Source organism: Homo sapiens, chromosome X (genome assembly GCF_000001405.40).
Source record: "Homo sapiens chromosome X, GRCh38.p14 Primary Assembly".
Taxonomy (NCBI): Eukaryota; Metazoa; Chordata; class Mammalia; order Primates; family Hominidae; genus Homo; species Homo sapiens.
In genome coordinates, this window is record NC_000023.11 from 131413091 (window position 1) to 131485179 (window position 72089).

The 72089-nt window shown below is 38.3% G+C and overlaps 2 pseudogenes, besides 3 other annotated features; one reads left to right on the forward strand and one right to left on the reverse strand.

Moving 5' to 3' along the window:
• On the forward strand, positions 11212-12152 carry OR1AA1P (olfactory receptor family 1 subfamily AA member 1 pseudogene; annotated as a pseudogene).
• LOC100421910 (olfactory receptor family 8 subfamily U member 3 pseudogene) lies at positions 23974-24600 on the reverse strand (annotated as a pseudogene).
• Positions 27945-28239: an enhancer, noted in NCBI's record as "tiled region #3295; HepG2 Activating DNase matched - State 9:DNaseU". NCBI's record gives its function as "activates a minimal TATA promoter and a strong SV40 promoter by Sharpr-MPRA in HepG2 cells {active_cell/tissue: HepG2}" and the evidence as "EXISTENCE:reporter gene assay evidence [ECO:0000049][PMID:27701403]".
• Positions 64085-64662: an enhancer, noted in NCBI's record as "OCT4-NANOG hESC enhancer chrX:130611149-130611726 (GRCh37/hg19 assembly coordinates)". NCBI's record gives its function as "activates a minimal SCP1, AML or CMV promoter by ChIP-STARR-seq in naive and primed H9 embryonic stem cells {active_cell/tissue: H9 hESC(naive and primed)}" and the evidence as "EXISTENCE:reporter gene assay evidence [ECO:0000049][PMID:30033119]".
• Positions 64663-65239: an enhancer, noted in NCBI's record as "OCT4-NANOG hESC enhancer chrX:130611727-130612303 (GRCh37/hg19 assembly coordinates)". NCBI's record gives its function as "activates a minimal SCP1, AML or CMV promoter by ChIP-STARR-seq in naive and primed H9 embryonic stem cells {active_cell/tissue: H9 hESC(naive and primed)}" and the evidence as "EXISTENCE:reporter gene assay evidence [ECO:0000049][PMID:30033119]".

Genomic DNA, 72089 nt, shown 5'->3' on the forward strand with positions numbered 1-72089 from the left:
TCGGGAGGCCAAAGCAGGTGGATCACTTGAGGTTGGAGTTCGAGACCAGCCCGGCCAACGTGAGGAAACCCATCTCTACTAAAAATACAAAAAATTAGCTGGGTGTCATGGCAGGTGCCTGTAATCCCAGCTACTTGGGAGGCTGAGGCAGGAGAATCGCTTGAACCCGGGAGGCAGGGATTGCAGTGAGCTGAGATCACACCACTGCACTCTAGCCTGGGTGACAGAGTGAGACTCCTTCAAAAGAAGAAGAAGAAGAAGATGGAGAAGGAGAAGGAGGGGAAGGGGAAGGGGAAGGGGAAGAGGAAGAAGAAGAATAAGAAGAGGAACAGGAAGAAGAAGAAGAAAGAAAAGGGAACGGGAGCATTTACACACTGCTGGTGGCAGTGTATATTATAGTTCAGCCACCATAGACAGCAGTTTGGAGATTTCTCAAAGAACTTAAAGCAGAACTACCATTCAACCCAGCAATCCTATTACTTGGTATATACCCAAAGGAATATAAATCATTCTACCATAAAGACACATGCACGTGCATGTTCATTGCAGCACTATTCATAATAGCAAAGACACGGAATCAACCCAAATGCCCATCAGTAGTAGACTGAATGAGAAAATGTAATACATATACACCATGGAATTAATGCAAATGCCCATCAATGACAGATTAGATAAAGAAAATGTGGTACATATACACCATGGAATGCTATGTAGTCATAACAAAGAACAAGATCATGTCTTTTGCGGGAACATGGATGGAGCTGGAGGCCATTATCCGTAGCAAACCAATGCAGGAACAGAAAACCAAATATCTCATGTTCTCCCTTGTAAGCAGGAGCTAAATGATGAGAACCTATGGGCACATAGAAGGGAATAACAGACACTGGAACTTACCTGAGGGTGGCAGGTGGGAGGAGGAAAAGAAGCAGGAAAAATAACTACTGAATACTAGGCTTAGCACCAGGATGACAAAATAATCTGTACAACAAACACCCATGACACAAGTTTACCTATATAACAAAACTGCATGTGTACCCCTGAACCTAAAGTAAAAAAATTAAAAACGAAGTCACGGAGTCAACCTAAGTGTCCATCAATGGATGGATGGATAAAGAAAACATGATGTTACACAAAGTGGAATACTATTAGGCCATTCAAAAGAATGAAATCATGTCATTTGTAGCAACATGGATGGAACTGGAGATCATTATGTTAAGTGAAATAAGCCAGACAGAAAAAAGACAAATACTGCTTACATGGAGGTTAAAAAAGTTTATCTCATGGAGGTAGAAAATAGAATCATAGATACCAGAGGCTGGAAAGAGTGTGTGCATTGGAGGGTAGATGGAGAGTTTGGTCAATGTGTACAAACATACAATTAATTATATAAAAGAAATAAGTTATAATGCTTGATAGGAGAGTAGGGTATTATAGTTAGAAACAATGTATTGTATTTTTCCAAGTAGCTGGAAGAGAGGGCTTGATTGTTCCCAGCACATAGAAATGATAAACACTATGGTGATAGATACCCCAAATATGCTGACTTGATCATTATACATTATATGCATGTAATGAATATTCACTATATGGAATTAATAACGTGGATTGCCCCTGCAAAAGAGACCCCTGGAGATACAGACTCTCCTGGATTACCAAGAACACTCAGATTGGTAATAATAGATTTCCTTTTCTTACAGGTCTTATGACAGGCCTTGTTAGGGAGGTAGTAATTGTCTTAGTCTACTTAGTTGGGCTGCCATAACAAAAATACCATAGATGGGTAGTTTAAACAAGATAAATTTAGTTTTGCAGCGTTCTGGAGGGTGGAAGTCCAAGATCCAGTTGCTAGCATGGTTCCTTTCTGGTGAGGGTTCTCTTCCTGGCTTACAGATGATCACCTGCCTTCTCATTATCATTATGTCCTCCCCTGGTTGGGGGGTAGGAGGGAGAAGAGAGAGCTCTCTAGTGTCTCTTCTTATAAGGGCACTAATTCTATCATGAGTGCCTCACCCTCATGACCTCATCTAAGCCTAAACAAACGTTCCAATCTCCAAATACGATCATTTGTGAGGTTAGGGCTTCAACATTTGAATTTGAGGAAACACAATTCAGTCCACAGCAGTAAGGAAACTGATAGGGGAAAGTGGCAACATGGCAGGCAGGATTATTAGGGGATGCAATTGACTGAATAGAGGTCCTAATCACATTTTCTTCTAGATTTGTGTATCTGTGGAGCTCACTGAAGAACTCTTATGTTTCCAATTTGTCAACTCCCAGCACTCCCTTCTCCATTCTACTACCCTCCCAAACTACTCTGTGATAAATCAAGGATTGTCATATTCTAAAGTGTTCCAATGGGATTAAGTTCCATAGACAGGGAAGGAATTTCTTCGTGTTTAATAGATAAGAAATCTAATACCCATCGTAGGGAAGTAATATGCTCATAGTCTCACTGAAAACAGTATTTCAAGCCAGATTTGCGACACATAGTTCTTATCTTCCAGCAGAAAGCTTTTCCTTCTGAGTACTTGTCTATTTTCTGAATAGACCCAGGCCTCGGGTTGGTTATGAGATAATTCAACAGAGATTTATAGGCTGCTAAAATGCTGGGTCACTGTAATCCATACTCTGTACTTCACTGCTATTTCCATCTTTCTGGATACTCTATCCCAGTAACTGAAAATTAGAAAGAGGCCCCCTGCCCCCAACCTTGTCCACCAACCTCCAAACATCATTAGGGAAGAAGTACACTGTGTACTTGTTCCCTTGGCACTTCAGGTGGCAAAATTTTATCCTTTCTCAGGCCAATTAAAAGTTTGCAAGCACTTTGTTCCCCTGCCAGATGTCTTTAAGGACAGCATGCTCGCTAAGTCCCACATCACAATAAATATTACTTAACATAAACCAATAATTCCATAGCACATTTGAAAATATCAAGATTACTGCTGAGATTGAAACATTGACTAGAAAAGAGCCCCAATGATTTCCTGATTATGAAGCAATTATGGATGTGGAAACTGTCACCTTCCCAAAACTCAAGTCCTCCAGGAAGCCTTTCAGGATTAAAAACCGACCCAACATTGACTACTCAATTGCTCCACTTTGCATTCTATTGTTTGTTCTTGTTTAGTTGTTGCTTTGAAAACACTATTTTGGGATGCAAAGTTGTCAATGTGCATGTGTATGCTCTCTCCAACTAACTTGTGTGTTCCATATAGCTGCTTCTCAGTATAGTCTTGACCGCCTGTGCTTTATGTGTTCTAAATTTCATTTTCACACGTTTCTTTTCACTGATACAATAATCAGAAGTTGTGGGGAAGCGTAAGAACTAAGGTTTGACAAAATATAGCTCATGCAACAATTAACACATGCTGAATAGTAAAATGTGATAATTCTGCAACACTGGGAGCTAAATGGTTTAACTTTGATGCCCAAATATCTCGCTTCTAAATACCCTTTAATATTTCCCCATGTCCCAGTTTCTCCCTTATGTTGATGCCAACAAAACCTTAATAAAGTGATCATTGAGGTATTGACCTCAGAATGAAAGAAAATATGATTCTTCTCAAGGACATCTACATATAAGAACTCTTTTATAGGAGATGGTAAGCAATGAACTTGATGTGTGAGATTAGATGGAACAGGGATGCTGTAAGTAATCTGGTCTTTGCTGTCCCACTCTTCCCAGCATTTTCTTTCATTGTTGTTAAGGATGTTTGTGGGAGAAGAAGAGAAAAAAGTAAGAAGGGGCATCATTGGGCCCTTGGCTGCCCTCTGCCAACTGTGTGAGAATTGGAGGAGAGAGGAAACCTATAGGCTGCTTCTCTCATTTCATTTCCTTTTCCCTAATCCTGAAGAAGAACTGCAATATTGTCTCCTTCTCTCATTAATGAAGCAATGAATAAGTGGATAGCCTGGTGGCCCACCTCAGAGAGGTTGCCAATGAAGCAGTAGAGATTGGCTTCAATTTAGTTGACAAGCTGTTAACTGTTTCTAGTGTTTTTCACAAACTTTTATTAGACAGATTACTTAAAGCTGTTTTATCCATTTTCTCCCTATTTTCTCATTTCTTGATCTCAAACAAGAGGGTACCTCCACCACTAACTCCAGGTGACCTCTCTTAGCTAAACACTCTTCTGTAATAAGCCCCTTACCCACACATACAACATAGGTGAACCGATTCGTCAGAATGTAATTTTATTGTCATGAACTCTCTTAGCTGGAAATTGGGAAACTTCATGAATTATATATCAAAACATATATACAAAATACACTGTATTCATTGAAAAGAAATTGTACTATTTCTACTACCCACCTTCAAGTCATATGCAATCACATTTCTGCCACAACATGCATAAATGTATCCGACTGGAAATCATAGAATTGTCAAATATCAGAGCAGGAAGGGAATGTAGAGATAATTTAGCCTAACCCTCTGATTTTACAGAGGATGAGGTGAATAACCAGAGAGAGGACTTTACAAAGGTCACTCAGGTAGTTGAGAACAGAAGTGAGACTAAAACCATGGGCATGTTTATGAGTCTCTGTGTCAAAACAAACATGTATTCAACCAAAAACTCAAGAACTACCAAATGAGGAAGCACCAATCTTTTCAAAGCAACAATGATCTCATTCATCATGTTTGAATGTCCCTTTTCCTTTCTGAACTGTTTTGCTGCTTGTTGTCAATTCCCAGGACACTTCCCTTCCCCTGCTTCTGAACAGCCCCCACAAATGAGCAATTCCTAAATGCATTTGCTATGACGTATGCAAAGGCTGCCACTCAGAGAAAAGGTCAGTGTCAGTGTCCTCTGTTTCCAAATATGCCTCTTTTTAAAAAATCAGGCATAGCAATACTGAATACCAATTGCCTAAAGATTCACAAATCTCCTCTAGGAAATTTCACGGCTCCTAAAGAAATGGCAAATCCAATGAAAGTTGTTATGTGATTTACCAAGCTTAAAAAGGAACATAAAAGGGGCATGAATAGACACCATTTTTCTACTGGCCCAGGGAATTGTGCTGACGGGTCTGCAAGAGTCAGACATGATGCCTCATTCCTCTGTCTTTATACTCAGCCATCTCTCTAGTGCCTTAGAATGTCAAGCAGGTCCCAGGCATGCTCTCAGGTCACGAGATATAAGGAGTCAGGTCTCTAGGGAGCCTCCAAAGAGAGAAGTGAAGACACTAAGGAAAAAAGTAATTATTTATGGCCATTTTGCTTTGTATTTCTGATGTTAGTCCTTTACTGGTACTTCTCAGTCTGCTCTGAATTCTGAATTTTCCACAACACAAAATAATACTTGCTGTTTTTTTTCAGATGCTACCAGATATCATTAATCAGATGGTTCACACAGACTTTCCTGTCATGAACACATCTTGCTAGTCTTACCTTCCACCACCCTCTTCTGTGCTATAGCCATACTGGACAATTCTAAGTTCCTGCATACATCTTGTACTTTGAGGCCTCAAAATTTCTACCACTGTATCTTTACAAATGATTTTTCTAATTCTAGAATGCCCCCAACCCTTTTATAATTCTTCAAGACTCAGTTCAAAAGTCATTTCCTCCTTAAAGTCTTCCATGATCACCTACTGCCACCCCAGATTAATTCTTCTATGTATAATTTCTGTTCTCCTGTTAATTAAATTATTCACAAATTATTGAGTACCAATTATTTTTCAGGCACTGTGGTAAGCATTGGAGATACAGCAGAAGAAAGACATGGTCCCTATCCTCATACAATTTACAAAATAGTAGAAAAGATAAGTAGTTGACATAAATATTTTTTGTAAGAGATGTATAGGTGGCTATAGGATGTCACTGCAAGTGATCTAACCCAGTCTTGAGAGGTCAGAGAAAGTATACTCAAAGAGGGAGTATTTAAATTAAGACCTAAAGTCAGAACATGAGTTAGCAGATGAGGAGTTATTGCCTTCCAGACAGATAATACAGGCATAGAAAAAAACAATGAGGCAAGAAGAGACTTGAGGCTCTCAAAGAAATCAAAAGAAGGAGAAAGTACCACAACATAAGGATTCAGAAGAAGACCAGGCATTATAGGCTTCTTTAATAATTGAGGATCTTTTGATTATTAAAAACTCAAAAACAACAGATGCTGGGGAGGTTGTGCAGAAAAAGGAACACTTTTAGACTGCTGGTGGGAGTGTAAATAGGTTCAACCATTGTGGAAGATGGTGTGGTGATTCCTCAAAGCCATAGAGGCAGAAATACCATTTGACCCAGCAACCCATTACTGGGTATGCCCAAAGGAATATAAATCATTCTATTATAAAGATACATGCCTGTGTATATTCATTGCAGCACTGTTCACAATAGCAAAGACATAGAATCAACCTAAATGCCCATCAATGATAGACTGGATGAAGAAAATGTGGTGCATATACACCATGGAATACTATGCAACCACAAAAAGAAATGAGATCATGTCCTTTGCAGGGACATGGATGGAGTTGGAAACCATTATCCTCAGTAAACTAATGCAGGAATGGAAAACCAAACATTGCATGTTCTCACTTACAGGTGGGAGCTTAACAATGAGAACACATGGACAAAGGGAGGGGGACAACACACACTGCGGCCTGTGGGAGGGGTGAGGGGAGGGACAGCATCAGGAAAAATAGCTAATGGATGCTGGGCTTAATACCTCGGTGATGGGATGATCTGTGTATCAAACCACCATGGCACACATTTACCTGTGTAACAAACCTGCACATCCTGCACATGTACTCCTAACTTAAAGTAAAAGTTGAAGAAGAAAAATAATGAAGGACCTTAAACTACAAGGAACAGGAAGTCACTGAAAAGCATCAGCATAGAGACTGTTTGGAAGGAAGAAAAGTACAAGCAGAAGCATCATTGGTGGCTTGGAATACAATGATGGAGAAAAGTGACTACATTTGAGAGATATTAAAGATGGGGAATCTATAGGACTTAAATAATTGCATCTTAAGAAAGAAAAATGGGAGATGTCAAAAATGACAAAAATTGATAGTGCTATAATTCTCTGAGGCGAGGAAAAATTGAAGAGGGCCAAGATTGGTTTTAGGCAGTGGGATGGGTAGATAACAAGTTTGGTTTGGAAAATACTGAATTTGAGGTGCTTATGAGATATACAAGTGAAGATAACAGCAAATAGTAAATTAGGTGTATGGCTTTGAAGCTCAGAAGGGAGAGCTAAACCAGAGATAAGAAACTGAGAGTCGTCATCATAAATATGGTAATTGAAGTCATGAAAGTGGATAATTTTATTCTAAGGAGAGTAGAGTGAGCAAGGAAATCTCTTTGAAATCAAAACAAACATTTAAGAGTTATATAGAAGAGCCACGAAAAGAGGTAGAGATAGAATGGTAGAAGAGATAGAAGGAAAACCGGGGGAGTAGGGTTTGCAAAATCAAAGGAAAGAGAGTATATTAAGTAGGAGACTAATCATCTGAGGTGAATGCTGTTGAGTTGCCAAGAACGAAGAATTTAGCAATGTGAGTGTCATTGTGACCTTATCAAGAGCTATTTCAGTGAAGTTGTGTGGGGCAAGCGACAGATTGGAGTGGGTTGAAGTGAAGAAATGGAAACAGAAATGTAGACAATTCAAGAAATTTGTGTTTAGTGGTAGCAGTGCAATTGTTCAGTAACTGAAAGGGCTAAAGAATCCAGAGTGTTTTGTTTGTTTATTGGAAATACTAGAAGATGTTTAAAAGCCTAAGCAAGAACCCAGTGGAGAAATATTGGTTGAAGATATAGACAAGCAAGAAGTTAACTGATAGCATAAGTCTTTGGGGAAGGCAAGAGGGTATGGGATCTAGAATATAGGTGGAGGGATTGTCTTTTAATAGAAGGAAGTATTTACCTCCTTGGTAACATGAAGGAAAAAGAGAATAGTCAAAATGTCTACGTCTAAATTTGGAGGTAGAATTGTCTCTAGATTTAGTGGTGGAATTTTGGAGGTAGAGTTGAGTAGGTGGTAAAGCAATTTGCTGAGATTGGAGGGAATGAGAATAAAATGGAATTTCGAGAAGATAATTTTTAGCCAAACTCTCTGGATGGAATTTTTTTTCTAGAACTCCCTCCTGATTATTAAGAGATAGTTTAATACAGTGATTAAGAACCTAGAAGGCCTTGGGTAAATCACTTAACTTTTTTCTATCCTCAGTTTCTTCATTGTGAAAAAAGGATCATAATTTTACCTACCTCATAATTTTATAACAAAAATAAATTAAATGAGTTATTACACATGAAGGGCTTAAAACAGTGCCTGACAAATAATAAGAACTCTTGTGTTGCTTTCATTCTTTTTGTTTGTTTGTTTTAAGACAGAGTTTCGCTCCTGTTGCCCAGACTGGAGTGCAATGGTCTCGGTTCACTGCAACCTCCACCTCCCGGGTTCAAGCGATTCTCCTGCCTCAGCATCCCAAGTAGCTGGGAACAGGCACCTGCCACCACACCCGACTAGTTTTTATATTTTTAGTAGAGACAGAGTTTCACCATGTTGGCCAGGCTGGTCTTGAACTCCTGACCTCAGGTGATCTGCCAGCCTCAGTCTCCCAAAGTGCTGGGATTAGAGGCATGAGCCACCGCACCCAGCTGCTTTCATTCTTAATGCTCTCTAAATATTACCTGAATCAGTTTGCTATTGGATTACACGGAGATGCTAAAGACAAACTATTAGGCATAAAGGAGGGTGAAATTTTTCTTTGAATGTTGATGTTTTAGTTTTCTAACTAAAGTATAAATGTAACAGAGATACAAGGTTTGCTTTTATTCTTAGTTACATATATTTTTTACATCTCAGGAAATCAGTGAATACCAATATATCCCAGTAGAGAGGACTTGGTCCATAGAGGATGGAGTTGAGAGTTGTTTCTAATAAGGAGCCCTGAGGCTTCTGTTCTAAGTCCTAGGGTGATTCTTTTTCCAAATTAAGGTGCAGAGACAACATAAGCAGTTGAGGTTTTCAATCCTGTTCCAAACCTCTTCTCTGTCTTTTTCTGTATTAGAAGGAGGAAAGGTTTACATCCATAGCTGGGAAAATCAACAACGATTTTTTTAAGCCGAGGAAGTGAAACTGTTTCGTAGCTATTAGCTACAAATATTAGTACAAATAGCTATTAGCTACAAAACATCTGGAAAGTTCCATAGGAGGGAAACCTCAACCCCAAAATACAAACATTTGCTCCCCACATTCATTGCAAAAGTATTGTGCCAACTTAGTGACCTGAGTATAAAGGTTGAAAGACTGAAGATAGACACACACTTAATTGTAAAAGATGGTGTAAGTTTGGGCAGAGTAGATGAGAACAATCAAATGAAACTAGCTGATATGGTGCCTTGAAGGTCGGATCAGGAATGTGGGCTGCCATACTTTGCTAACACAATCTACATTAATGAAAAGCCTGGATTACATGTACATAATAATATGCCACTTTATTATTTTCAGTACATTCTGTACAGACAAAATGGCTAAGTGTTGCCAAGCAGAGGTCCCACCAGACCTGATCCTGCCTGATTTATAATTAGCACATTTGTTTGTTAGTATGCAAATGAGTACTGCTATAGTTCTTAGAAAAAAAATGCGCCATTGAGTAAGTGCAACATTCTTCCAGCAGTCTTGCTCTAACCATTCATTAGTGCTACCAACCTCTTTTATCATAGAAGGTACGAAGTAAAACAGCAAACTTGCAAAAGTATGTGAGTTTATACAATGTCAGTTTAGTGTTAGACAGGGAAGGCGGTATGAAAACATGGCAGGCCTCTGTGTAAGTAGCCATTGTATAAAACGGATCTCACAGTAGCATATAAAACAATTTAGATAAGGTACAAAGTGGAATAAGTAAAGACAAACCTTCCCGTTTGTAAGCCCATTTGCTCTAATTCGGATTTATACAGATATGGCAAAAACACCTTCAAGTTAAGATTCAAAGCCTAGCTCCACCACTTACTAGTTTTGCGACTTTGGCTGAGCATGATTTCATGTCCTAGAACATCAGTGATTCTCAACAAATATTATTTATTGACCCCCTCCTTCACATATCTGAAGACACAGTAGTACAGTAGCAATATAGCAATATAACAAAGTAGTTCAGCAAGAGAGCTCTGAAATTAGACTGACTGAGCTCAGAATCCTGACTCTACTACACTGACTATATATCAATTTAATGAACTTATTCAGCCTCTTTAATCCTTGATTTCCTTATCTGTAAATTGAACGTCTTAGTAGTCCTACTTAACTCATAAGGTTGTGGTGAATATTTGATAAGGTAAGCCATGTAAAGCATTTAGCAGAATGCCTACAACATAGTAAGCCCTCAATAAACACCTAACTCTTAAAGTGTTAACCCTAAGCTTTCTTCATTTTGGTTTATCCCCAATGAACTCCCTACAAATGGTCTTGTTAAGGACACTAAGCCCTACCTGTATGTTGCCTAATTCAGTGGATATTTTTATATTATTTTTCTGCACCATTTAATAGAGATAACTACTTTTTCCTTGTTGAAATGAGAAAACAAGGAAGACTTCAGGAAGAAGTGAAATTCATACATGATAAAATTTTGGATCAGATGCTGGAAGGGGATTATGGAGTCTCTGTGTCTGGAGCACTAAAAAGTGATCAGCAGTGTATTTGGGCACTCACATGCCCAAAGGCAGGGGCTGGTTCAGATCTTCTCTGGAGATTTATTTTTGCCTTTAGGGTCTGTGATTCTCCTAAATTAGAGAATGATAGCAGCTACTATTTGTGCAGTAATAGCTAAAATGCAGGCCTGGGCATTTTACACGTGTCCTTGCAATGCTCACAAAACTCCTGTAAAGTAGATATTCTCCACACTTTAAAATTGATTAAATAGCCTTAGAAAAGCACAGATAACAATGTCATGAAGATAGTGAGCTATAATTCCAGAATATTCTTTTTTTCATTTATTCACTCGTTCTTGTATAAATCAATCAATATTTATTGATCACCTACTATGTGACAGGCACTGTCTTTAGTACTAATGTACAGCACTGAACATAAAAGATAAAATCCATGCCCTTATGCAACTTGTATTTTAGTAGGGGGATAATATGACCCAAGAGTTTCTGGTTCCAAGGCCTCATTCTGTTCTATAAGGTAGTATAATACACTGATAGGCTTTCATGTCATGTTACCATTTTACAATGAAGTTGAACTTTTTCCCCTTTTAGACACAGCAGAACCATGCACCAAGGAAATTGAACTACTGTCTCTAAATTCTTTCTCCTGGGAATCACAACAAAGCCTAAAGAGCAGCAGTTTATCTTCATGCTGTTTCTATGCACGTATCTGGTCACTATGGTAAGAAATTTACTTATCATCCTGGCCGTTGTCAGTGATGCTCACCTCCATGGCCCCATATATTTCTTCCTTGCCAATCTATCTTTCACTAACGTCTGCATCACAACCACTACAGTCCCCAAAATCTTGGCAGATATTCAAAGCCAGAATTCAACCATATCCTTTGAAGGATGCCCTGCACAAATGTAGTTTTAAATATTCCTGGTGGATCTGGATAATTTCCTATTGGTAGACATGGCATATAATTGATACATTGCCATCTGTCACCCATTACACTATATGTGGTAGTACTGAGTCCCAAGAACTGTGCCCTGTTGGTTGTGACTCCATGGGTTATCTCCAACCTTGTCTCAATACTGCATCTCAGTCTGCTAAGCCACTTAACTTTCTGTGATTTCACATATCTTCTATGACCTGGAACCCATTTTAGGGCTTGCTTGCTCAGACACCCAAATCAACAACTTGATAATTACTGCCATTGGGGAAGTAGTTATCTTCATCCCCTTTACCTTCACATTCTTGTCTCCTATGGCCTTATTGGCAGCACTATGCTTGGAGTTCCATCAGCCAAGGGGAAGTAGAAAACATTCTCTACATGTGGTTCCCATCTCTCAGTTGTGCCCCAGGTCTTCTATGGGTTCATCATTGGAGTCTACTTTCTCTCCTTTTTTGCCTACTCAGCAGAAAGGGATGAGGTAGCTGCTATCATGTATACAACTGTAACTCACTTGATCAAATCATTTATCTGTAGTCTAAGGAACGAGGACATGAAAGGAGCACTGAGGAGACCACTCAGCAGACAAGGTTTTTCTGGAGTGGTGAGCCCTGCCATAGAGATTCTCGTATTAACCTTTTAGATTTGGATGAGCACAGAGAGGATCCAGAGTCTTAGGCTAGTGTGCTTCCTTGGCAGTTTCCTTCCCATCCATTTCCTGCCCCTAATCCAGACCCAAGACTCTAGATCAGACTCATTTTCCCATTTAAAAAACACAACAACAAAACAAAACAAAATGCTCCTTTATTTCACAGTCTTCACCACTCACATACAGAACTTTCCCTGAATAAGCACATGGTTGTATCGTGCTTAACAATTGTTCTCTATTTTTTAGTTTCTGTCTCCTCCCTCTACCAAACCCTACATGCTAGATTATAGATAAAGAAAGAAGGAAGGAAAGAAAAAAGGAAGGGAGGAACTGATGGTGATATCTCAAAATAGCTTTTAGATAATACCATGTCAAAGTTCACAACTTCCAACCTATAACTTAATTCTCACAATAACACTTTAAAGTAAATATTATACTGTTCCCACATACTAGGCAAGAAAAATGATGTACTAGAAGAATAAAAAATTAAGGTGAAAACAGTCATGTCACTTGTCTTACTCTGAGCCCTACTGAGGCTCCCCACCAAAGTCAAAGTTCTTCAGCATTGAAGATCCTCTATCACTTGGACCCACCTATATTTTCAGGAGTATGAATCATCACTCACTAACTCCCACCATCCTTGGTACATCCTACTTTCTAGCTACACTGAACGCTTTGTCATTCCTTGAGCAGTCTATGAATTTGCTATGAATTTTTAGTCTACATGTTATGTCCAGTCCCTGTTCCACTCTCTCTTCCTACAGACATTCAACACTTTCTTTAAGGCTCCATCTCAAGTGTTACATCCTCTGTGAATTCTTCCATAATTCTCACATCTTTCTAGGTAAAATTACTTACTTTTCTCCTCTATAGCACTTTACTTTGTTATTATATAGCTTAGCAAATGAATTATAATTATCACGATATGTATGGTGCTATCCAACATGCCCTGAGCTGTTTTGGGGAATGATGCAGAACTATGTTTTATTAATCTCTGTGGTTCTAGTCTGAGTATAATGCTGAGAACAGAGTGGGTGCTCAGTAAGATAAATTGAATTAAAAAGTTACCATTTTTCAGAATGAAAATATTAGCTTCCTTCAGAATGAAAATATTAGTTTCATTGCCTATCTGTTAAGTTATCCTAGATGAGTAATTAATGTCACTGTCCCACTGATATAATCCATGACTTAGTTATACTAACATCTGCCTCCCAGCTGCCCCCATTGGCCATATATCTAGGACACTCTGGGGTTAAAACCTTTTGAGACAGGAGGCTAAAAAAGTGACATACTGGGTAGGTACAAGGAGTCCAAAATAATCAAGAGGGACAAAGAAAATAAGTTACAAAACATACACAAGAATAGAAGGGCTTGAGGTACATAAGGATTTTTGTATGACTATGGAAGTTAAGGCATGATACCAGGGCCCTTTTATGCCATATCTGTATAATATCCTAATGTTTGGTCATGGAGGATGTTTTAGGCTATTCATGCACCTGGTACCACAAAGACATATCCCACTGAGTTATACTGCCCAGGTTGAAAGAACCTGGCTCATTGTTTATGACATCTTTCAGGGCTGGATTCAGGGTTTTGTGATTATACAGGCACCACATTGGGTCTACCCAGTGCTACTCAAAGTGTAGTTTGCAGACCTACTCCAACCACACAACTATTTGTTACTGGCCAATAGAGATATTAGGTGTGACATAAGTTTAGAAACTGAGACTGAGCATTTAGAAACAGAGAGATTTCACTTTCCCTGAAATTTTTATTTTATAAAAGCATTCATCTATGAAAACTTGAAAATTTTAAAAAGCTAGTCATCTCATACAATTAGAGAAACACTGGATGATTCTTCTATTTCTTCTTCTCCTCCTCCTCTTTCTCCTCCTTCTTCTTTTTCTTGTCCTTCTCCTCCTCCTTCTCTCCTCCTCCTTCTCTCCTCCTCCTCCTTCTCTCCTCCTCCTCCTTCTCTCCTCCCCCTCCTTCTCTCCTCCTCCTCTCTCCTCCTCCTGCTTCTCTCCTCCTCCTCCTTCTCTCCTCCTCCTCCTTTTCTCCTCCTCCTCCTCCTTCCTCCTTCTCATCCTTCTCCTTTGTCTTCTTCAAGATAAAATCTTAAGCAGGACTCTGCCTTATGAATGAGTTTTTAGCTAATTCAATCAGGATTTGATATTGCTTAGTTAATTTTAAAAGTCAACTAAAGCAAAGAGTCATTAAACCTCCTTACACACATACCGTTAATACTTTTTTCAGAATATGCTATCTTGACTTACTCCATGTAAAGTTATATTCCTTAGCTAATCTTTGGATGTAGGGCCAAGACCTTTTCCTTGACTATGGGTCAACTGATTGAGTTCTGCATAACCATTTCTACATAAATCCCCCCCATAATATATTATTCAAAATGCATCAGCTTTGGCTTCCAGTTTCAATGTTTTAACAAGGGAAGCAAGAACTTAAAGACAATCACAAAGCAAGCTAAATGTTTAATCCTCCTTAGGTAGTTTTCAACTTTGTCTTCAATCTTTCACATCTAATTTAATACAATATTTTTAGTGACCTGCCTATTTTGAGTCTTTTCAATGCATGCAACTGTTTTCATAGAAATGACTTTCTTTCGTCTTCATATTTTATTGTTTCATATAATTTTAATTAAACTTAATTTAGGTTTAATTAAACTTATGGGGGGTGGCTGGCTATACGGCTGAATAGGAACAGCTCTGGTCTGCAGCGAGATCAATACAGAAGGTGAGTGATTTCTGCATTTCCTACTGAGGTACTCGGCTCATCTCATTGGGACTGGTTAGACAGTGGGTGCAGCCCACAGAGGGCAAGCTGAAGCAGGGTGGGGTGTCCCCTCACCTGGGAAGCACAACGGGTCAGGGAATTCCTTCCCCTAGCCAAGGGAAGCCATGAGGGACTGTGCCATGAGGAATGGTGCATTCCAGCCCAGATACTACACTTTTCCCATGGTCTTCACAAACTGCAGACCAGGAGATTCCCTCAGGTGCCTACACCACTAGGGCCCTGGTTTTCAGGCACAAAACTGGGTGGCCTTTTGGGCAGACACTGAGCTAGCTGCAGGAGTTTTTTTCATACCCCAGTGGCGCCTGGAATGCCAACAAGACAGAACCGTTCACTCCCCCGGAAAGGGGGCTGAAGCCAGGGAGCCAAGTGGTCTAGCTCAGCAGATTCCATCCCTATGGAGCCTAGCAAGCTAAGATCCACTGGATTGAAATTCTCGCTGCCACCACAGCAGTCTGAAGTCGACCTGGGATGCTGGAGCTTGGTGGGGGGAGGGGTGACCTCCATTACTGAGGCTTGAGTAGGAGGTTTTCCCCTCACAGTGTAAAAAAAGCCAACAGGAAGTTCGAACTGGGTGGAGCCCATCACAGCTTGGCAAAGCCACTGTAGCCAGACTGCCTCTCTAGATTCCTCCTCTCTGGGCAGGGCATCCCTGAAGGAAAGGCAGCAGCCCCAGTCAGGGGCTTATAGATAAGACTCCCATCTCCCTGGGACAGAGCACCTGGGGCAAGGGGCGGCTGAGGGCACAGCTTCAGCAGACTTAAATGTTCCTGCCTGCTGGCACTGAAGAGGGAAGTGGATCTCCCAGCACAGTGCTTGAGCTCTGCTAAGGGACAGACTGCCTCCTCAAGTGGGTCCCTGACTCCCGTGACTCCTGACTGGGAGACAGCTCACATCAGGGGTCGACAGACACCTCATAGAGGAGAGCTCTGGCTGGCATCTGGCGGGTACCCCTCTGGAACGAAGCTTTCAAAGGGAGGAACAAGCAGCAGTCTTTGCTGTTCTGCAGGCTCCGCTGGTGATATCCAGGCCAACAGTGTCTGGAGTGGACCTCCAGTAAACTCCAGCAGACCAGCAGCAGAGGGGCCTGACTGTTAGAAGGAAAACTAACAAACAGAAAGGAATAGTACCAACATCAACAAAAATGATGTCCACACGAAAAGCTCATATGAAGGTCACCAACATCAAAGACCAAAGGTAGATAAATCCATGAAGATGAGGAAAAACCAGTGCAAAAAGGCTGAAAATTCCAAAAACGAGAATGCCTCTCTTCCTCCAAACGATCACAACTCCTCGCCAGCAAGGAAACAAAACTGGACAGAGAATGAGCTTGACGAATTCACAGAAGTAGGCTTCCGAAGGTGGGTAATAACAAATTCCTCTGAGCTAAAGGATCGTGTTCTAACCCAATGCAAGGAAGCTAAGAACCTTGAAAAAAAGGTTAGAGGAACTGCTAACTAGAATAACCACTTTAGAGAAGAACATAAATGACCTGATGGAGCTGAAGAATACAGCACGAGGACTTCGTGAAGCATAAACAAGTATCAATAGCCAAATCGATCAAGTGGAAGAAAGGATGTCAGAGATTGAAAATCAACTTAAGGAAATAAAGCATGAAGACAAGATTAGAGAAAAAATAATGAAAAAGAATGAATAAAGCCTCCAAGAAATTTGGGACTGTGAAAAGACCAAACCTACGTTTGATTTGCGTACCTGTAAGTGATGGAGGGAATGGAACCAAGTTGGAAAACACTCTCCAGGATATTATCCAGGAGAACTTCCCCAACCTAGCAAGACAGGCCAACATTCAAATTCAGGAAATACAGAGAACACCACAAATATACTCCTCGAGAAGAGCAACCCCAAGACACATAATCGTCAGATTCACCAAGGCTGAAATGAAGGAAAAAATGTTAAGGGCAGCCAGAGAGAAAGGTCGGGTTAACCACAAAGTGAAGCCCATCAGACTAACAGCAGATCTCTCTGCAGAAACCCTACAAGCCAGAAGAGAGTGGGGGGCAATATTCAACGTTTTTTTAAAAAGAATTTTCAACCCAGGATTTCATATCCAGCCAAACTAAGCTTCATAAGTGAAGGAGAAATAAAATCCTTTACAGACAAGCAAATGCTGAGAGATTTTGTCACCACCAGGCCTGCCTTACAAAAGCTCCTGAAGGAAGCACTAAATATGGAAAGGAAAAACCGGTACCAGCCACTGCAAAAACCTACCAAATTGTAAAGACCATCAACACTACGAAGAAACTCCATCAACTAACAGCATCCTAATGACAGGATCAAATTCACACATAAAAATATTACCCTTAAATGTAAATGAGCTAAGTGTCCCAGTTAAAAGACACAGACTGGCAAACTGGATAGAGTCAAGGCCCATTGGTGTGCTGTATTCAGGGGACCCATCTCACATGCAAAGACACACTTAGGCTCAAAATAAAGGGAAGGAGGAATATATGCCAAGCAAATGAAAAGGAAAAAAAAACACAACAGGGGTTGCAATACTAGTCTCTGATAAAACAGACTTTAAACCAAGAAAGATCAAAAAAGACAAAGAAGGGCATTACGTAATGGTAAAGGGATCAATGCAACAAGAAGAATTAACTATCATAAATATGTATGCACCCAATACAGGAGCACCCAGATTCATAAAGCAAGTTCTTAGAGACATACAAAGAGACTTAGACTCCCACACAATAATAGTGGGAGACTTTAACACCCCACTGTCAATAATGGACAGATCAATGAGACAGAAAATTAACAAAGGTATTCAGGACTTGAGCTCAGCTCTGGACCAAGCAGACCTAATAGACATCTACAGAACTCCTCACCCCAAATCAACAGAATATACATTCTTCTCAGCATCACATCACACTTATTCTAAAGTTGACCACATAGTTGGAAGTACATCACTCCTCAGCAAATGCAAAAGAACAGAAATCATAACAAACAGTCTCTCAGACCACAGTGCAATCAAATTAGAACTCAGGATTAAGAAACTCACTCAAAACCGCACAACTACATGGAAACTGAACAACCTGCTCCTGAATGACTACTGGGCACAGAACGAAATAAAGGCAGAAATAAATAAGTTCTTTGAAACTGATGAGAACAAAGACACAATGTACAAGAATCTCTGGGACACAGCTAAAGCAGGGTTTAGAGGGAAATTTATAGCATTAAATGCCCACAGGAGGAAGCAGGAAAGCTATAAAATTGAAACCTTAACATCACAATTAAAAGAACAAGAGAAACAAGAGCAAAGAAATTCAAAAGCTAGCACAAGATGAGAAATAACTAAGATCAGAGCAGAACTGAAGGAGATAGAGACATGAAAAACTCTTCAAAAAAATCAATGAATCCAGGAGATGTTTTATTGAAAAGATTAACAAAATGGATAGACCATTAGCCAGACTAATAAAGAAGAAAAAAGAGAAGAATCAAATAGATACCAAAAAATATGATAAAGAGATATCACCACTGATCCCACAGAAATACAAACTACCATCACAGAATAGTATAAACACCTCTATAAAAATAAACTAGAAAATCTAGAAGAAATGGATAAATTCCTGGACACATACACCCTCCCAAGACTAAACCAGGAAGAATTAGAAACCCTGAATAGACCAATAACAAGTTCTGAAATTGACACAGTAATTAGTAGCCTATCAACCAAAAAAAGCCCAGGACCAGAAGGATTCACAGCCGAATTCTACCAGAGGTACAAAGAGGAGCTGGTACCATTCCTTCTGAAACTATTCCAATCAATAGAAAAAGAGGGAATCCTCCCTCACTCATTTTATGAGGCCAGCATCATCCAGATACCAAAACCTGGCAGAGACACAACAAAATAAGAAAATTTCAGGCCAATATCCCTGATGAACATCAATGCGAAAATCGTCAATAAAAAACTGGCAAGCCAAATCCAGCAGCACATCAAAAACCTTATCCACCACGATCAAGTCGGCTTCATCCCTGGGAAGCAAGGCTGGTTCAATATACACAAATCAATAAATGTAATCAATCACAAAAACAGAACTAATAACAAAAATTACATGATTATCTCAATAGATGTAGAAAAGGCCTTCAATAAAATTCAACAGCCCTTCATGCTAAAAACTCTCAATAAACTAGGTATTGATGGAATGTATCTCAAAATAATAAGAGCTATTTATGACAAACCCACAGCCAAGATCATACTGAGTGGGCAAAAGCTGGAAGCATTCCCTTTGAACACAGGCACAAGACAAGGATGCCCTCTCTCACTACTCCTGTTCAACATAGTATTAGAAGTTCTGGCCAGGGCAATCAGGCAAGAGAAAGTAATAAAGGGCATTTAAATAGGAAGAGAGGAAGTCAAATTGTCTCTGTTTGCAGATGACATGGTTGTATATTTAGAAAACCCTATCGTCTCAGCCCCAAATCTCTTAAAGCTGATAAGTAACTTCAGCAAAATCTCAGGATACAAAATCAACATTCAAAACTCACAAGCATTCCTATACGCCAATAATAGACAAACAGAGAGCCAAATCTTGAGTGAATTCCCATTCACAATTGCTACAAAGAGAATAAAATACCTAGGAATCCAACTTACAAGGGATGTGAAGGACCTCTTCAAGGAGAACTACAAACCACTGCTCAAGGAAATAAGGACACAAACAAATGGAACAACATTCCGTGCTCATGGATAGGAAGAATCAATATCGTGAAAATGGCCATACTGCCCAAAGTAATTTATAGATTCAATGCTATCCCCATCAAGCTACCATTGACCTTCTTCACACAATTAGAAAAAACTACTTTAAATTTCATATGGAACCAAAAAAGAGCCCATATAGCCAAGAAAATCCTAAGAATCCTAAGCAAACAGAACAAAGCTGGAGGCATCACAGTACCTGACTTCAAACTATACAAGGCTACAGTAACCAAAACAGCATGGCACTGGTACCAAGACAGAGATATAGACCAATGGAACAGAACAGAGGCCTCAGAAATAGCTCCACACATCTACAACCATCTGATCTTTGACAAACCTGACAAAAACAAGAAATGGGGAAAGGATTCCCTATGTAATAAATGGTGTTGGGAAAACTGGCTAGCCATATGCAGAAAACTGAAACTGGACCCCTTCCTACACCTTATACAAAAATTAACTCAAGATGGCTTAAAGATTTAAACCTAAGACCCAAAACCGTAAAAACCCTAGAAGAAAACCTAGGCAATACCATTCAGGACATAAGCATGGACAAAGACTTCATGACTAAAACACCAAAAGCAATGACAACAAAAGCCAAAATTGACAAATGGGATCTAATTAAACTAAAGAGCTTCTGCACAGCAAAAGAAACTATCATCAGAGTGAATAGGCAGCCTACAGAATGGGAGAAAATTTTTGCAATCTATCCATCTGACAAAGGGCTAACATCCAGAATCTATAAGGAACTTAAACAAATTTACAAGGAAAAAAAACCTGTCAAAAAGTGGGCAAAGGATATGAACAGAGACTTCTCAAAAGAAGACATTTATGTGGCCAAACAAACATGAAAAAAAGCTCATCATCACTGCTCATTAGAGAAATGCAAGTCAAAATCACAATGAGATACCATCTCACGCCCGTTAGAAGGGTGATCTTTATAAAGTCAGGAAATAACAGATGCTGGAGAGGATGTGGAGAAATAGGAATGCTTTTACACTGTTGGTGGGAGTGTAAATTAGTTCAACCATCGTGGAAGACAGTGTGGTGATTCCTCAAGGATCTAGAACCAGAAATACCATTTGATCCAGCAATCCCATTACTGGGTATATACCCAAAGGATTATAAATCATTCTACTATAAAGACACAGGCACACATATGTTTATTGCAGCAGTATTAACAATAGCAAAGACTTGGAACCAACCCAAATGCCCATCAATGATAGATGGATAAAGAAAATGTGGCACATATACTCCATGGAATACTATGCAGCCATAAAAAAGGATGAGTTCGTGTCCTTTGCAGGGACATGGATGAAGCTGGAAACCATCATTCTCAGCAAACTAACACAGGAACAGAAAACCAAACACCACATGTTCTCCCTCATAAGTGGGAGTTGAACAATGAGAACGCATGGACACAAGGAGGGGAACATCACACACTGGGACCTGTTGGAAGGTGGGGGGCTAGGGGAGGGATAGCATTAGGAGAAATACCTAATGTAGATGACGGGTTGATGGGTGCAGCAAACCACCATGGCATGTGTATACCTATGTAACAAAACTGCACATTCTGCACATGTATCCCAGAACTTAAAGTATAATATTAAAAAATAAATAAATAAATTTTAAAAAATAAAATAAAATTATGATTAAAAAACAAATGCAAGTAACAAAAACAGGTTTTGGGAAAAACACAATTGTTACTTTGTAAAGTAAGACAGGATTGGTGGCATAGGACCATAATGATGTGGGCATATTAGAGGATAGCCAACGGGCTGGACGCAGTGGCTCATGCTTTTAATCCCAGCAATTTGGGAGGCTGAGGTGGGATGATTGCTTGAAGCAAGAGTTCGAGACCAGTCTGGGCAACATGATGAGACCCCATAGCTACAAAAAATAATAAAAAAAAAATAGCCAGGTGTGGTGGCAGACACCTATGGTCCCAGATACTTGGGAGGCTGAGGTGGGAGGATTGCTTGAGCCCAGGAAGTCAGGGCTGCAGTGAGCTGTAATCATGCCACTGCACTCCAGCCTGGGCAACATGGCAAGTCCCTGTCTCAGAAGAGAGAGAGAGACTAGCCAACTAGTTACAATTATTCACTGGGGTATTGCCACTGGCCTGAAAATTTTTCACAGAGAATGGATAGTGTCTTTAATTTAGAGCGTTTACATGAAGCTCAGTTAAGGGAAAAGTTAGTGCATATTAAAAAGATAGAAGCAGAGCTGTTGTGATTAAACCTGAGGGAAGGGACCTGGGCGCCTGCCCTTTAGTCTACTCCTCACTTTAACTTTGGTCATATGTAGAAATTTGGTCTCTAATAGGATGCAAGAATTTATAGTAGTGATGACTACAGGTTGCCCATGCCCTAAGGAAGATCTCCTCTCCTCCCTAGCCCCTTCTGAACTACTCAAGATTCTTGTTGTAGGACAAACATATGCAGTTTCTAAACTCACTTACCAAGTTGATGACAGACAAGCAAAAATAAAGGTATACAAAAAAAGGAAGTAAAGAGGTGGACTGTTGCCATGCCAAGAAAATAAGATTTCAGTTCCCAGGACCTATCATAAGGCCAGAAGAGGCCAGAGCAGATCGTGTTCAGCCTAAGATGTCGGTGAGATGACAGAAAATCCTTTTCTGTAGTGCCTGTATTGCAAATGAAAATACCAAAGAAAAGGCCCTGCCTCTATGCTGCTGATTTTGCCATTTTGGAGGGAAGGGAGCATTTCTGAACATGTGGCTTCCAGAAGACAGAGACTATATCTTCTTCATTTCTGAGGCCCTACTTTCCATCCCGGACCTTTTCACAGAGTAGGGGCTAAAACTACTTATGAAATGAATGAATAAAAATTTGCCCTTAAGTCCAAGATCTTGGGCAGAATTATGCCTGATCTGGGATTTTAGATAAATCAATCACCTGATCCCAAAATATCTGGATCTTCAGTAGATCTGATTGCATATTCCATAGCCAGAACAAATTCATTTATAGATTAAGCCAACAGTTGCCTACAGCATGTAATTTGAGATTCCTCAAAAATATAAAAAAGAAACATGTGACATACTTATGCGATTTTGTATGAAGAAATGAGGAAACTCGATGCCTTTATTACAGGTGTATCTGCTCATGATGCTCTCAACACCAGATAAGGAAGATAGCTCTTGTCCCTGAGAGCTTACAGTGTAATGTAGTCTTCTATACACCATTTAGCAACCAAAGAAAGAAACACATAAATACATTGAAAAATGAATGATGCTTTTGCATTTTGAATGAGAACAGAATGAAATGCCTAATGGAAATTATGGAGAAGCAGTTTTTGTAGGGTAAATTGATAGACACAGTATCTGACAGACCTGGTTTTAATTCTTAATTCTTTATTTCTCAATCCAATTTTTACCTGTATGACCTAGGGCAAATCATTTCATTTATTTGGTCCTCAATTTCTACATGTGAAAAGTGAGGTTAGTAATAACTATCTCAATGATTTGTTTTATAGGCTAAGTAAAATATTGGGTATAAAGTGCCTGTCACATAATACATTCTTATTACGTGTGAGCTTCCCTCTCTGTTTCCTTCCTTTCTTCTTTACATGTTTAGATGCTGAAGGTCCAAAAGGACATTACCTATATTGCAAGTCATCTGGAAGTTTACCTCAAGAAGGATAGGGATTTAAAACGCTGTCCAAAAGAAGTAAAGAAAATAATTTGAAAATAAATACAGATGTGGAAAAAACTAAAAGAGTATGAGAATTCAAAGGAAAATTTCAGTTCAAAGTAATTTACTTATGTATCAAACATTTTAAAAAATAATGTTTCTTAAGCATCTTCTTGTGTAGTTCTTATGAAGACTGGCCTTGAACTTTATAAAGGAGCATTTTCTTTCTTTTTTTTGGGTTTTGAATTTTTTTATTATTATACTTTAAGTTCTAGGGTACATGTGCACAACGTGCAGGTTTGTTACATATGTATACATATGCCATGTTGGTGTGCTGCACCCATTAACTCGTCATTTAGCATTAGGTATATCTCCTAATGCTATCCTTCCACCCTCCCCCAACCCCACAACAGGCCCTGGTGTGTGATGTTCCCCTTCCTGTGTCCAAGTGTTCTCATTGTTCAATTCCCACCTATGAGTGAGAACACGCGGTGTTTGGTTTTTTGTCCTTGCGATAATTTGCTGAGAATGATGGTTTCCAGCTTCATCCATGTCCCTACAAAGGACATGAACTCATCAAAAGGAGCATTTTCAAGAAAACAAATCACTTGCATTTTTATTAAACAATAGATAATGGGGCTTAACAAAAGAATTCTTACCATGTAGAAAATGGATACAGTCTGGTCTTGGTTCAGAAAATAGTTGGAAGAATGTCACATATATAAATATAATGTCCCCATAGAAGAGAATGATAGCAGTTAGATGTGAAGAAAAAGCAAGAAAACCTTTAGATTCAACTACAACTGAGAAGATCCTCAAGAAAGTGACAATGATGAACATGTGGGAGACAAGGATGACTGGTCAAGAGCTCATCCAAATGAAGCACCCAGTGAAAAAGAACAAAGAATTCATTATGTAGGTGTCTGAGCAGGAGAGGACCAAGAGTGGGAAACTGTCACCAAAAAAGCTGATGATGGTTTGAACTTACAAAAGGCAAATATAGAGATTGAACCTCCTAAAAACATAGTATGGATAACTCCATGCCCGTAACATGAAGCCACTAATTGGATACAACAAACTTGGGACATAGTGACAGGATAGAGCATGGGTTGTCTGATTGGCATATAAATGTCCTTGCCCAGGGAGGCTAAAAGATTGCATTCAGTAGTCACAAAGAACAAAAATACCAGCATTTGTATCACATAATAGGAGAAGGAAATTGTCTCTGCCAAAAATTTCACCACTGCCTTGGAGACTGTGGCTGGGAACAAACAGAAATGTCTGAAGATAATTTTTCAACCCCCACTCTCTCAACACCCTCCCCCATTTTGGAGTCACCAGTGTCTATTATTTCCATTTTATGTCCATGTGTACCCATTGTTTAGCTCCTTGAATCCATAATAGAACATATATTTTGAAATATAATAATATAATTTCAAAAAAACTAAAAAATAAATCTATGAAGGATAAACTTTAGAGGACAAAGTACATGGTGGTATGGAAATGGGACTAACTCTGATAAAGATCAGGAAGCCAGTTTCTTACAAACAGGACTGCATAACTATTCATAACAGCAAAGACATGGCATCAACCCAAATGCCCATCAATGATAGACTGGATAAAGAAAATGTGGTAAATATACACCATGGAATACTATGCAGCCATAAAAAGGAACAAGATCATGTCCTTTGCAGGGACGTGGATGGAGCTGGAAGCCATTATCCTCAGCAAACTAACACAGGAACAGAAAACCAAACACCATGTGTTCTCACTTATAAGTGGGAACTAAACAATGAGAACACATGGACACAGAGAGGGGAACAATGCACACTGGGGTCTGGGCAGAGGCAGGGGAAGGAAGATAATCAGGATAAATAGCTAATGCATGCGGGGCTTAATACCTAAGTGATGGGTTAATAGGTGCAGCAAACCACCATGGCACGTTTACCTATGTAACAAATCTGCGTGTACTGCACATGTATCCCAGAACTTAAAAGAAAATAAATTTTTTAAAACAAAGAAAAATAAAAGTCATCTTAGTGCACAGTTATACAGGAGGCATAGTCATTAAAATTTTGGCAACAAATGATCGAAGAATACAACTCATAAGAGAGTATATATAAGAACGCAGAAATGCTCTGCATTTCTACAGCAGTAAATTTCAATGTTTCTAGACATGAAAAATACTTTCTCTTTTTTCTTTTTGAGACAGGATCTCACTCTGTCACCCAGGCTGGATTACAGTGCAGCCTCGACTTCCAGGGTTCAAATGATCCTTTCTCCTCAGTCACCTGAGTAGCTGGGACTACAGGCGCTCATGACCACACCCAGCTAATTTTAAAAAATTATTTTTTGTAGAAATGCAGCCGCACCATGATGCCCAAGTTCGTCTTGAACTCTTGAGCTCAAGGGATTCTCCCACAGAAAAATAACTGCATATACCAAGACAAATGCCCAAAGGGGATCACTTGTATTTGTGGATCGTATGTGATTCCAGATGAAACAAATTTTGTCATCAAATTTTATTAGCAAACTGTGATTCTTTAGTGCATCCCTGATCACAACTGCCGCATCTTATTAGCTCAACAGAAGAATGTTCCATTGGTAAAAATAACAACAGTTAGAATTTCTGTACACACACAGTAGTCAGTGGAGATATGGAGTTATTACCTTGGAATATGGAGTGTTAAATACAAGAATGCAAGTCTTTATTTTTAGAAGCCTGGAACACAGACCTTCCTTCAGATCTCATCCGGGAAAACAGTGATTAACCTGGTATGTGACGTCAGCCAGATCATTTCATTGTCCCAATACATTAACTCCATAGCCTCTCACTACTCCTACATAGAACATTGCCTGATATTTTGTATGCAGTAGATGCTTTGAGACATTTTCATACTCTTTAGTTATGCAACAACTTTGAAGAAAATAACCCAAAAAATAACCCAAAAGAAAGAAATAGTGTTTAGAACAAAAGCATTAGTTGTGAAGGTCACTGCATTTTCTATATTTTGTATAGAAATACACTGTATTTTGTATATTTCAGTATGTAGTTACGAGTGTTTGGCTTCTGAAGTTCATTAACTCATTCTATGACCTAGGACCTTGGCTACGCCACGCAATGTTTTATAAACTGATGACACAGGTATGAAATATATAATTCCTGTCCTGAATGAGCCCACAGGTTAAACGTGAAGATAGTCTCAATACAGGGTAAGAAGTACATGTAGGGAACTGAGTACTGAGTCCAGATAAACGCTGAATACATCTACAGCTCCTGGGTGGGACTTTGGGACCCAGTGACTTAAGACTCCTCAAGATCTCAAGCTGACATTCTCAGTGCTTTGGAAGGTACCATTTTGAGACAAAGTATTATATCTGCTAATTCAACAATACCATAGAATTGAAATTCCCAATGTCCTCTAAGATCTTGTCTCACTTTGCTTTCCTAGACAGTCAGTACCCTACTTACTTATGCTGACATCTTACACTTTCCAAAGATGCGAACTTGCTTAAAATTAGGCATTTCTTGCACACCCAAAGAAAGTGTCCTTCAAGCACTCAGCACTCACTTGTGTGCTTTTTTAGTAATAAAGGCAGTGATAGGAACACAAAGCAATGGAGATGAACCAATAATCCAGGACAGAGAAATTGCTTACATTCCCGGGAGGGGAGCACAAAACTAAGAAAAAAATATATATATGTTCACTTTACATTTCACAGTCATTAAAGAAATTTTTGCTAATACTATCAAGGCAGGTCAATTAATTTAAACATGCCATTGAAAATGGTATTTTATAATGTTATTTGAAATGAAGGAGATAAAAATGCTTGATCTGAAACCTTACATGTCAATTACAGAAAGCTCACCTTAGACTCTAGTATTTACAAGAGAAGTTCTTAACCATGGTTTCTCATCTGAATCTCATATGTTGATAGTGGAAACCCATGCAAAATCCACTTAGCCAGAACCTCTGCATGTAGGCCCTCATCACATGCTTTTTTGGTTTGAGAGGTAATCAACTTTATTGAAGTATAATTATCATCTAAAAATGCACCCGATTTAAGTGAAAGTTCAAGGAGCAGGGACAAATATATACGCAACTAAATATAGAACTATTTCCACAACCCCAGAAAGTTCTCTTCTGTCCCATTCGAGTCAATTCATCCCATTTTTGGTCCTAGACAGTCACTGATCTGCTGTCTGTAACTATAAATCAGTTTGCCTCAAATTTCATATCAGTGAATGAATTCATATAGTACCTAGTACGTATGATCTTTTAAAGTATCCATGAGTGATTCTGATGGAGTCAATGTTGGGAACCACTGATATAGAGGCTCCATAAAGGACAGAATGAAAGATGACCATCATCAGCTGAATATAAACCAAAAGGTTTAGATTCTAGAGCATGTGTTTAAATCATGCTTACAAAATTCCTATAGTTCAAAACTGAGGTCCATGAAAATTTTTTGGATGAAGATTAAGATTGATATTAAATTACAGTTTGGAATCCTGTTACATGTCTATAGCTACATAGCTAAGTGAAACACTTGTCTCTCAGATCCATTGTCAAATCCAAAATCCCCCTCTTTTAAATTTTGCCTCAAAGTGAAGTTAACCAGATACCAAAACATATTATTTAGCAGTGTGAGTCTACAGTGTGAAAGAGGAATGAGGACTGGGGCTGAGGAAGCATTTTAATAAACTTGACCATGAATACCATAATAGGGCTTATTGGCATAACCTGAATCAGTACGTATGTACACAAGGCCAATGACTCATTGTTATGGAGCAATGGTCTGGACTTTGCCACTATTTTCATGACTGCCTTCTCCTTTGTTCTCAAGATTCTCCATTTGCAAAATAAGGAGCTTAAACCATATACTTTCAAAGGCGGCCTCTGACCTCAACATTCTAGGGTTCTATTTTAGTGAATTTGTCAATGAAAATATTGCTTAACACCAATGCTTAATGTTAGTCTGCAACATTTGTAAGAGTAAGCTAAACAAAAATCTCATAGGAAGAGTTTGTGTATTAAGGTTATTCCAGGATGACCACAACATTTGAGTCAGGAATAAGACCTTAAAATGGACTCTTTCTTACAGAGCTAAATGTGTTTAAACATTATGTGGTGTATTATTTTAATATTCTTTTGGGAGTGAGACAGAAAGCCAAAAAAGAAAGCCCCTGACCCAGGTCCTTCTTGTTCTCTGTTCCGAAGAGGAACCCAGTGACATCATGTCCATATCTTCAACTTTATCTGAAGAAATTGTACCATCAGGCAGTTACCTTGGCTTTACATCTTTTCCTTGTTACCATGAAAAAATAAGGAAAGGTCTACAGAAATAATGTTAGTTCAACGTTTTGAATGTGTATAGGCAATAGCATTTTTCTCTTTTCTCCATAGTGAAGCATAGTGAACCACTTACATAATAAACATTTTACACCTAAATCCAGATTAATTTAATACAGATCTTCTTAAAGTATTCAGTAATTCACTGGGCCATAAAATTTGCTTATTTAAAAAAAGTCTATGTAACCTAAAAAACTATGCCTATATTTAGGCAACCATCTCAGAGATGTGTGTTCAGAGTAAAAGAAGGGGCTAATCTAGAGAATTTGGCTAGCTTTTGGGGGAAAAAATCTCATGTGTGCTTAAGTCACAATGTAAAAAATGCATTTCAATGATAGTGGTATTACAACATTTAACTGTATTCATACTGATGAGAATATCTCACAACTATCAAAATGAAAAAAACATTTTGTGGAATACATCTCAAAAATGCTTTGTGGAAAAACAGTAAAATATGATGCCATTGAAAACTGTTGGAAATACGATAAATATTTATAAATCTAACTTGTTAGGATATTAAATACCTGAAATGCAGGGAATTCAGAAACATTTGTTGTGAAATAAGACTTCCCAAGTAAAAGGACATCAAAAATATCACGGAAGGTTAATTATAAACATGGACACCTCCCCACATGTATGGAATGTGAACCAAAAGATTAAGGGCAGTTTCCACTCATATACGAAAAAATAACAAGTCATGCATTTAAGCTTAAAGAACACCCCAATTAAAGACACAATTGAAAAACAAATGTATATATGAAGGGAAAATAAGGCCCCTAAGGAAGAGGAATTGGAAGAAGGGGCCAAGGCAAGAGGATGAAAGTGCTCGGCGCTGGTCCCAGGTAAAGTTATGACTCTGGGCAGGTGGTCTGAGGATTGCCCATTTGCAGCTCCATACCCATTTCCCTCTGACATCTCTCCCTGCCCACTCAGGCTCCTGCTCTGACCCTAGCGAAACCCTGCTTTTGGGTGAAAACCTCTAGATCATGCTCACCACAGTACAAAAACTAATCCAGCTCCATGGGCTCCTGGGAGTGGCTGGGGCTAAGCAGGGGAGAAGGGGAGGAAGATGGTGTGCCTCTTCATGGCTATCACACCAGTGAGTTCACTTAAAGGAGTCTGGTGCCCCTGGGAGAAGTTGCTGTATGATGCCTCCCCTCCCTTCCTAGATCTGAGTGGGGCTGTGCCTGGTGATGGCCCATCTCTGAAAAAAATGTACTGTTGAGAACAAACGCCAATTTTCTGGCTACGCTAATAAGAGCTAAGTGACGCAGTGGACAAAGCAATGATGCTGTTCCTGGCTCAATCTCTCTCTTCGACAATGATAATTTGCCACATCAAGTTACCTTCCCAGACACAAAGCATCAGAGGATTAGCTATTAAAAGAAAGACATTTTCTCGCTCATTACAGCCTGCAATGTAAAATGTCCAGAAATACAAGGAGTCCTGTTTTCACCATTAAAGTAGAAATTATTTCCGGCAGCTTTGGGAGAAAATGCAATTATTTTCCTTCCTGTCACAGTGTTTTCAAACTCACCTAGAGATGAGAGCACCCTATTAAAATGGACTCATTGTTCGAATGATGCCAGTGAATGCGCTTCTCTGACCTGGGGGTGGGAGACTGGCTCCTGAGTCCTCACCCCTTGGGATTCAGGGTCACTAAGGGCAGAGGTAATTAGACAGTGCTGAGCCACTGCCACTTACATGCTAGTCACAGGAAGAGGAAACTTTTCAAGGAAGAAAGTGAGCAGTTCAGGTAGAGCCCACCCATTTTGCTAATAGCCAGAGCTCACATTGCCAGTTTGCTGCAGACTTTTTTGGTTGCTCTATTCCTGGAAGTCCAGTGGCTCCCTGCCCCTTGCGAAACCTCACAGTTTGGATCTGCTTAGCCATGGGTCTTTCTCCACTTGCCTGTTGCCACAGGGAAAGAAAGACACCCCTAACTCCATCTGCACTGAAACTGAGCTCATTGGCTTTGGGCAGAGCTCTCAACCAATTTGGCTGTTAAGCAAAGTTGCTCGAGGTGGCAGGTTGCCTCCCTGCAGGGTCCACTAGACTTTGTTCTTGTCACTGGGCTGGTCACAGTCTCAGTCTCTGACCCAGGTCCACTTGCTCTCTGTTCCTAAGAGGAACCCAGTGAGATCATGTCCCTATCTCAGTACAATCTCCTTCTCCGAAGTCAACATTCTGAAGATGACTTCGGAGAATGAAGATGACTTCGGAGATGACTTCAGAATGAAGAAGAGTCAACATTCTGAAGATGACTAATTGACACCATCTGGCCTCATGAGCTATCATATCACCATCCAAGATGAATATCCAGAATAAATGAGTAAGGAGAGCCCCCCCCGCCACCACCACGTCACATACCTTCTCACTATGTTTTCACTTTAGTATTGCTTCTATAGTGCAATGGGAATTCACTGCTATAATATAAGCATACCACTGATGAACTCTGATTTATAATTATTTAAAGATTGTTCTTGTTTTGGAGTGGAAAACAGATTCAAATAGAAGGCAAGGGAAAATGAGAGCTTCAGTGGTTGGGGTATAGATAATAGTGTGAGAGAGGTAATAAGAGAGGAACATAGAGAGACGTACAAGAGAAATTTTACGTGTAAATACGCAGTGTTTGTTAACGAATTTCAAATAAGGAGTAAAGGCAAAGGAGGGTAAAAAGATGACTCCCAGTTTTCTTGCTTGAATAACTTACTTCATGAGAGTTTCCTTGACTGAGATAGGGAAGACTAAACTTGAGAACAGAGTTTGGGGGTAAATCTGGAAGTTTCATGAAGCAAATCGCTTTCTGGCCATTCCTCTCCACTCTCTCCAACTCTCTGATTTGACCTGGTAGAAATCAAATCTACCCGGTCAACCTTATCTTGTTAAGGCCAGCCAAGCACGACTCAGTGTTCACAAAGGGTAGTTCTGTATTCTTATTTTAATGTGGACCCAGCATAGACTGTGAAAGGAATCGGTTACCGTACTGGTAATTCTTATACAATGGCAAATATCTTTTTTTTTTTGAACATTTAAAAAACTATATTTACTTTTTAAAGGCAAAATGGTGACATTTTTGTATATACAAAGATAATTTGTCACCAACAGAAATATTCTGTAAAATATATTCAAGGAAGTTCTGCAAGAAGAAAAATAGCTGGAGGTCATTATCCTTGCAGACTAACACAGGAACAGAAAACCAAATACCTCTTGTTCTCATTTTTATAAGTGGGAGCTAAATGATAAGAACACATAGACACATAGAGGGGAACAACAGACATTGGGCCTATAGGAGGGTGGAGGGTAGATGGAGGGAGAGGATCAGGGAAAATAACTAATGGGTACTAGGCTTAATACCTAATAGTCTGTACAACAAACACTCCTTGATACAAGTTTACCTATGTAACAAACCAGCACATGTACCCCTGATGTTAAAATAAAAGTTTTAAAAAAGACAAATGTCTTGATGCGAAATTGAACCTACCATCCATAAATTTTCTTTTTCCTTTTCGTTCGTTCTTTCCTTCCTTCCTTCCTTCCTTCCTTCCTTCCTTCCTTCCTTCACTCCCTCCCTCCGTCCCTCCCTCCCTTCTTTCTTTTTCTTTCTTTCTTTCTTTCTTTCTTTCTTTCTTTCTTTCTTTCTTTCTTTCTCTTTCTTTCCTTCTTTCCTTCTCTCTCTCTCTCTCTCTCTCTCTCTCTCTCTCTCTCTCTCTTTCTTTCTTTCTTTCTTTCTTTCTTTCTGACAGGGTTTTGCTCTGTCACCCAGGCTGGAGTGCAGTGGTGCAATCTTGGCTTCCTGCAACTTCTGCCTCCTGGGTTCAAGTGATTATTGTGCCTCAGCCTTCTGAGTTGCTGGGATTACAGGCACGCGCCACCACACCCAGCTGCTTTTTGTATTTTTAGTAGAGATGGTGTTTTGCCATGTTGGCCAGGCTGGTCTCAAGTTCCTGGCCTCAAGCAATCCTCACGCCTTGACCTCCCAAAGTGCTGTGATTATAGGAGTGAGCCACAGTGCCTGGACCAGAAATTTTCAATTAGAAAATCACAGATGTGTAATTCATATATTTAGATGTTTGAGATTTTTCTCTTTCGATCCAGATATTTCATATCCTGTTGACCACATCTTGAGCTCACCAAAGAAACTGAAGAATTGCGTGGTCATTCTAAAGACCACTTGGTGAGGTGATGTTTTCTTCCTGGGACTCTCATATAGCAAAAGATCGGAGTTATTTGACCACCTGCTTCATTGGTGATGCAAGTGCCAGAACCTTAGGCATCTGAGAACATTATTACACTTTTCCCTGTCAAGGGAGGATTTGTCATGGCTGTCATTCTTGAAGACATGTAATAAAAATGTCATGATCTGCTTCTGTCTTAAGAGAGAGACAAAGCCTAGGTTGCCATGACACCAAACAATTTAATAACAAGTGGAAATTTCAATCAATCCATTGATCAGTCAATCCTTTCATTTCCAGAAGGAACAGACAATATATCCAGAATAATATGCCTTTTTTAATATCTTGAAAGGACAACCAAAACATTTTCATCAACTTTCCATACAATGTTACAAATCACTGAAGCAATTATCCTTCCAGTTTTTCATTTAACTGGATAGTTCAAACAAAAATGTTAATTTTGTTGAAATGAGTTGACACATGTTCTGAAATCCCCATATCACCTGACACCTCTGGGCAATTTAAGTTGCTTTCATATTTCAAGCTCATAATACTAATGGAAATCATACCTACAATAACATAGATTAACTTTCAGCCCATAAGAACACAGCTTCCCATCACTGATAAATAGGGTATAAGAATAATGACTGTAGGACATGTGTGTGAGTTGTAACTCCTGCCATGTACATTTTTTTTTGTATTGAGTCAGTCATAGACTCTTTTCATCCCTTTTGGGAAACAGTATAAATTTGTGAAATGCTTTTGTGGAGTAAGAGTAAGTTGGTGGTCGGCATAATGAATGGCTGTGATGTCAAGGCCAGGATCTGTTTGTCCACCAATCTTTCCTACTCCTAGATCAGTCTATTTATCTATTATTATATCGCTGAAAGTTGTTTGAAGCAGATTACAGAGCTAAACATAATGCAAGATACACATAAAGACATGAGTGAGGTTAATATGCAAGTTTATATAACAATCTATGTACAATGGTAAGAAATGACCCACAAATTTAGCTTGGATCTACACAGTAGCAAAAGCAAAGGGGCAAATACAATTAGAGACAAGAGCCCCAGTGTTCACAAAAGTATTATGAAACAAAATTTTCATCGGAAACAGTTTTCCTGGTATAAAATGCGGGGAGAAATTTGTGTGGTAGGTCTTTAGAAAATTGGAAAATGTGTCATAGAGAACAATCCTCAAAAGCATTCTGCCAGTAAAGTACAATAAGTAGCTAGTTTCTTGGAATCGTTTTAATGATATACTTCAGTGTAGGCTGAGAGTATATGTCAAAGGGTAATTTCATTAAAGTAATTCTAAGAAAAGACAAAATAATGTGGTCTAAATATACATCCCTCTGATGATTCAGTTTGATTGCTAAAATACAAATCTGGAGAGGCAAACGTAATATATTTCATTTAAGCTACTATACATATCACTTTTCCCTCTCACACCTCAATTTTAGGTAAGATATGAACAGCAAAAATTAAGACTGTAGTCTCTGATGACCAATTGAGCTAAAGATTTTCCAGGTTGCCAATTAAGGACCACCTCTTAAATGTTAATAGTTTCCTAACTAGCTTTGAAGTAGCTATCATGTCATGAAAATTACGTAGATTACTTAATTATTTCTGAATGGATGGCCACATATTGCATATTCTCCAAAATATAAGCAAATGGGCTGACAAAGTCCCAAAGTTCTATGACATAGCCCAATATATTTCTCTTAATTTAAAAAAAAATAACCTGTACCATTCCGTGGTTTTAAATATATTCACGAGGTTGTGTGACCATCACCAGTATTTAATTTGACAGTATTTTCATCAACCCAAAAGCCACCCCAGACACATTAGCAGTCATTCTTTATTCCGCCCATCCTTCCAGCCATTAATCTACTTTCTGTCTCTATAGATCTACCTATTCTGGACACTTCATATAAATGAAAGAATATAATATCTTGATTTTTGTGACTGACATCTCATAGTATTCACACGTATTCAAGGTTTATACATCTTGTAGCATACACCAGTAATTCATTTCTTTTTATGGCTGAATAATATGCCATTATATGGATATACCAAATTTTGTTGATCCATTCATCACTTGATGGACATTTTGATTTTTCCCAATAACTAATATTATTATGATTAATACTACTATAAACATTCATGCACAAATTTTTCTGTGAACATATGTTTTAAATTATTTTGTGTATATACCTAGAAGTGTAGTTGCTGAGTCCCGTGATAACTTTCTGTTTGACTTTTTGGGGAACTGTCAAACTATATTCTAAAGTAAATGTACCATTTAATATTTCCACCAAAAATGTACTGGGTTCCAATTTCTCCACTCTTGCTACCAAATGTTATTGTCTGTCTTGTTATTATAGTCGTTCTAGTAGGTGTGAAGTGGTATCTTGTGGTTTTTATTTGCACATCCCTAATGGCCAATGATGTTTAGCATCATTTCTTGTGCTTACTAGCCATTCACATATCTTCTTCAGAAAAATGTCTACTGAAATCTTTGGCTTATTTATTTTAAGAGACAGAGACAGGATCTCACTCTGTTGCCCAGGCTGGAGTGTAGTGGCATGATCATACCTCACTGTAATCTCAAACTCCTGGGCTCAAGTGATTTTTCCACTTCAGCCTCCGTAATAGCCAAGACTACAGATGTGTGACACCACACCTGGCTAATTTTTTAATTTTTTGTAGGAGACGAGATCTCCCAATGTTATCCAGGCTAGTCTCAAACTCCTGCTTTGCCCATTTTTTTATTTTAGTTTTTATTTAAGCTTCAGGGGCACATGGACTGGTTTGTTATATAGGTAAACTCGTGTCATGGGGGTTTGGATGGCCCATTTTTAATTGGGGTATTTATCTTTTTATTATTGAGTTGCAAAAATTCTTTACATATTCTGAATACAAATTCCTTTTCAGATATATAATCTGTTAATATTTTCTTCCAGCCTATTCATTGTCTTTTCACATTCTTGATAGTATTCTTTGAAGCATAGCTCCAACTTTGACAAAATGGAATTTATCTTTTTGTTGTTGTTATTGTTGTTGCTAGTGTTTTCAGGGTAATGTCTAACAAACCATTGCCTAACCTAAGGTGATGAAGATCTACACCTAGGTTTTTATTTAAGACACCTAGGTTTTATACTTTTAGCTTTTATAATAAGGCTTTTGATCTCATTTGAGTTAATTTTTGTATATGGTGTGAGGTAAGAGTCCAACATCATTCTTTTGCACGTAGATATCCAGTTGTTCCAGAACCAGTTATTGAAAGACTACTAATAAGAGCTATTTATGACAAACCCACAGCTGGCACAAGACAGGGATGCCCTCTCACACCATTCCTATTCAAAATAGTGTTGGAAGTTCTGGCCAGGGCAATCAGGCAAGAGAAAGAAATAAAGATATTCAATTAGGAAAAGAGGAAGTCAAATTGGCCCTGTTTGCAGACAACATGATTGTATATTTAGAAAACCCCATCATCTCAGCCCAAAATCTCCTTAAGCTGATAAGCAACTTCAGCAAAGTCTCAGGATACAAAATCAATGTACAAAAATCACAAGCATTCTTATACATCAATAAGAGACAAACAGAGATCCAAATCATGAGTGAACTCCCATTCACAACTGCTTCAAAGAGAATAAAATACCTAGGAACCCAAATTACAAGGGATGTGAAGGACCTCTTCAAGGAGGACTACAAACAACTGCTCAACAAAATAAAAGAGGACACAAACAAATTGAAGAACATTCCATGCTCATGGATAGGAAGAATCAATATCATGAAAATGGCCATACTGCCTAAGGTAATTTATAGATTCAATGCCATCCACATCAAGCTACCAATGACTTTCTTCACAGAATTGGAAAAAACTACTTTAAAGTTCATATGGAATCAAAAAAGATCCTGCATCGCCCAGTCAATCCTAAGCCAAAAGAACAAAGCTGGAGGCATCACACTACCTGACTTCAAACTATACTACAAAGCTACAGTAACCAAAACAGCATGGTACTGGTACCAAAACAGAGATGTAGACCAAAGGAACAGAACAGAGCCCTCAAAAATAATACCATACATCTACAACCATCTGGTCTTTGACAAACCTAACAAAAACAAGAAATGGGGAAAGATTCCCTATTTAATAAATGGTGCTGGGAAAACTGGCTAGCCATATGTAGAAAGCTGAAACTGGATCCCTTCCTTACACCTTATACAAAAATTAATTCAAGATGAATTAAAGGCTTAAATGTTAGACCTAAAACCATAAAAACTCTAGAAGAAAACCTAGGCAATACCATTCAGGACATAGGCATGGGCAAGGACTTCATGACTAAAACACCAAAAGCAATGGCAACAAAAGCCAAAATTGACAAATGGGATCTAATCAAACTAAAGAGCTTCTGCACAGCAAAAGAAACTACCATCAGAGTGAACAGGCAACCTACAGAGTGGGAGAAAATTTTTGCAACCTACTCATCTGACAAAGGGCTAATATCCAGAATCTACAAAGAACTCAAACAAATTTACAAGAAAAAAACAAACAACCCCATCAAAAAGTGGGCAAAGGATATGAACAGACACTTCTCAAAAGAAGACATTTATGCAGCCAAAAAACACATGAAAAAATGCTCATCATCACTGGCCATCAGAGAAATGCAAATCAAAACCGCAATGAGATACCATCTCACACCAGTTAGAATGGCAATCATTAAAAAGTCAGGAAACAACAGGTGCTGGAGAGGATGTGGAGAAATAAGAACACTTTTACACTGCTGGTGGGACTGTAAACTAGTTCAACCATTGTGGAAGTCAGTGTGGCAAGTCCTCAGGGATCTAGAACTAGAAATATCATTTGACCCAGCCATCCCATTACTGGGTATATACCCAAAGGATTATAAATCTTGCTGCTATAAAGACACATGCACATGTATGTTCATTGTGGCACTATTCACAATAGCAAAGACTTGGAACCAACCCAAATGTCCAACGTTGATAGACCGGATTAAGAAAATGTGGCACATATACACCATGGAATACTATGCAGCCATAAAAAATGATGAGTTCATGTCCTTTGTAGGGACATGGATGAAGCTGGAAACCATCATTCTCAGCAAACTATTGCAAGGACAAAAAACCAAACACTGCATGTTCTCACTCATAGGTGGGAATTGAACAATGAGATCACACACCAGGGCCTGTCATGGGGTGGAGGGAGGGTGGAGGGATAGCATTAGGAGATATACCTAATGTAAATGATGAGTTAATGGGTGCAGCACACCAACATGGCACATGTGTACCTATGTATCAAACCTGCACATTGTACACATGTACCCTAGAACTTAAAGTATATAAAAAATTTTTGAAATCTAAAAAGGTAAGCCTCTAACCTTGTTCTTTTTCAGGTTGTTTTGGTTGTTGTCGTCCCCTTGTACTTCCATGTGAATTTTAGATCAGCTTTCCAATTTCTGAAAAACTGGTAGGTGAAATTTGATAAGTACTGTGCTGAATCTGCAGATCAGTTTGTGAAGTATTGCCATTTTAATATTAATTTTTTTTGAGGCAGAGTTTCACTCTGTCACCCAGGCTGGAGTGCAATGGCAGGATCTCAGTTCACTGCAACCTCCGCCTTCCAGGTTCAAGCGATTCTCCTTCCTCAGCCTCCTGTGTAGCTGGGATTACAGGCATGAGCCACCCAACCCAGCTAATTTTGTATTTTTAGTAGGGACGGGGTTTCACCATGTTGGTCAGGCTGGTCTCGAGCTCCTGACCTGAGATGATCCACCCGCCTCAGCCTCCCAAAGTGCTGGGATTACAGGGGTGAGGCACCACGGCTGGCTTAATATTAATATTAAGTCTTGCAATTCATGAACCATTTATTTAGGTCTTTTAACATTTCTTTTGGTGATATCTTACAGTTTTTAGTATATAACTCTTACACATATTTTAAAAATTACTCCTAACTATTGTATTCTTTTGATACTATTGCAAATGAAATTGTTCTTATTTTGCTTTTGGATTTTTATTGCTAGTGTATAAATATACAATTGATTTTGTATATTGATGTTGATAGTCATAACCTTGCTGATCTTGTTTACTAGCTTTACTAGTTTATGTGTGTGTGTGTGTGTGTGTGCGCACGTGCGCGCGCGCATGCGCGTATTCCTTAGTATTTGCTATATAGATTATATTGTTCGTGAATAGAGTAGTTTTGCTTCCTCTTTTCCAATCTGGATGAGTTTTATTTAATTTTCTTGTCTGAATGCCATGGCTAGAATCTAGACTACAATGTTGAATAGAAGTAGTGAGAAGGAACATCCTTGTCTTCCTGATCTCATGGGAAAAGCTTTCACTCTTTGATCATTAAGTATGATGTTAGCTATGGGTTTTTTGTAATGACCTTTATTAGGTTAAATAACGTTCCTTTCTATTATTATTTTGTTTTATTATGAAAGGCTGTCGAATTTTGTCAAATACTTTTGCTGTGTCTATTGAGATGATTCTATGATTTTTTGGTCCTTTATTCTTTGAATATGGTATACTATGTTGATTTATTTTCATATGTTGAAACACTCTTGTATTTATACAGTAAGCCTAACTTGGAATGATACATAATCCTTTTTGGTATTGCCAAATTTGGTTTGCTAGTATTATGATGAAAATTGTTTCATCCATATTCATAAGTGTTATTATTAGTCAGTAGTTTTCTTTTTTATGATGTGTCGTGTCTGCTTTAAAACCAGTGTGATACTCCCCTCAGAATAAGTTGGACAATCCCTCCTCTTCTACTTTTTGCAGAATTTGTCAAGGATTTATGTTAATTTTTCTTTAACGGCTTGGAAGAATTCACCTGTGAAGGCACTAAGCTTGGGATTTTCCTTATGGATAGTTAATTGATTGCTATTCATTGTAAGTCTATTCATATTTTCTATTTCTTCTTGAGTGAGTTTCAGTAGTTTGTACTTTTCTATTAATTTGTCCTTTTAATCTAGGTTATGTAACTTGCTGGTGTACAATTGTTAATAGTATCCTCTACTAATTATTTTCATTTCTGTAAGGTTACTAGTAATGCCACCCCTCTAATTCATGATTTTAGAAGTTTTCTCTTTTCTTGGCCTGTACACTAAACTTTTGTCAATTTTGTAATATTTTTGAAGAATCAACTTTTGGTGTCATTGATTTTCCTCTTTTGCTTTTCTATTGTCTATTTCATTTACTTCTGTATATTCTTTATTATTTCCTTTCTTCTGCTTGCTATGGGTTTAGTTTGCTCTTCTTTCTCTACTTTCTTAAAGTAGAAGTTTGGGTTATTAATTTGAGGTTCTTCTTTGTTAATATGGAGATTTACAACCTTAAAATTCTAAATACAACTTTAGCTGCATCATATAATTTTGGCAGGTTGTGCTTTTGTTTTTATTCGTCTCAAAGTGTTTTCTGATTTCCTTTGTGACTTTTTTTCTTTGGCCTATTGGAAAGAGACTGTGTCATTCAATCTCTACGTATTTTTAATTTATAAACTTTTTTGCTATTGAGTTCTAATTTCATTCAATGGTGATCAGAGAACTTCATATTACTGCAGTATTTTTAAACTTGGTGAAACTTTTTTTATTGGTTAGCATATAATCTATCCTGGATGCTGTTTGATATGCACTTGAAAATATTTTGTTTTCTGTTCTTGTTGTGTGGAGGGATCCATAGATATCTGCTAGGAATAGCTGTTTTGTTGTGTTTCAAGTCTTCTCTTTCTTTACTTTCTGTACAGTTGTTGAATTTATTATTGAAAGTAGACTATCGAAGTCTCCAACTTTTATTTTTAAATTGTCTGTTTCTCCCTTCAATTTTGTCAGTTTTTGCTTCATTTATTTTGGGGCCCTATTAAGTGTACATATACTTACAATCACTATGTCTTCTTGGTGGATTGATCTTCTTATCATTATAAAATGTCCTTCCTCATTTCTAGTAACAATTTTCATATTAAAGCCTATTTTTTCTGTGAACATTTTCATAGTGTACCCATTCTAGTTTGATTATTGTTTGTGTAGGGTGTCTTTATCCCCTTTTTACTTTTGACTTATTTGTGTTTTTGATTTAAGATGTGTGTGTGGTGCGGGTACTCTTTACATGCTCTGGCAGCCAGTTTACAACATTTCTTTACCTTTTAATTTCATACTTGTGCAGAGCTTTCAGGTCTGCCAGAAGTGTAAGTTTAGGGCCTTCTTAGTCTTCCCTGGGCATGGACACGGTTCTACACATGCATATGATCTTCTAGAATTCTAGGAATATATAGGAGCTTTTGGATGCCCTGCGACCCAGTTTTTCCTTTTAAGACTTTTGATCAGCTTTTCATTTGCCCCAATTTATATAATCATCTCAAGCAGTAGCAATGTTAAACAATTGGTATTGGTTGTTTTCAACAATTGTCTTGTGTACGATGCTGTTCACACAGAGGTGTCTTTGAGTCAGATCAAATAAAGAAAAAGCCTGTGGGTAAAACTTTTCAAAGAGCTGCAAGAAAGTCCAAATAGTGAAATCTCCCCTAGAATTGAACTTTTAGAGAAATCCAAAACCTTTCTCTATCCCTCCAGTTACTTTTAGGCTGCTGCTTATTACACCTACCATGATCATGAGACTGTTGATTTTCAAGACTACAGAGAAATTAGAGAAAAGGGAATGTGACCAAGGTAAGTTAAAATGGCACAAACATTACTATTCTTAATGACATTCTTCTATCTTTTATTCTTCTTTTTTCTCATGTGGCAAATCCTCAGATGAGCAATAATCTTCATTTTATAATGCAATTTGAGGGCTTCTATTTTCCAATCTGACATGTAAGTAATCACTCCCGTCCGCACAATAAGAAAAAAGCTGAACAAACTAAAATCAACAGCTCTTCTTAGATCCATAAGAGCACTGATATCACAGGACAAATCAATAATCCCAAAATTAGAGAGCCAGGCAAGCAGATACAGAGAATCCCAGCTTACTGGAGCAGAAATCTCCATGGGAACTAGTACTGGGGCAGATAATCTTAAACTGTAATTAGTGAACTACTGGAGACTCAGTGTAAGTATGTTTGAGAATGAAAAATTCACAGGGCTAAGTCCTTGTTGAGGGGTCGGGGGCACACTTTTGTAAATTTTACAGTTACAAGCCCTACCATGTGCTCACAGTGAAGATCTGAGAAAAATTCACTTGTGCCTCTGGCAGGGACAGGAGAAAAGTCATTTTATAATATTCCCAGAGCATTTTGTTCTTTTTAACAAGGCCAACCTTCAAGGAAAACTATTTTTCTAAAGCTTAACCGATTGGAGATTTACCAGAAACTAACCAAACTGGGGGAAAGGAAATATCCAACTTAATCCCCACCTAGACACTCTGTCTCACCTAAAGAAGGTAGGACTAACTGAAAATCAATTTTGAAGGTCAAATTCCAGAGACACTGGCTCACTAAAAGACTGAGATTGCTATGGTCTGAATGTTCGTGTCTCCTCCAGATTCATATGTTGACACCTAACCCTCAAGGTAATAGTATTAAGAGGTAGGGCTTTGGGAGGTGACTAGGTCATAAGGACTCTTGCCTGATGGATGGGATTAATAATTTAATTGTTTAAAGTTAAAAGGAGCTTGTTTGTCCCTTCTGCCATGTAAAGACACAGCTAGAAGATGCCCTCTGTGAGTGCACCCTCACCATACACTGAACCTGTTAGCAAGTTGATGTTGTACTTCCCGGTCTACAGAACTGTGAGCAACACATTTCTGTTGTTTATAAATTACCCAGTCTAAGGTATTTGCAGCCCAAATGGACTAAGACATACTCAGGATTATACCAAACTTTGCCTCCATTCACACTTTACCTCCACATCAATAGGGTTAGTGCATATTTACAGAGAACTACAATGGAAAGAACTACATGTCACAGACCTTATTTTAAAAGTCTCTAGAGAAGTCCAAAGATAATAGGAGCCACAAAAACAAAGATGCTAAATAAAATTTGAGCCTCTGACATTTACAGCTCCAGAAAACGGTTAATACAACCTGACTCCTATCAAGATAAATATCAAAGCTCACACTAAAGGCCGGTTTACCTTAGCTCCTTTAAGCAAGTACATCATATTCAGCTTTCAACAAAAAATTACAAGGCATACTTCAAAAATTTTTTTATTATACTTCAAGTTCTGGGATACATGTGCAGAACATGCAGGTTTGTTACATTAGGTATGCACACGCCTTGGTGGTTTGCTGCAACCATCAACCCGTCATCTACATTAGGTATTTCTCCTAATGCTATCCCTCCCCCAGACCCCACCACCTAACACGCTCTGGTGTGTGATGTTCCCCTCCCTTTTAACAAAAATTTATGAAAAATTATGAGACTAAAAAACACAGGTTGAAGAGATAAGATAGTGCATCAGAAACACTCAGATATGGCAGAGATATTGGAATAATCACACAAGGAATTTAAAACAACTATGATTAACATGCCAAAGGCTTTATATGGAAAATAGACAATATGCAATATTAGATAGGTAATGTAAAAAGAGAGATGGAAACTCTAAGAAAGAATCAAAAGAAAAAGTTTGAAATCAAAAACACTAGAACAGAAGTAAAGAATCTTTACTTCTTGTTGATTGCCCATCTTTGGTGGGCTTATCAATGGGCTGGACACAGGCAAGGAAAAAAATGATGTGCTTGAAGAATGATAATAGAAGTTTCTAAAATAGAAATGCAAAGAGAAAAAGACAGAACACGTTATTCAAAAACTGTGGGGCAACTAGTAAATGTGCAATATATGCATAATAGGAATACAAGATAGAGAAAAATGATAGAAAGAACCAGAAGAATTATTTGAAACAATAATGACTAACAATTTCCCCCAAATTAATGATAAACACAAAACCACAAATCCAGGAAGCTCAGAGAACGACAAGCATGATAAATACCAAAAACATTTAGATGGATCACATTTAATCTGAAGAAAATCAATGACAAAGAGAAAATCTTGAAAGAAGCCGGAAAGGGCTAAAATAATCTACCTTACCCACAGAGGAGCAAGGATAAAATTACATTGAACTTCTTTTCAGAAACCATAGAAACCATACAAGCCAGAAGAGAATGCAGTAAAATATTTAACATATTGAGAGAAAAACACCACCAACCTAGAATTCTGTAGCCAGAATAACTGACTGTCAAAAGTTAAGGGAAATAAAGACTTTCTCAGGCAAACAAACATTGAGGTAATTTGTTGCCAGTGGAACTGCATTGCAAGAAGTATTAAAATAATTCTTCAGAAAGAAGGAAAATTATATAAGTCAAAAACTTGGATCTACATAGAGAAATAAAAAAATTACAGAGGGAATAAATGAAGGTAAATAATATTGTTTTTCTTATTTTTATTTATCAGATAACAGTTTATTCAAAAAATTATAGCAGTAATGTATTCGGTATTTATCACTTATGAAATGTGAAATGAATTTTGGTAATGTTATAAGGTAGGGGAGGAAGAAATCAGAGCTACTTTGTTATATAGTATTTTCTTTAAATGTGGAGTGGTATATGGTTATTTAAAAGAGGACATGTAAAATTTATATTACAAATTCAAGGGTAATTGCTAAAATGGTTTTTGCAAAGAATTATAATTGATGTGCTAAGAGATGAGAAAAAATTGAATTATATGAAAAAATCAAGCCAGAGAAGACTGAAAAACAGTGGAAGATAAAAAAGAAAAAACGAGCAAGAGTGACCAATAGAAAACAGTAACAAATATAACAGATACTAATCCAACTACATCAATAATTACTTTGTATGTCAATAGTCTAAATATACGAATTAAAAAATGAAGGTGTCAGAGTTGATTAAAAAAAACAAGACTTGACTGTGTGCTGTCTACAGAAACCCACTTTAAATATAAAGGCACAGATAAAAGTAAAGTGATGAAGAAACATATTAATATGGCTTGGCTCTGTGTCCCCACCCAAATCTCATTCTGAATTGTAATTCTCAATGTTGGAGGAGGGGCCAAGTGGGAGGTGATTGACTCATAGGGGATCCCTCTTGCTGTTCTTGTGATAGTGAGCGAGTTCTCCTGAGATATGGATGCTTAAAAGTGTATAGCACTTCCTGCTTCACCCACTTTTCCTCCTCCTTTGGCCGTGTGAAGATGTGCCTCCTTCCCCTGTGCCTTCCACCATGATTTTAAGTGTCCTGAGGCTTCCCCAGCCATGCTTCCTGTACAGACTGTGGAACCATGAGCCAGTTAAACCTCTCTTCTTTATAAATTACACAATTTAGGGTTGTTCCTTAAAGCAATGCAAGAATGGACTAATACACATATCATGCAAACACTAATTGGAAAAAGCTGGAGTACTTATATTAGTTTCAAGCAAATCCAACTTCAGAGTAAGAAAATAGTCGGAGGTAAGGAAGGGTATTACATAGTGATAAAGGGGTCAATTTTTCAAGAAGATATAACAATCCTTAACGTGTATGTACCTAACAACAGAGTGTCAAAATATCTGAGGTAAAAAACTTGATAGAAATGTAAGGAGAAATAGATGAATCTACTATTATAGTTCAACATGCCTCCATCAGTAATTGACAAATCCAGCAGACAGAAATTCAATCAGAACATAGTTGAACTGAATGGCAAAATCAATTAGCTGGATCTAATTGCAACCTAAAGAAAACTTTACCAAATGAACGGTTCTTCTTTAGCTCATAAAGAATATTTACCAAGTTAAACGACAGTCTGAGACATAAAATACAGCTTAACAAATTTAAAAGAATAGAAGTTATACAACACATATTCTCAACCACAATAAAATTAAACTTGAAATCAATAGCAGAAAGATAGTTGGAAAACCCTGAAATACACGGAGATTAAATAACATATTTCTAAATAACACAGGGATCAAAGAAGAATTTACAAGAAAAGTTTAAAAATATTTAGAAGTAAATGAACATACAACTTATAAAAATGTATGGGATGCAGCAAAAGTAGTGTTTAGAAGGAAATTTATAGTATTTAATCCATCCATATATTAGTAAAGAAGAAATATCTAAAAATCAATAATCTAAGCTGTCATCTTGGGAAACTAGAAAAAAAAGAGAAAAATTAAATTCAAAGTGAGCAAAAGAAAATAAAAATTAGAGCAGAAATCAATGAAATTAAAAATAGGGAATCAACTGAGAAAATCAAGGAACTCAAAAGCCAGTTATTTAAAAAGATGAATAAATTTGGTAAATTTGATAAATGATACATTTGATAAGTAGTATGGATAAAACATCATCCAGCTCAACTAAGGAAAGAAAGGAGGCACAAATTACCAATATCAGAAATGAAATGGCGGGGGGAAAGGGGCCCGGTGGCTCATGCCTGTAATCTCAGCACTCTGGGATGCCAAGGTAGGTGGATCGCTTGAGGTCAGGAGTTCGAGACCTGCCTGGCCAAAATGGCAAAACCCTGTCTCTACTAAAAATACAAAAATTAGTCAGGTATGGTGGCACAGGCCTGTAATCCCAGCTACTTGGAAGGCTGAGGCACAAGAATCACTTGAACCCGGGAGGCAGAGGTTGCGGTGAACCAAGATTGTGCCACTCCACTCCAGCATGGGTGACAGAGTGAGGGTCTGTCAAAAAAAAAAAAAAAAACATACACACAATTAAATGAAATAGGAGCCATCACTACTGATTCCACAGACTACTGATTCCAAGGATAATACAGGAATATTATGAGCAACTCACATCCACAGAGTTGATAACCTTGATGAAATCCACCAATTCCTTTAAAGATATAAACTACCAAAGATATAAACTACATTCAAAGAGAAAAAGATAATCTAAATAGGCCTAACCTATTAAAGACATTGACTCAATAACTAGTAGCCCTCCAAAACAGAAAGCACTAGGCCCATATAGGATCAGCAGTAAATTCTACCAATTACTTAACAAGGAAATTATACCAGTTCTCTACAGTCTCTTACAGAAAATAGAGGCAGAGGAAATACTTCCTAATCCATTGTATGAGGCCAGCATTACCCTAATATCAAAGCCAGAAAAAGACATTTTAAAAAGAGGAAAACTATAGACCAATATCTCTGATGAACATAGATGCAAAAATCTTCAAAAAAATTAGCAAATTGGATCTAACAATGTATAAAAACAGTTATACACCATAACCAAGTGAGATTTATTCCAGATACACAAGCCTGGTTCAAGATTCACAAAACATTGTAATTGATCATATCAATAGGCTAAAGAAGAAAAATCATATGATCTTATCAATATATGTAGAAAAAGCAATTGACAAAATCCATCATGGATTTATCATAAAAACTCTCAGAAATCTACGAATAGAGAGAACTTCTTCAACTTGAATAAACCTACAGTTAACACAAGACTTAATGGTGACAAACCAGTTGCAATCTTCCTATCACCAGGAACAGTTAAGGGTTGATCCCTCTTACCACTACTATTCAACATCATACTGGAAGTTCAACCTATTTTAATAAGAGAAGAAAGGGAAATAAAAGGTATACAAATTGGGAAGAAAGAAATAAAATTGTCTCTGTTTATAGATAACATGTTTGTCTATATAGAAAACCCCAAAGAATCAACCACAGAAAAGTCTTGGAAATAAAAAACCATTATAGCAAGGTTGCAGGATACATGGCCAAAATGCAAAAGTCAATTGATTTCTTATATTCCAGCAATAAAAAATTAGAATTTGAGATTAAAAACACATTACCATTTACATGAGCATAAAATAATGAAATACTCAGGCATGATTCTACCAAAATATGTACTAGATCTATATTGGGAAAACTAAAAAGCTGATTAAGCAAACTGAAGGAAATCTAAATAAATGGAGATATTCCATGCACATGAAGAGGAAAATTCGATATTGTCAAGATTTCAATTCTTTCCACCTTGATCTAGAGATTCAATGCCTCCCAATCAAAATCTTAGAAAGTTATTTTGTGAATATCAACAAACTGATTCTAAAGTTTATATGGAAATAGAAAGGATTCAGAAGAGTCAACACAATATTGAAGGAGAAAAACAGTAAGAGGACTCATATTACCCAAATTCAAAACTTAATATAAAGCCACAGTAATTAAGACAGTGTGGTATTGGCAAAGGAATGAACAATTGATTAATGGAACAGAATAGAGAGCCCTGACATAGACTCACATGAATATAATCAAGTGATTTTTGACAAAGGAACAATACCAATTCAATAAAGAAACTGCAGTCTTCACAAGAAATGATGATGGAACAACTGGACAAACACCTGCCCCCCAAAATGAACCTAGACACAGATCTTAAACACTTCACAAAAAATGACTCAAAATAGCTCATGGAGCTAAATGTAAAATGCAAAACCATAAAACATCTAGAGGATAACATAAGAGAAATTCTAGATGACCTTGGGTTTGGTGATAACTTTTTAGATACAACAGCAAAAACATGATCCATGAAAGAAAAAAATAATGAGGTGGACTTCATTAAAATTAAAAGCTTCTACTCTGTGAAAGACACTATAAAGAGTGTGAAAAGACAAGCCACAGATTGGGAAAAAATATTTGCAAAACACACATCAAATAAAGAGTTGGGGGTTCCAAGATAGCCGAATAGGAACAGCTCCAGTCTACAGCTCCCAGAGTGAGTGACGTAGAAGAAGGGTGATTTCTGCATTTCCAACTGAGGCACCAGGTTCATCTCACTGGGGCTTGTCAGACAGTGGGGGCAGGACAGTGGGTGCAGCCCACTGAGCATGAGCCAAAGCAGGGCGAGGCACTGCCTCACGCAGGAAGCACAAGGGGTAAGGGATTTCCCTTTCCTAGCCAAGGGAAGGGGTGACAGACAGCAATTGGAAAATTGGGTCACTCCACCCTAATACTGTGGTTTTCCAAGGGTCTCAGCAAAAGGCACAGCAGGAGATTATATCCTGCACATGGCTCTGAGGGTCCCACACCCACGGAGCCTCACTCATTGCTAGCACAGCAGTCTGAGATCGAACTGCAAGGCGGCAGCGAGGCTGGGGGAGGGGACCCCGCCATTGCCCAGGCTTGAGTAGGTAAACAAAGCGGCCTGGAAGCTCGAACTGGGTGGAGCCCACCGCAGCTCCAGGAGGCCTGCCTGCCTCTGTAGACTCCACCTCTGGGGGCAGGCCATAGCCGAGCAAAAGGCAGCACAAACCTCTACAGACTTAAATGTCCCTGTCTGACAGCTTTGAAGAGGGTAGTAGTTCTCCCAGCACGGAGTTTGAGATCTGAGAATGGACAGACTGCCTCCTCAACTGGGTCCCTGACCCCGAGTAGCCTAACTGGGAGGCACCACCCAGTAGGGGCAGACTGACACCTCACACGGCCAGGTACCCCTCTGAGACAAAGATTCCAGAGGAACAATCAGGCAGCAACATTTGCTGTTCAGCAATATTCACGGTTCTGCAGCCTCCGCTGCTGATACCCAGGCAAACAAGGTCTCGAGTGGACCTCCAGCAAACTCCAACAGACCTGCAGCTGAGGCTCCTGACTGTTAGAAGGAAAACTAACAAACAGAAAGGACAACCACACCAAAAGCCCATCTGTACGTCACCATCATCAAAGACCAAAGGTAGATAAAACCACAAAGATGGGGAAAAGACAGAGCAGAAAAACTGAAAATTCTAAGTATCAGAGCACCTCTCCCCCTCCAAAGGAACGCAGCTCCTCGCCAGCAATGGAACAAAGCTGGATGGAAATGACTTTGACAAGTTGAGAGAAGAAGGCTTCAGATGATCAAACCTCTCTGAGCTAAAGGAGGAAGTTCGAACCCATCGCAAAGAAGCTAAACACCTTGAAAAAAGATTAGACGAATGGCTAATTAGAATAACCAGTGTAGAGAAGTCCTTAAATGACCTGATGGAGCTGAAAACCATGGCAGGAGAACTACGTGATGAATGCACAAGCTTCAGTAGCCGATTTGATCAACTGGAAGAAAGGGTATCAGTGACTGAAGATCAAATGAATGAAATGAAGCGAGAAGAGAAGTTTAGAGAAAAAAGAATAAAAAGAAACGAACAAAGCCTCCAAGAAATGTGGGACTATGTGAAAAGACCAAATCTACGTCTCATTGATGTACCTGAAAGTGACAGGGAGAATGGAACCAAGTTGGAAAACACTCTGCAGGACATTATCCTGGAGAACTTCCCCAATCTAGCAAGGCAGGCCAACATTCAAATTCAGGAAATACAGAGAATGCCACAAAGATACTCCTCAAGAAGAGCAACTACAAGAAACCTAATTGTCAGATTCACCAAAGTTGAAATGAAGGAAAAAATGTTAAGGGCAGCCAGAGAGAAAGGTCGGGTTACCCACAAAGGGAAGCCCATCAGACTAACAGCAGATCTCTTGGCAGAAACTCTGCAAGCCAGAAGAGAGTGGGGGCCAATATTCAACATTCTTAAAGAAAAGAATTTTCAACCCAGAATTTCATATCCAGCAAAACTAAGCTTCATAAGTGAAGGAGAAATAAAATACTTTACAGAGAAGCAAATGCTGAGAGATTTTGTCACCACTAGCCCTGCCCTAGAAGAGCTCCTGAAGGAAGCACTAAACATGGAAAGGAACAACCGGTACCAGCCACTGCAAAAACATACCAAATTGTAAAGACCATCAATGCTAGGAAGAAACTGCATCAACTAACGAGCAAAATAACCAGCTAACATCATAATGACAGGATCAAATTCACACATAACAATATTAACCTTAAATGTAAATGAGCTAAATGCTCCAATTAAAAGACACAGACTGGCAAATTGGATAAAGAGTCAAGACCCATCAGTGTGCTGTATTCAGGAGACCCATCTGAAATGCAGAGACACACATCGGCTAAAAATAAAGGGATGGAGGAAGATCTACCAAGCAAATGGAAAACAAAAAAAGGCAGGGGTTGCAATCCTACTCCCTGATAAAACAGACTTTCAACCAACAAAGATCAAAAGACACAAAGAAGGCCATTACATAGTGATAAAGGGATCAATTCAACAAGAAGAACTAACTATCCTAAATAATAATGGAAGACTTTAATACCCCACTGTCAACATTGGACAGAACAACAAGACAGAAAGTTAACAAGGATATCCAGGAATTGAATTCAGCTCTGCACCAAGCAGACCTAATAGACATCTCCAGAACTCTCCACCCCAAATCAACAGAATATACATTCTTCTCAGCACCACATCACACTTATTCCAAAATTGACCACATAGTTGGAAGTAAAGCACTCCTCAGCAAATGTAAAAGAACAGAAATTATAACAAAGTGTCTCTCAGACCACAGTGCAATCAAACTAGAACTCAGGATTAAGAAACTCACTCAAAACTGCACAACTACATGGAAACTGAACAACCTGCTCCTGAATGACTACTGGGTACAAAATGAAATGAAGGCAGAAATAAAGATGTTCTTTGAAAACAATGAGAACAAAGATACAACATACCAGAATCTCTGGGACACATTTAAAGCAGTGTGTAGAGGGAAATTTATAGCACTAAATGCCCACAAGAGAAAGCAGAAAAGATCTAAAACTGACACCCTAACATCACAATTAAAAGAACTAGAGAAGGAAGAGAAACACATTCAAAAGCTAGCAGAAGGCAAGAAATAACAAAGATCAGAGCAGAACTGAAGGAGACAGAGACACAAAGAACCCTTCAAAAAAATCAATGAATCCAGGACCTGGTTTTTTGAAAAGATCAACAAAAGTGATAGACCGCTAGCAAGACTAATAAAGAAGAAAAGAGAAAAATCAAATAGATGCAAAAAAAAAAATGATAAAGGGGATATCACCACCGATCCCACAGAAATACAAACTACCATCCGAGAATACTATAAACACCTCTACAAAAATAAACTAGAAAATCTAGAAGAAATGGATAAGTTCCTGAACACATACACCCTCCCAAGACTAAACCAGGAAGAAGTTGAACGCCTGAATAGACCAATAACAAGTTCTGAAATTGAGGCAATAATTAATAGCTTACCAACCAAAAAAAGTCCAGGACCAGACGGATTCACAGCCGAATTCTACCAGAGGTACAAGGAGGAGCTGGTACCATTCCTTCTGAAATTATTCCAATCAATAGAAAAAGAGGGAATCCTCCCTAACTCATTTTATGAGGCCAGCATCATCCTGATATCAAAGCCTGGCAGAGACACAACAAAAAAAAGAATTTTAGACCAATATCCCTGATGAACATTGATGCAAAAATCCTCAATAAAATACTGGCAAACCAAATCCAGCAGCACATCAAAAAGCTTATCCACCATGATCAAGTGGGCTTCATCCCTGGGATGCAAGGCTGGTTCAACATATGCAAATCAATAAACATAATCCAGCATATAAACAGAACCAAAGACAAAAACCACATGATTATCTCAATAGACGCAGAAAAGGCCTTTGACAAAATTCAACAGCCTTCATGCTAAAAACTCTCAATAAACTCGGCATTGATGGGACGTATCTCAAAATAATAAGAGCTATTTATGACAAACCTACAGCCAATATCATACTGAATGGGCAAAAACTGGGAGCATTCCCTTTGAAAACTGGCACAAGACAGGGATGCCCTCTCTCACCACTCCTGATCAACATAGTGTTGGAAGTTCTGGCCAGGGCAATCAGGCAAGAGAAAGACATAAAGTGTATTCAATTAGGAAAAGAGGTAGTCAAATTGTCCCTGTTTGCAGATGACATGATTGTATATTTAGAAAACCCCATCGTTTCAGCCCAAAATCTCCTTAAGCTGATAAGCAACTTCAGCAAAGTCTCAGCATACACAATCAATGTGCTACAGTAACCAAAATAGCATGGTACTGGTACCAAGACAGAGATATAGCCCAATGGAACATAACAGAGCCCTCAGAAATAAAACTGCATATCTACAACCATCTGATCTTTGACAAACCAGACAAAAATAAGAAATGGGGAAAGGATTACCTATTTAATAAATAGTGCTGGGAAAACTGGCTAGCTATATGTAGAAAGCTGAAACTGGATCCCTTCCTTACACTTTATACAAAAATTAATTCAAGATGGATTAAGGACTTAAATGTTAGACCTAAAACCTTAAAAACCCTAGAAGAGCACCACTGCACACCAGCTTGGGTGATAGGGCCAGACTCTGTCTCAAAAAAACAAACAAACAAACAAAAAAAAACCCCTAGAAGAAAATCTAGGCAATACCATTCAGGACATAGGCATGGGCAAAGACTTCATGACTATAATACCAAAAGCAATGGCAACAAAAGCCAAAATTGACAAATGGGATCTAATCAAACTAAAGAGCTTCTGCACAGCAAAAGAAACTACCATCAGAGTGAACAGGCAGCTTACAGAATGGCAGAAAATTTTTGCAATCTACCCAACTGATAAAGGGCTAATATCCAGAATCTACAAAGAGCTTAAACAAATTTACAAGAAAAAAACAAACAACCCCATCAAAAAGTGGGCAAAGGATATGAACAGACACTTCTCAAAAGAAGACATTTATGCAGCCAACAGACACATGAAAAAATGCTCATCATCACTAGCCTTCAGAGAAATGCAAATCAAAACAACACTGAGATACCATCTCACACCAGTTAGAATGGCGATCATTAAAAAGTCCGGAAACAACAGGTGCTGGAGAGGATGTGGAGAAACAGGAACACTTTTACACTGTTGGTGGGACTGTAAACTAGTTCAACCATTGTGGAAGTCGGTGTGGTGATTCCTCAAGGATCTAGAACTAGAAATACCATTTGACCCAGCCATCCCATTGCTGGGTATATACCCAAAGGATTATAAATCGTGCTACTATAAAGACACATGCACACGTATGTTTATTGCAGCAGTATTCACAATAGCAAAGACTTGGAACCAACCCAGATGTCCATCAATGATAGACTGGATAAAGAAAATGTGGCACATATAACCATGGAATAGTATGCAAACATAAAAAAGTATGAGTTCATGTCCTTTGTAAGGACGTAGATGAAGCTGGAAACCACCATTCTCAGCAAACTATCGCCAAGGGCAGAAAGCCACACACCGCATTTTCTCACTCATAGTTGGGAATTGAAAAATGAGAACACTGGGACACAGGGCCAGCAATATCACATACCGGGGCCTGTTGTGGGTTGGGAGAAGTGGGAGTGTAACAAACCTGCATGTTGTGCACATGTACCCTAGAACTTAAGGTATAATAATAATAATAAAAAGACTCAATTCTACGTATAGCTTATCTTGGGCTAGGTGGAATCTGTCATTTACAGAGTGATCATCCTCATCATGAGTCCTATTATCCATAGCTCAAGAAACCAGGAGGTGTAATGGTTACTAGACAGGGTCCTGTGTAAATTTTCATCACCTCAAGAATGACTAAATATAGCTGGTTGTTTACTCTTCTAATTTTAATTCTGTTGGTTTAAAACGTGAGGAGAAAGCCTCCACACAGCACATTCAATGTGCTCTGGTGTATGGCCACAGACTCCCTTGATTTTAGATTATTCAATCCTCTTAATTTACACTGTATTGGTAGTACTCTTTCATGTTGTACAAAGGATTTTATAGTTCCAATTTTGAAAAGCACCTAATGAAAATTCTTAACTCCAAACTATTTAAATATTACTCTGAATAATGGTCTCGAATACTTGCAATTTGTTTACTCTTACAATTGTACTACTAAAGTCTCATTTTTGAACTCAGAATATAGACTATTAAATTATTTTAAACAGGCAACTTCATTACTCCACCCAAATGATAGACCTTATTAACCATCCATCATTAATGCATGCCAGTCTCCTTGACAAAATGCAAATCTTGGATTCTCAAGCAAATGTTTACAAGATGGGCAGGTAGGATCTCAGAATGGCAATATGCTAATGAGAAATTTTATATTTCTATCATCTTGTAGGATTATCCACTGGGAAAATCATAAGATCATTTGTATCTCTTATTGACTATTATTTGATATTTGATGTATGGAAACAAGTTGTATGAGTATATGAATACAGTATGGAATGCTGGCTAGTGATTCTTATATAGAACCTCTACTGTAGTACCACGAAGAGTCATTAGATACACAGTTTTTAAAGAGATACAGAACAATTTTGAATAAAGTGGCATGTGTTTTGGCCACTCTTTCTTTTAAAATTTGTTTTGATGACTGGAGACCACTTTGGACAATTTGGATTCACAAACTCTGTCATAAAAAAAGAAGGATAAACATTCTTCTATATGCAGATGATTTGATTTTACTGCAGAAAACTAAGATTAATTTCAAAAGACACTGTCCCTGCCGTCTAAATACTGTCAGTGCTAATGGCTTCAGATCAGCTCTCCCAAAATCCAAACCATTATTTTTAGTAGAAATCTTCCAATATTTAAGCGGCTTATGAATAACAGCCTTATACAGCATGACCATGTATTTGGTTATGACTATGTATTAGTTACATTGTAATCATTGGCATATGTATTCTCTCTGTAAATTCACCAAGAAATTACATTGTTTTGCTTTTGCGTTAAATGAGATGTTCTATAATTGCTTTGTTGAGGTTTTTTTAAAATTACTATAGTGGGTAATTAGTAATACTTGCTTTAGAAATATTGAACACTAGAATAATTGCAGATATGCCATATAAGTGTTGTTTTTAAATTATATGTTTTTAAATTAATAGACTATTTTTAAGAACAGTTTTAGGTTTACAGAAACAATTGAACAGAAAGTACAGAGAGTTCCCATATACTTCCCTAGCCCCCTGAGATAATTTCCCCTATTAGCATTTTGCATTAGTATGGTACATCTGTTATAATTGATATATAAATATGGATGCAGTATTAACTAAAGTTCATAGTTAGCATTAGAGTTACTCTTAGTGTTGTACATTCTACGGATCTTGACAAATGTATACTGATATGTATCCACAATTACAGTATAACACAGAATAGTTTTATTGCCCTAAAAAATCCTCCTTACTCCATCTGTTTATTCCTCCACCCCTTTCCTCCAAAGCCTGGCAACCACTTATATTTTTACTGTTTTCATCCTTTTCCCTTTCCAATAGTGCTGTATAGTTGGAATCATAGTGTGTTGCCTTTTCAGATTGATTTCTTTGACTTAACAATACGTTCTTAACATTCATCTACGTTCTTTAGTAGCTTGGCATCTTGTTTCTTTTTATTGCTGAATAATATTCTATGGTATGTATGTATCACAGTTTGTTTATCCACTCAACTATTGATATTGAAAGGCATCTTGGTTGCTTTCAAGTTTTGGCAATTATGAATAAACATGCTGTAAAGATTTGTGTGCAGGTTTTTGTGTAAGCAGTTTTCTTCTTTTTTTAAAATTGTATAAATGTAAGGGGAACAAGTTCAACAACTAATTTTGGTAAGTACTAAGAGATACAATTGCTGGATCATATGGTTAAGAATACATTCAATTTTGTAAGAAACTGCCAAACTGTTTGCCAGAGTGACTATACCATTTTGTATTCCCAGTCAGAGTTACTGTTGTTCCACATCCTCATCAGCATTCAGTATTGTGTTATAAATTTTAGCTATTTTAATATCTGTATAATAAGTATCTCATTTTAAATTGCAATTCCCTGATGACTTGATATTGAGCATCTTTTCATATGCTTGTTATTTGTGTATCTTTTTTACTTTCGTTTTTTAATTTTAATTTTCTAACTTTTAATTAAAAATAAAAATTGTATATATTGTATATGGGTTACAACGTGATGTTTTGATGTATATTTACATTATAGAATGACTAAATCAAGCTAGTTGACAAATCCATCACCTTACATACTTCTCATTTTTTTCATAATGGAAACATTTAAAATTTACTTTTAGCAGTTTTAAAATATACAAATGCATTATTATTTATTATAATCACCATTCCGTATGATAGATCACTAAAGCTTATTCCTCCTGTCTAACTGAAATTCTGTACCCTTTGATCAACACATCTCCTTTCCTCGCCTATTGCCCTCTCTCAGCCTCTGGTAATCATCATTCTACCCTTTCTTTCTATGAGTTTCACTTTTTTAGATTGCACATTTAAATGAGATCATGTGGTATTTTTATTTCTGTGCCTAGCTTATTTAGTGTAACATAATATTCTCTAGTTTCATCTATGTTGTCGCAAATGACAGGACTTCATTCTTAAGGCTGAATAGTATTCCATTGTCTATATATGCTATATTTTCTTTATCCATTCATCTGATGACAGACACCTAGGTTGATTCCTTATTTTAGCTATTGTGAATAATGTAATGAACATGGGGTTGCACATATCTCTTTGACATACTGATTTTATATTTTTGGGATATGTACCTAAAAGTGAGATTTCTGGATCATATGGTAATTGTATTTTTAATTTTTTTGAGAATCTTCATAGTGTTTTTCATAATGACTGTATTGATTTACATTCCCACCAACAGTGCACAAGTGTTCCCTTTTCTCTACACCCTCACCGGCACTTGTTATGTCCAGTCTTTATGATAATAGCCATTATAACAGGTGTGAGGTGATATCTCATTGTGGTTTTAATTTGCATTTCACAGATGATTAATGATGATGAGTATTTCTTCATGTACCTATTGGCCATTTGTATGGCCTCTTTTGGGAATTGCCTACTTAGGTCATTTGCCCATTTTTAAATTATGTTATTTCTTGTTGTTTGCTATTGAGTTGAGTTTCTTATATAATTTTAATATTAGCTTTTTATCATATATATGGTTTGCAAATATTTTCTTTCAATCTGTGGGTTTTCTCGTCACTCCTTTTTTTTGCTGTGCTGAAGCTTTTTAGCCTGATGTAATTTCATTCATTTAATTTTGATTTTGTTGCCTGTGCTGTGTATCTTTTAAGGTGAGGTATCTGTGCAGATCTGTGTTTTTAAAATTTCATTGGTTGTATTCTTATTGTTGAGTTTTAAGATGTCTTTGTATGTTTTGAATACCAACTCTTTTTTTTTATACTTTAAGTTCTAGGGTACATGTGCACAACGTGCAGGTTTGTTATATATGTATACATGTGCCATGTTGGTGTGCTGCACCCATTAACTCGTCATTTAGCATTAGGTATATCTCCTAATGCTATCCCTCTCCCCTCCCCCCACCCCACAACAGGCCCTGGTGTGTGATGTTCCCCTTCCTGTGTCCAAGTGTTCTCATTGGTCAATTCCCACCTATGAGTGAGAACATGCAGTGTTTGGTTTTTTGTCCTCGCGATAGTTTGCTGAGAATGATGGTTTCCAGCTTTATCCATGTCCCTACAAAGGACATGAACTCATCATTTTTTATGGCTGCATAGTATTCCATGGTGTATATGTGCCACATTTTCTTAATCCAGTCTATCATTGTTGGACATTTGGGTTGGTTCCAAGTCTTTGCTATTGTGAATAGTGCCGCAATGAACATACGTGTGCATGTGTCTTTATAGCAGCATGATTTCACTCTGCTGGTAGTTTCCTTTGCTGTGCAGAAGCTCTTTAGTTTGATTAGATCCCATTGGTCAATTTTGGCTTTTGTTGCCATTGTTTTGGTGTTTTAGACATGAAGTCCTTGCCCATGCCTATGTCCTGAATGGTATTACCTAGGTTTTCTTCTGCGGTTTTTATGGTTTTAGGTCTAACATTTAAGTCTTTAATCGATCTTGAATTAATTTTTGTATAAGGTGTAAGGAAGGGATCCAGTTTCAGCTTTCTACATATGGCTAGCCAGTTTTCCCAGCACCATTTATTAAATAGGGAATCCTTTCCCCATTGCTTGTTTTTGTCAGGTTTGTCAAAGATCAGATGGCTGTAGATGTGTGGTATTATTTCTGAGGGCTCTGTTCTGTTCCAATGGTCTATATATCTGTCTTGGTACCAGTACCATGCTGTTTTGGTTACTGTAGCCTTATAGTATAGTTTGAAGTCAGGCAGCATGATGCCTCCAGCTTTGTTCTTCTGGCTTAGGATTGACTTGGCAATGCAGGCTCTTTTTTGGTTCCATATGAACTTTAAAGTAGTTTTTTCCAATTCTGTGAAGAAAGTCATTGGTAGCTTGATGGGGATGGCATTGAATCTATAAATTACCTTGGGCAGTATGTGTCCTCTTTTATTTCACTGAGCAGTGGTTTGTAGTTCTCCTTGAAGAGGTCCTTCACATCCCTTGTAATTTGGGTTCCTAGGTATTTTATTCTCTTTGAAGCAATTGTGAATGGGAGTTCACACATGATTTGGCTCTCTGTTTGTCTGTTATTGGTGTATAGGAATGCTTGTGATTTTTGCACACGGATTTTGTATCCTGAGACTTTCCTGAAGTTGCTTATCAGCTTAACGAGACTTGGTGCTGAGATGATGGGGATTTCTAAATATATAATCATGTCATCTGCAAACAGGGACAATTTGACTTCCTCTTTTCCTAATTGAATACCCTTTATTTCTTTCTCTTGCCTGATTGCCCTGGCCAGAACTTCCAACACTATGTTGAATAGGAGTAGTGAGAGAGGGCATCCCTGTCTTGTGCCAGTTTTCAAAGGGAATGCTTCCAGGTTTTGCCCATTCAGTATGATATTGGCTGTGGGTTTGTCATAGATAGCTCTCATTATTTTGAGATGCGTTCCATCAAAACCTAGTTTATTGACAGTTTTTAGCATGAAGGGCTGTTGAATTTTATTGAAGGCCTTTTCTGCATCTATTGAGATAATCATGTGGTTTTTGTCTTTGGTTCTGTTTATGTTATGGATTACATTTATTGATTTGCGTATGTTGAATCAGCCTTGCATCCCAGGGATGAAACCCACTTGATCATGGTGGACAAGCTTTTTAATGTGCTGCTGGATTTGGTTTGCCAGTATTTTATTGAGGATTTTCACATCAATGTTCATCAGGGATATCGGTCTAAAATTCTCTTTTTTTGTTGTGTCTCTGCCAGGCTTTGGGATCAGGATGATGCTGGCCTCATAAAATGAGTTAGGGATGATTCCCTCTTTTTCTATTGATTGGAATAGTTTCAGAAGGAATGGTACCAGCTTCTCTTTGTACCTCTGGTAGAATTCGGCTGTGAATCCATCTGGCCCTAGACTTTTTTTCGTTGGTAGGCTATTAATTATTGCCTCAATTTCAGAACTTGTTATTGGTCTATTCAGGTATTCAACTTCTTCCTGGTTTAGTCTTGGGAGGGTGTATGTGTCTAGGAATTTATCTATTTCTTCTAGATTTTCTAATTTATTTTTGTAGAGGTGTTTATAGTATTCTCCGATGGTAGTTTGTATTTCTGTGGGATCGGTGGTGATATCCCCTTTATCTTTTTTATTGCATTTATTTGATTCTTCTCTCTCTTCTTCTTTATTAATCTTGCTAGTGGTCTATTTTGTTTATCTTTTCGAAAAACCAGCTCCTGGATTCATTGATTTTATGAAGGGTTTTTGTGTCTGTGTCTCCTTCAGTTCTGCTCTGATCTTAGTTATTTCTTGCCTTCTGCTAGCTTTTAAATTTGTTTGCTCTTGCTTCTCTAGTTCTTTTAATTGTGATGTTAGGGTGTCGATTTTAGATTTTTCCTGCTTTCTCTTGTGGGCATTTAGTGCTATAAATTTCCCTCTACACACTGCTTTAAATGTGTCCCAGAGATTCTGGTATGTTGTATCTTTGTTCTCATTGTTTTCAAAGAACATCTTTATTTCTGCCTTCATTTCATTTTTTATCCAGTAGTCACTGAGGAGCAGGTTGTTCAGTTTCCATGTAGTTGTGCAGTTTTGAGTGAGTTTCTTAATCCTGAGTTCTAATTTGATTGCACTGTGGTCTGAGAGACAGTTTGTTGTGATTTCTGTTCTTTTACATTTGCTGAGGAGTGCTTTACTTCCAACTATGTGGTCAATTTTGGAATAAGTGTGATGTGGTGCTGAGAAGAATGTATATTCTGTTGATTTGGTGTGGAGAGTTCTGTAGGTGTCTATTAGGTCCGAGTCTTAAATATGTATGTGTGCCATTAAAAAATTGCTGACAGTAGCAAATTATAATGGACAGATAGAGAAGTCTTTGTGCTTCCCTTCAGCTAACTAAATCTTTATATTGACCACAATGATAAAATTATGGGGACCAGGACTATGATCAGGAAGCTGAGATGGAGATCAGAAACTCACAAATGTGCAGGATAAATCTAAGAGCAAGAGAAGATCAGAGAAGTTGTTCACCACATTGGATCTGCCAAAGAAGAGCTAAGACATAGTGTTTGATGTTGTTATTGAAATACATACTCTCTTATTGTAATGAGCCGTCAGAATTGAAATTAAAAGCTTTTAATGTGAGAATTGGGTAGAGAATGGGTTACAAATAATAATATAGCAATGGCAGATCCTGGAGGCCAAAAGCTAAAATTCTGCAGTAACAACAAAAATGAACAAACTGAGTTTTGACCCATAACAAAGCAATGAGATAACCTTAAGCAGAAATAGAATGTTTACTGTCCTCCTTAGGAAAATTCTTGAGGAATAATACATGCAGGAAGAGACAAACAGGAGTTTCTATGTCTTGGATATGTCAGAAATTCCTGAAAGTACCAAATTTCTTTTACTCCTTCCTATCAGGTCAGGATGCTGTGTCAGACAAAAAAAAAAAGATTGTCATTCTCATCAATAATAATAAGATGAGAATGTAGGCACTCAAATCAGCCAGGTGAATATATAATTTCTACTTTCTCTACCTTCTAAGTGTGGTCTGTGGTTATCTCATCTGCAGAATGAGTTTGACAGGTTACGGTAAAAATTAAATGAGATAATATATGCAATATTCTTTGAGTATTGCCTGGCACAAAGTAAGTTCCAAACCAGTTTCTGTGAAAAAAATTTATCAGCATCATTTTATTAACATGGTTTTCTTAATAATAATAAAAAAAAGCAGAGAAGCACTCAATGACCAAAAATGGACCCTGTAAAAAGGGTGTGAAGTCTCTTGCCCTCAAAGAGGTTCTAGGTTAAGACACTATCACACTGATACACAGAACCTTAAGGAAGATTGACACCAGAAATTACCATCAAGTGCAGTTTTTCAAAGAAACTAGGCTACCAGCACAGTGACTCTTGCAATGCCTTTAACCTGTGCTTCTAGGTGAAGTTAACTACCTTGTATTATTAGACCTTTATGCCCTATTAGAACTGTCTTGGTGAGAGGCAAAATACAGCTTTTGGTGTACTGCAGCAAAGTGTAATGGATGACATACAAAAACTGCGCTTAGAAGCTAGGAGACAATGAGGGAATAGTAGATTGTAGAACTAATAACAAATAGCTCCTCCTAGTAGTTAACTCTTCCACTGTGTTTATTCCATACCACTAGCTGTTAATATCACTAGATGATTTTAACGAATACTTTGATAAACGTTCGTTGATATTGAAGGTGTCTCTTTGCAGAAACATAGCAAGTCCTCTTCCCTGCTGCTATTCATTTGCATTTATAATGCATTAATTGAATATTTATTTTTGTAAACCACTTGGCTAGGCACTGTGGCAGGTTATGGGAAGAACATGACATTGATCCTGACTTTAAGGGCCTGAGAATTAATAAGGGGAGGTAAGACATGAGTGCAAAGCTCACCAGGTCAGAGTAAAGAATGGAGAGGTTCTAATAATGCGGCTGAAGCACATGGTGAATGATGAGAAAGGACGAAAGGGATTTAGAAGTCCTTGAAGGGAGTTAATATTTGCATTTGTGATTATTTGAGAGGAGTGCTTTAGACATGAAGAAAAACACTGCAGCAGTAAATTTTAGGAAATGTTTGGAAAATAAGAAAATAATCTCATAAGGTTGAAAGGGCAGGTGGGAAGAGACTCTGAGTGACATGTCAAAGGTTGCTTTTAAAAACATGTCAGAGGCTCCTGAATGTCATGACAAAGAATTTAAAAATGTTTTTGTAGGCAACAAGTAGCCAGAGAAGATTTCTGAGCAGAAAATTGTACAGCCAGACATATGCTTTAGGAAAGCTAACATACTAATAACAAGTAGAATGGATTGGGAGCCAGAAAGTCTGGAGGCAAAAACAAACAAACAAAAACAAAAAGCAAAACACAAATTGCATGATGACTTCAACAGTCTGATGAAAGCTTACTAGACTGTGAACAAGGAGATTAGAAGTAGGAAAAGAAAGGAGATGACAAAGTCAAGAGATGTTGAAAATGTGTAATTGCTAGGCTTTCATGATGGATGGGATGTGAGGAACATGAGAGATGGAAGTGACAAATATGACTGTCATATTCAGTCTGGCTGACTGGAAAGATTGAAATATCATTAATGGAGACAAGGAACACAAGAAGAAGAAAAGGAATGGAGGTGTTGATGATGTGTTTGATTTTTAAAAACAGCTCTGAAGAGGAGGACTTCTCAAACTTTAAGGTACATGCGAATTACATGAGGATTTTGCTAAAATGAAGATTGATTCACTAGGTGAGGAGCAGAGTTTGAGATTCTACATTTATAACAAGCTTACAAGAAAAGTCAATATCACTGGGCCTCAGATCACACTTTAAAGCAGCAAGGCTGCAGAGGATAGCAGGCTCAATAGTCAGGGAGAATTTTGGTAGAATAAGGCAGGCCTGCCCAGTAGAAGTGCCAAGAAATATGTTTGAGCAAAATACTAATTTAAAAATCTATATAAAAGGAAAAAACATACTTTAGGCCAAATACATTTTTTAATTAGCACATTTAGTTTTAAAGTACTTGTAACTGTTTTGCTACTTATTCAAAGTATCCATATGCATGTATGCATACTCATTCTTCAGCTTCACACATACAACAAACATATACAATTTTTTACTCATTACATAATTTTATTTCATAGAAATTCCTAATAAACACCTAAGTGTCTTGGGGAAAGCCAATATCTACGCTGACAAATTAAGATGGAGAACTAAGAAATTAATCCTTTTTTATCATATCATTTTTACATAAAGGACTCACAAAACGGACTCTAAGTTGCTCTCTCCATCCCCACACATTCAGAATAAATGTAATCATATGGACAAATAATTCTTTCATCTTGTAATTCTAAGACTGAAATGTGAATTACCTTTATATGGTACCTCATCACTAGTCAGTAAGTGAACATTTTGGTCAGATACAATATTTAGCATGATGTAATACAAATTAAATATTTCATTAATTTTATATCTTCTCTAAAGAATTTGGCTAATTCGACCCATATCTGGAGATGCAGATGGATCTTATTTAATAGGCAGGGAAGGTACATTGATATAACATTAATACTTGACTGTGTACAACTTCTCAGGGAAGTTACGCATTTACTTTTAACCAAGAAGTTGGTTTCTCTATTGTTGAAAAGAAAGAACATCAAAACAGCCAAGATACCTGCTGTGGAAATGTCTCTTTCATTGGTCTCTGAAATCTCTATTTTACGCTGACTTTCATAAGAAGTATCTAGTCTTCCCTACTCGGTCACCTGGGAAGCTGTGATGTTAACTGCCAAAGACCCGTGTGACAAAAAAAAAAAGAAAAGAAAAGAAAAATACTGAAACTAAAGGACAAGAAGAGGCTCCACATGAATCAGCAAGCAGGGTCAGTGTGAGTCCCATCCCAGGTGTGCCTTGTGAATTTGTAAGAGGAAATACAGAGCCTTGCAGGTGGCATTTCCCCTGGCAATTAGTTTTCAAAAGGTCCCCTGCAAATTCTCAGCAGGAATGATGAGCCTATTTCCAAAGCCCTTTCCAACAACCTTCAGATTTCCGGCATTCAGATTGCACTTAAAAATAACAATCAACTTGCCAATCTTTTTTAGCAGCCTTCTAAATAGGTTGCTGTTCAAAGAAATAATGGGAGAGGCAGGGTGAGAAAACAGCAGGCACTTGATAAAGGCTACTATGAATGAGTGAGTGAAATGAATGAATGTATAAGGGCATGAATGAAAAGCCTACAAATGCCATTCTAAATCTGTAAATGATCAGAAAAGTATTTTTCCTAAGGGAATTATTTCATCTCAATTTGGAAATACTAGTTTCTGGACTCAGAGAGTGCATATAATCTATTTTCTCTTACAGTTGATTTGCATTTATAAAAGTAGGGTGTTTTTTTTTTTTTTTCAGACAAAGCACATTATAAGAAAAAGAAAAAAAACTGATAACTTTGTTATGTCCTCAGTCTAAGCCTTTGAATCTCTTTGGTTGAAATGAGAAACCTGTTCCTGCTGGCTTTCATCCAGTGTTGCAGCATTTCAAGGAAGTTTCAGCTGCATTAGACTTGCTCTCAACCCATTAAAACCCATAAAACCTAGGGGGAGTTCAGAGGGACCCAAAATAGGAAGAAGAATAGGTCCTCCTCTGCTGCTGTCCAAACCCATTTCCCACAGTCAGTATGATTTACACAAAGTCAATTTGTTTTCTTTTTTACCTTTTAAAAGGAACTTTATTTTATATTTTATTACCTATATTTAATGTGTAAAACATGGTTTTTGAATATCTGTATATATATATAGTAAGATGATTACTACCATCAAAAAGATTTTCATATCTATCTCCTCTCATAGTTATCCCTTTTTTGTGGTTAGTGATATGGTTTGGCTATGTCCCCACCCAAACCTCATCTTGAATTGTAGCTCCCACAATTCCCATGTATTGTGAGAGGGAGCCAGTGAGAGGTAATTGAATCAAGGGGGTGAGTCTTTCCCATGCTATTCTCGTGATCATGAATAAGTCTCATGAGATCTGATGGTTTGATAAAGGGGAGTTTCCCTGCACAAGCTCTCTTCTCTTGTCTGCCACCATGTGAGACGTGCCTTCAGTTTCAGCCATGATTGTGAGGCCTCCCCAGCCACATGGAGTCATGAGGCCATTAAACCTCCTTCTTTTGTAAATTGCCCAATCTCGGGTATGTCTTTATCAGCAGTGTGAAAATGGACTAATATGCTAAGGATACCTAAAATCCAAAAAAAAATGGCAGATAGGAGGCAGGACAAAATGACAGCTCCCACTCACACAGACAGAGCAGTGTGTGGAGACTCACATCATAAACTTTTGCTCCAAGAACTACTGCAGGAATATATCAGGAAAGCCAAGAGAATCCATGGATCCTATGAAGGAGGCAGATTGCTCCCACAGAACCTGGGAGACAGCACAAATACTGTGAATTCCCAAACTGTGAAAGTGGGAAAGGGGGATCATCCACCCCTGAACACACACCATCACTGAAGGTGCAGATCACAGGAGAAGGATTTGACCTTACCTGGAGCTAAGATAATTTAGAGAGCTGAGTGAAATACAGGGGTAGAGGAAGAAGCAGGAAAAGACCTGTAGGTACTCTTGGTCCCCAGGGAAGCCATTTCTGACTTGTCTCTCAGGGGTCCTTGGGGAAGGCTGCCAGAGGAACTGGGAAAAGACCACAAGGAGAAGGAAACCTCCAGCTGAATTGTGTAACAATTCCAAGTGAACATGAAGTTTCCTGACCAGAACTTGGGAGAGGGCATGAATATGGTGTGCAGACTCGACAGGCAGGGAGGTGCGAAAGCCCTGCTTGCTTTCTCAGCTTGGAGGCTGGTATCCTGGGGCAAGTTCTCAGCCCTGCCTACCCACTGCCTGGAAACAAACTCGGTGCTGTTAGGGGGGTGTAGGGTGGGAATGAGACCAGCTTTTTAAGTTGCACGTGACCTGGGTGAGGCTTATACTGCGGCAAGCCAACCCAAAAAGAGTCTGAGCTCAGCCATGCCTAACCCTGCCTCCATTTGATGGTTCTTCCCTACCCACCCTGGTAGCTAAAGACAAAGATCATATTTTCTTGGGAGTTCTAGGGCCCGACCCACAGTCTGATCCTCCCTATATTACCACACCTCATGCTTTCTTGAAAGTGCCAATTCCTAGCAGGAGGCCATCCAGCATAAAACTAGTGCAATAAACAACAATAATACAACTAAGGACACTCACAGAGTCCATTTCACTCCTCTGCCACCTCCACCAGAGCAGGTGCTGGAATCCACGGCTGAGAGACCTGAAGAAAGCAAGACATCACAGGACTCTGTGCAGACACCTCCCAGTACCAGCCGGTAGCCTGGTAGCCCACTGAGTGGCTAGATCTAGAAGAGAAATAATCACTACAGTAAGGCTCTCAGCAAGCCACATCCCTAGGAAAAGGTTGGGGGGAGAGTAAAACATCAAGGGAGTACCCCATAAGACAAAAGAATCTGAACAGCAGTCTTGAGCTCCAGATCTGTCCTTTGACATAGCCTACCCAAATGAGAAGGAACCAGAGAAAATTCTGGCAATATGACAAAACAAGGTTCTTTAATACTCCCCCAAAATCACACTAGCTTGCCAGCAACAGATCCAAACCAAGAAGAAATCCCTGAATTGCCAGAAAAAAGAATTCAGGTCAATTATTAAGCTACTCAAGGAGGCACCAGAGAAAGGTGAAGTCCAACTGAAGGAAATTTAAAAAAATGATACAAGAAATGGGGAGAAATCTTCAGTGAAATAGATAGCATAAATAAAAAATAATCACAAGTTCAGGAAATAAAGGACACACTTAGAGAAATGCAAAATATACTGAAAAGCCTCAGCAATAGAATCAAAAAAGCAGAAGAAAGAACTTCAGAGCTTGAAGACAAGGTTTTCAAAATAACCCAATCTACAAAGACAAAGAGAAAAGAATTTTTAAAATGAACAAAGTCTCCAAGATGTTTGGGATTATGTTAAACAACCAAACCTAAGAATAATTGGTACCCCTGAGGAAGAAGACACATCAAAAAGTTTGGAAAACATATTTGGGGGAATAATAAAGGAAAACTTCCCTGGCCTTGCTAGAGGCTTAGACATCTAAATACAAACCCAAGGAACACCTGGGAAATTCATCACAAAAAGATCATCACCTAGGCACATAGCCATCAGGTTACCTAAAGTCAAGAGAAAGGAAAAAATCTTAAGAGCTTTGCAGCAAAAACACGAGGTAACCTACAAAGGAAAACCTATCAGGTTAACAGAAACCCTACAAGCTAGAAGGGATTGGGGTCCTATCTTCAGCCTCCTTAAACAAAACAATTATTAGCCAAGAATTTTGTATCCAGTGAAACTAAGCTTCATCAATGAAGGAAAGATACATGCTTTTTCAGACAAACAAATGATGAAAGAATTCACCACTAACAGGCCAGCACTACAGGAACTGCTAAAAGAAGCCCTAAATCTTGAAATGAATCCTGGAAATACATCAAAACAGAAATTATTTAAAGCATAAATCGCACAGGACCTATGACATGCTGTGGCTGTATCCTCACCCAAATCTCATCTTGAATTCCCATGTGTTGTGGGAGGGACTCAGTGGGAGGTAATTGAATCATGGGAGCAAGACTTTCCCGTGATGGTTCTCGTGATAGCGAGTAAGTCTCATGAGATCTGATGGTTTTAAAAATGGTAGTTTTCCTGCACAAGCTCTCTACTCTTGTCTGCCTCCATGTGAGATGTGCCTTTCACTTTCCACCATAATCGTGAGGCCTCCCCAGCCTCGTGGAACTGTAAATCCATTAAGCCTCTTTCATTTGTAAATTGCCCAGTCTCAGGTATGTCTTTATCAGCAGCATGAAAATGGACTAATACAGTAAAATGGTACCCATAGAGTGGAGGGCTGCTGAAAAGATACCTGAAAATGTGAAACTGACTTTAGAACTGGTTAACAGGCAGAGGTTGAAACAGTTTGGACAGCTCAGAAGAAGACAGGAAAATGTGGGAAAGTTTGGAACTCCCTAGCAATGTATTGAATGACTTTGACAAAAATGCTTATAATGACATGGATAATAAAATCCAGGCTGAGTTGGTCTCAGATGGAGATAAGGAACTTGTGGGGGAACTAGAGCAAAGGTGACTCTTGTTATGTTTTAGCAAAGAGACTGGTGGCATTTTACCACTGCCCTAGAAATTTGTGGAACTGTGAACTTGAGAGAGATGATTTAGGGTAGGTGGGGGAAGAAATTTCTAAGCAGCAAAGCATTCAAGATGTGACTTGGGTGCTGTTAAAGGCATTCAGTTTCAAAAGGGAAACAGAGCATAAATTTTGGAAAATGTGCAGCCTGGCAATGTGATAGATAAGAAAATACCATTTGCTGAGGAGAAATTCAAGCTGGCTGCATAAATTTGCATAAATAACGAGGAGCTGAATGTTAATCATCAAGACAGTGGAGAAAATGTCTCCAGGGCATGTCAGAGACCTTTGCAGCAGCCCCTCCCATCACAGGCCCAAAGGTTTAGGAGGAAAAAGTGGTTTTGTGGGCCAGGTTCAGGGTCCCTCTTCTGCATGCAATCTAGGGACTTGGGGCCCTGCATCCCAGTTGCTCTAGCCATGGCTGAAAGGGGCCAATGCAAAGCTTGGGCTGTAGCTTCAGAGGGTGCAAGCCCCAAGTCTTGGCAGCCTCCATGTAGTGTTGAGCCTGTGCATGCCCAGAAGTCAAGAATTGGGGTTTGAGAACCTCAATCTAGATTTCAGAGGATGTATGGAAATGCCTGGATGTTCAGGAAGAAGTTTGCTGCAGGGGCAGAGCCTTCATGGAGAACCTCTGCTAGGGCAGTGTGGAAGGGAAATGTGGGATTGGAGCCCCCACACAGAGTCCCTACTGGGGCACTGTCTAGTGGAGCTGTGAGAAGAGGGCCACCGTCCTCCATATCCCAGAATGGTAGATCCACTGACAGTTTGCACCATGCCCCTCAAAAAGCCGCAGACACTCAATGCCAGTCCATGAAAGCAGCCAGGAGGTGGGCTATACCCTGCAAAGCCACAGGGGCAGAGCTGCTCAAGGCTGTGGGACCCCACTTCATGCATCAGCATGACCTGGCTGTGAGACATGGAGTCAAAGGAGATCATTTTGGAGCTTTAAGATTTGACTGCCTGGCTGGATTTTGGACTTGTGTGGGGCCTGTAGCCCCTTTGTTTTGGCCAATTTCTATGATTTGGAAGAGCCTTATTTACCCAATACCTATTCCTCCATTGTATATAGGAAGTAAGTAACTTCCTATATGGCCTGTAATATAAAAAGGCTCCTAAGTAGAAGGGATTTGCCTTATCTCAGATGAGACTTTGGACTGTGGACTTTTGAGTTAATGCTGAAATGAGCTAAAAGTTTGGGAGACTGTTGGGAAAGCATGATTGATTTTGAAATGTGAGGACGTGAGATTTGGGAGGGCTCCGGACAGAATGATATGGTTTGGCTATGTCCCCACCCAAATCTCATCTTAAATTCCCATGTGTTGTGGGAGGGACCTAGTGGGAGGTAATTGAATCATGGGAGCAGGTCTTTCCCATGATGTTCTCATGATAGCAAGTAAGTCTCATGAGGTTTGAAGGTTTTCAACATGGGAGTTTCTGGGCCAGGCATGGTGGCTCACACCTGTGATCCCAGCACTTTTGGAGGCTGAGGTAGGTGGATCACCTGAGGTCAGGAGTTTGAGACTGCAACCCGGGAGGCAGAGGTTGCAGTGAGCTGAGATAGTGCCACTGCACTCCAGCCTGGGCAACAAGAGAGAAACTCCATCTGAAAAAAACAAAAACAAACAAAAAAATGCGAGTTTCCCTGCACAAGCCCTCTTCTCTTCTCTTGTCTGCCACCATGTGAGATGTGCCTTTCACCTTCCGCCATGATTGTGAGGCCTCCCCAGCCACATGGAACTGTAAGTCCATTAAACCTCTTTCTTTTGTAAATTGCCCAGTCTTGGATATGTCTTTATCAGCAGCATGAAAATGGACTAATACAGACTGTAAAATAAAAATACAATAAATAAATAAAAACCAAGGTATTCAGGCAACAAATAGCACAACGAATGGATTACTACTTACATCTCAATAATAACTTTGAATGTAAATGGCCTAAATGCTCCACTTAAAAGATGCAGAATTGCAGAATGGATAAGAATTCACCAGCCAAGTATCTGCTGCCTTCAAGATACTCACCTAACATAAGGACTCACATAAACTTAAGGTAAAGGGTGGAAAAAGACATTCCATGCAAATTAACACCAAAAGCTATCAAGAGTAGCTATTCTTATATCAGATGAAACAAACTTTAAAGCAACAGCAGTTTAAAAAGACAAAGAGGGACATTATATAGTGATAAAAGGCCTTGTCCAACAGGGAAATATCAAAATCAAAATCCTAAATATATATGCACCTAACAATGGAGCTTCCAAATTTATAAAACAATTAGTACTAAACCTAAAAAATGAGATAGACAGCAACACAACAATAGTAGGGGACTTCAATACTCCACTGACAGCACTAGACAGGCCATCAAGACAGAAAGTCAACAAAGAAACAATGGATTTAAACTATACCCTAGAACAAATGGAGTTAACAACAGATATTTACAGAACATTGCACTCAGCAACCACAGAATACACATTCTATTCATCAGCACATGGAACTTTCTCCAAGATAGACCATATGCTATGGCACAAAACAAGTCTCAACAAATTTAAGAAAATTGAAATTATACCAAGTATTTTCTCAGACCTCAGTGGAATAAAATTGGAAATCAACTCCAAAAGGAACCTTTAAAACCATGCAAATACATGGAAATTAAATAACCTTCTCCTGAATGATCACTAGGTCAACAATGACATCAAGATGAAAATATAAAAATTCTTTAAACTGAATGATAATAGTGATACAACCTATCAAAACCTTTGGGATACAGCTAAGGTGGTGCTAAGAGGAAAGTTAATAGCATTAAATGCATATATCAAAAAGTCTGAAAGAGCACAAATAAACATCTAGGGTCACACCTCAAGGAACTAGAGAAACAAGAACAAACCAAACTCAAACCCAGCAGAAGAAAAGAAATAACCAAGGTAAGAGCAGAACTAAATGGAATTGAACAAAAAAATACAAAAGATAAATGAAACAAAATGCTGCTTCTAAGAAAAGTTAAATAAAATTGTTAGACTATTAGCAAGATTTACCAAGAAAAGAGAGCAGATCAAAATAAGCTCAATTAGAAATGAAATGGGAGCTGTTACAACTGAAACCACAGAAATACAAAATTTTATTCAAGATTACTATGAACACCTTTACACACACAAACTAGAAAACCCAGAGGAGAAGGATAAATTCCTGGAAATATACAACCCTCCTAGCTTAAATCAGGAAGAATTAGAAACCCTGAACAGATCAATAACAAGCAGTGAGATTGAAATGGTAATTTTAAA